This window comes from Haemaphysalis longicornis, unplaced genomic scaffold (genome assembly GCF_048455015.1).
Source record: "Haemaphysalis longicornis isolate Haplotype H1 unplaced genomic scaffold, Haemaphysalis longicornis Haplotype H1 scaffold_2, whole genome shotgun sequence".
In the NCBI taxonomy this organism is placed as follows: Eukaryota; Metazoa; Arthropoda; class Arachnida; order Ixodida; family Ixodidae; genus Haemaphysalis; species Haemaphysalis longicornis.
In genome coordinates, this window is record NW_027526295.1 from 224,536,291 (window position 1) to 224,608,224 (window position 71,934).

Below are 71,934 nucleotides of genomic sequence, written 5' to 3' on the forward strand. Positions count from 1 at the left end.
ACAACAAGGACGCTCATATTTTATTCTTCCCCTTGACGTAGTGGTTCGTACTCTCAGAGCGAGGGCGAAGGGGGGGGGGGATTTGCTAGGGCTTGTAAGCAGCGGCTATATAGTTAAGTACTGAAATGATAAATATAGGAGTAAAAATATATATATATAACTAGAGTTATTTTTTGTAGGGACGGATGAGACGTAATGAAAGCATCGTTTGACATTTCTTAGTTTCACTTCGTTCACTTTTTCTTCCGTTCACTTCGTCATTGACATCTGGGATCAGATATTTCGCCGATCTCCTGATGGCCGTCTGAATCTGAATTCATAATAAGGCAGCTTCGAATAGCAAAAAAAAAAAAAAAAAAAAAACTACTGGAAACACCCACGAGACAGTCTGGCCACTGAAGCCAAAAGCAAACTCCCATCGGACGAATGCATTTGGCTCATTTTGATCCGTGAAACAGCAGAATCTGGCTCATTTTCGATATGAATTACGATCTGCGTGCGCCTTTTCAGGGTGTTATCTCAACTATTTCCTAACCACCCTTTTTTTAGGGGAAAATTTGCGAGTTTTTCTTGTCACTTCAGCTTCATCCGACTCAGTTTCGGGTGGGTTCTAGATCTGGCTCATCTCGAAAAAAAAAAAACAAAAAAAAACGCCCTTATACATACTGTAGCATCGGTCATATCTAGCCACGTCGGCATTGTTCCCCTGAATGGCGCCGTCTCTGGTGGCAACGGTGGTTGATCATTCGACTCATGGCACAAGAGCGATTAAGAGAGAGAGAGAGAGAGAGAGAGAGAGAGAGAGAGAGAGAGAGAGAGAGACAAAGAATATGGACCCGTAAATGCAATGAACACTTGTGCCATCAAGTGTTTCTTCCCACATGTGATGTAACCCACTGAGGCACACGTGGCTGATATCCCCGAGCCGATAATGTAGAGCCTAAGCGTCTTCATGCTGTGCGACGAGGTTAGCTCCACTGTTCCTTTTTCTTATTTTTGTGTGCACGCGTCACATGTGTGTGGCACTCGAAAGCTTTCCACCTCCTTTTGGTCCTTTGTACCTCAATATCTAGAAAAAGAAATTTTGTTAACAGAAATCTTCTCCTCCTCTGTTTATTGACGCCCCACAGCCGACGGCGCAGTCCTACTCGTTCGGCTACAACTCGGCGGACGAGTTCGGCACGCGCGTCCAGCGCCAGGAGTCCAGCGACGTGAACAACGTGCGGACGGGCTCCTACGGCTACGCCGACGCCAATGGCATCTTCCGTCACGTCCAGTACGTCGCCGACGCCGACGGGTTCCGAGCCACAGTCGACACCAACGAGCCGGGCACTGCTGGCGGCCAGACCGCCGGTGCGTTGTACAACGCCGCTCCATTGCAAGCAGCCCCTGTTGCAGCCGCTCCCGTTGTACGCGCTGCCCCCGTGGTAGCCGCTGCCCGCGTGGTAGCCGCTCCCGCCCCATTCAAGGCCGCCCCGGCCCCCGTAGCCGCCGCAGTGCCAGGACCTTACGCCGCGTTCGCTGCCAGGCCGGCGGTTCCAGCCTCTGTGTACGCGCCAGCACCCAAGTACGCGGCAGCCCCGGCCGTTCCACCAGCGCCTTTTGCAGCACCGGCCCGTGCTTACGCCTATGGACGCTAATATTTATAGGGTTGCTTCGAAGGACCCGGTTGTGCCTCGACGGTGCAAACGGTGACTTTAGGGCGGGGGAGGGATGATCATTAAACTATTTGCATTTATGATCCGAGTGAGTCTGAGCGTCACTTTACGTTTACAAACACGATAGCCCAGAGGCTGAGGAACGTGGCGTGAACCACGAGGCCCGGGGCTCGATTCTCGGCCGCTGCTGCGGTTGTTCTTGCTGGTGCGGAAAAGGACAAAAATATTCTGCCATTTCACCCTGTGGAGGCGGCACACTAGCGTAGCTGTACAGGCCACAAACAGTAGGTTTCTGGGTGGGTGGAACTACAAGATAAATACGTTTTCTTCTGCAATAAGTGCTTCCCGGCCACCGTTACAATGGTCCGGCAGTTCGCCCCGTTCGTCTTGAAAGCACGCGCACTGGAAACAAACACACCGTCAAGCGTCTGCAAAACGGCATATTCTTTGCGCAGTGCCACCTCGGTCATGCTGTGAGCACCGGTTTGCCTTATTGGTTCGCTCTGCCTCCGCATAGGGGCCGCTGGGAGTTTCGAGCCACGGATATGAAAAATTCATCAGGCTCTTCAGACTGCTTACGTGACTGAGGGCGATAACCTTGCGATACTTATCGAAGGCTGCTTTAGTGCTGTATTGGGTTTGCGTTTGCGTTCGCTTTCTTTTCTTCGTTTTTTGGTGCGAATGGCTTCGCAACGCCGACTGGCCACACTTTAGAGACAGCTTCTCCAAAATCAAAGCTCCCTGAGGCTGGCGTGCGCTTGTTCTGCTCACGTGCGGTCGAGTTCACCTGTCACGCGGCGTGCGCATCGTTCCGCTTTCGGGAACATGGTGGGGAATGCGCTTGCCTTGTAATCTCGAGACCCAAGTTCAATTCTCGCATGACCCCAAAAGTGTCTTTTATTTTCTCTTGGGTCGCTGGGTGTTTTGGGCCACGGTCATGAAAAATGTATGGGAGGGCAGCCTACTACGGCTCCGCTATCAAGAGCGCTTTTTCCGAAGGTTGGGCGCACGTAAAATGTCCGCGGGTGGCCTAAATGAATCCGTAAGTACGACTATGCTAAACTCGCAGGGCTTCGGCGCGCAAAAGCCCTGTTGAGTTCAGATTTTGCCGCTCTACTAAAACTATGTCGGGAACAGCTGTGAGTTCACGACAATGAGAAAAAAAAAGTGAGAATGCTGATTTTTGCTCTGAGGACACCTTTTCCTCGTCACCATTTTTTTTTTGGCAGATGTACTGGAAACATAACCGACCTGTCGTGGTGTCTCGGTGTCTAAGGTGTTGTGCTGCTGAGCCCAAGGTCGCGGGTTCGATCCCGTCCGCGGTGACCGCTTTTCCAATGAAGGCGAAAAGCGAAAACGCCCGTGTGTCGACATTTCAGCGCAAGGTAAAGATCCCCGGCCGGTCGAAATTAATCCGGAGCCCTCCACTACGGCGCGCCTCATAGCCCAAGTGTAGCTTCGGTGCCTTAAACCCCGCATTCAATCGATGGAAGCGTAGCCGTACTACTACATCGACAGTGCACTTTAAAAAAATTCCGTAAGTCAACGTACAGCAGCGTAAAATCAAGGACAGTGGCTCAGCTGTTCCTTCCAGCTTGCCTATCGATACATGGTCGTCACAACACGGATATTTCGCCTCGAGCCGCCTTGGTTTGCGGAAATTGCGTTGGGCGACGAGGAAGCGGCACTCTTTCGGCGCAAGAAGCAGAATCGCCGAAGAACCGAAAGCAAACGACGCTTCCTTCGTGTTGCAGGACCTGGCCACCGCTGTTGACGCTGTTTTTACGTAGCACATGCGCCACAGTAACAGCCGACGTGACCCCATGAAAGGAGGAGGAGGAGGAGGAGAGATCTACTGAAAAAAAATTGTAGGGTGGCTTCCTAGTCCACATGTCCATGGGCAATCCTGTCGCTGTCTGCTCGGCCAACCAAGATAATCTGGTCGTCGTCCACGAAAGGACCAACGCGCATCTCTCACTTCTCTCCTCCTATTTCTTTCTCCGTTTCATCCTTAATATGAAGAAACACATTTGGCGCTCATTAGGTATGAGACGATGGGACGTAAGAGACGACAGGATTTTCGTGAAATGGGATCCTTAACAGATATCGCAGCAAAATACCAAAGCAGGAAGCCTTCGTGGTTCTGGAATTTTTCAGCAAATCTCCGAAACGGAACCAAAAACCATTTCATCTTTTTTTCTTTTTCTCTCAATCTCTGTCGCGCGCGCGCGCACGCACACACACACACACACACACACACACACACACACACACGCACACACACACACACACACACACACACACACACACACACACACACACACACACACACACACACACACACACACGCCCGCACGCACATGCACGCACATGCACGCACACGCACGCACACACGCAGACACACACACACACACACACACACACGCACACACACACGCACGCACGCACGCACGCACGCACGCGAAGAGCTTGTGCTTGTTGGCCATGCGTAGCCTGTGCTGTTGTAGATGAACCTGATACAGTATACAATCGCAGCTCGGCTAGTCGCTGTTGATACATCGTTAATAGCGCTTGAAATAAGACGAAAGCAGAGAAGGCGTCGTGTGTGTCTTCTCTGCTGTCGTCCTGCTTCAAGCGCTACTTAACGATGAAACTGATGCCATCCGACATGGGTCGTTATTGCGTTGAGAAATGTTTCAAATGCCCATTATCCGGGTTACCGAACTTCCACGTGCTGTAGAACGAGTCAACGTCTCATAAAGAAGCTATTTTCTTACTCCTCAGGGCAAAGTGAACGACCGTAGACTGCATGAAGCAATCTGGAATACTTTAGCAGCCAACTGTTTTCCGCCTCCTTTTCTTCTTGCTTTCTTCTACCGGGCAGTCAGTGTAATACCCGACACAAAAGGTTTCGCCTCCGGGCGCCTACTGGTGCGGAAGTCGCAGCACGGCGTCATTAATCTCTCGTTCTCCTCTGCCCCGGAGGCCTTCGGCTGAGTTTTCTTTTAGAATCGGCTCCAGGAAGCCTAGCGCGCACGACTGGCGCGAACGGCACTGTTTATAATACCCAAGGTCTCTCGGTCGGTTCGAAGCACCGTCCGCCTTTCGCGACTAAGCTTGTTGCTAGCTCCCTTTATACACACACATGGATATGGACGCGCTGCATAGCACCGCCTGGAGCCTTGCCCTTTCTGCCGCGCCGCCACGGGGAATGAAGGCTCACCGGGACGCCTCTGTTGTTTGCGCTGGTGCGGGCATGCTGCCTGTTATAACGGCTCTGCATTATATTAGCGGACACCGTAATCTTCCAATCTCCCGTGGCGCAACTGAACCCGAAGCCTTCGCACGGACTTACGCGGCCGGTGCTTTCGCATACACGAGCCGCGTGCACGAGTGAAGCGAACGGCAAAGATGACGTCTGAGGCCGCTCACTCCTCGGATCAAGTTGGCAGCTGGAGCTGCCTGCGCAATCTTCATTTCTTTTTTTCGTCCCGTCGGCTGCATCCGTAGTTAGGACGCAAGTGTTGCCCACCCTAATTGCTCGCATTGCGTGTCGTGCACGTTTACTAAGGCGGGCGGGGTGGCCTTATGTAGCAGAGTGTAGCACGGTGAGCAAACAGAATAGCCTTGCGGCGTCCGCTGCACGCATACGTTGGGCCAGATTTAGAGTGTGCAGTGCGTTGGCTGTCCAAAAGCTTTTTTCCCATTGTTCTATTGCCCAGCAGTATAATTTTGCAGTTACGGCACGGCAAATGATCGCGTATGCAGTCTCGGTAATACCCGGCTTTATGCATCAAAAGGCACTTGGCCTGTACACTTCCAAATATGTCAACTGTGGTAGCCAAATAATGTTTACGCCAGTTTCGTGGGGTGACACCAAATGCCGTCGAACGAAAGCTTATAACTTTAATGAAGACAGGTTTCGCTGTTCCTATCGACTTCACGACTTCAAAGAGTTTAACATGCGAACAAAGCATGCAGACCTAAGGTGGGACTGTCATCGTTATTATGGGTCACTGGTGATTTCGCCTTCATTGCAATCCAACCCTAGAATTGAACCCGTGACCTTCGGATATAAACCTAAAAACTTTGTCGAACCAGAGTTGCCGCTCTTCTGTAGTTTGTAACAACTCATGCCTGAGAGGGCCGTTAGCCGTTCGCAGCGCACAATTAACCATGCAATATTTGTGCGTGGGAATGCTATTGCGCGCGAGGACACTTTTAGCGTGGGATTTGCAAACTGAATTGTAGAAATATCTAGCAGTGGGTCTTTAAAACGCGGGAGCATCCCGTTCCTCTTCCTTGTGAAGTCAAGTCAGTGAGGCTCAGCCCGACGCGTGCGCTTTGGCTGTACGCAACACGGTGTTTCTCACACTCCCCTTCCACACCGTACCGACAGAGGTTTGCCCTCTAAATGACTCAGTAATTACGTTTACCTGCCTGAGCAACGGAACTGGATGTCAGTCACTCATTTCGTTGTCCGCAGTGTGGGCATCTGTCCTTTCAATTCCTTCCTCTTTTGTAGATCTGCACTGGCTGTACATACACTCCATTTTAGAGAGAGAGAGAGAACAATCTTTAATGAAAACTGGCGATGTCAGCCCAGCTAAGATGCCTGGCTTGCTACGCCAGATGAATGCGATGACGATGATGATTATAATGATGAAGAGGAATACATATGATTTTAACTAATTACAAAGTCTTATCAAGACTTGTGCCTTTTAGGTATGCCAATAAGGCTTTCGTTCCACGAGCGGCACGCTTGGAAGAGTTCCAAGGACCTAATACGTCCTTCAGTTCTAGTATTGCGGACAGCGGCCGGCCCAGGGACACTGCGAGAGACACTCTTTGTGTAGTAAAGCGCACACAGTCACATATTAGGTGTTGGAGGTCTTCACGCACACCACACTGTGGGCACAGAGGCGAGGAAGACTGGTTGAGTTTGTAGCAGTAGTATCGCGTGTAGGCGACGTTCAACCGCATCCGCTGCAGTACTGCTTCATCATGCTTGGATAGTCCAGGTGGCATCTTAAAATTACAATGCGAGTCGATAGAGTAGAGGGGCGCGTAATGGCGGGATGCGTCTGCCCAAAGCGATCGTTGCATGCTCCATGCCACACTGGATGCAAGGGCTGAAGCATCTTTGCGAGAAAATGGCACCGGTATTTTTGATCCGCGTTGGTCATGCGCTGTGGATGCTGCAACGTCCGCCTTCATATTTCCAGTTATCCCGCAATGGGCAGGGAGCCACTGAAGTGCTATTTGATAATGCACTTGCAGAGCTTGAAGATGTAAAGCTTGTACATCAAGCACAAGCTGATCTTTGGGGAAAGACGCCAGACATTGCAGTGCAGCCCGAGAGTCCGTGAAGATGGCCCACGCGCGTGCCGGCTGCTCGATGATGTGAGCCAAGGCCATCCGCAGAGCTGCAAGTTCGGCAGCCGTAGATGATGCTTTGTGGCTGAGCATGGCACTGAGGGTGGTGCGGGACGAAGGTATCCACACTGCGACAGTGGATGATGTGGATGACAACGATCCATCAGTGTACAGATGTGTATGACCTCCGCATGTGTTGTACATATATTCAAGAGCAGAAACCGTAGAGCGGCAGGTGGAATATGCTCCTTGCGTGTAATTCCGGGCACCGTGATCACTATTTTCATGGGCGGGAACATCCAGGGCGGGTGGAGATGAAGTAATGGCGGCTGGTAATGCTGCGGCAGGAAGTCGCACACTTCAGGGACCGAACTTTGCGCTAAAGGGTGGTCACATTGCCTGGCCACAATACGCAGTCGCACGCGGAGAAGCTCCTGCGTGCCGAGAGCCAAGGGTGACAGACATCGGCATACCGTCAATGTTCCAACAGTAGAGGTAGTTTTCGGAACACCAATGCAAGTCCTCAAGATCTGTGCTTGCATGGACTCTAGGGCCTTGATAGTTCCTTTAGAAAGGGGTACCAAAATGGCGATGCTGTAGCGTATGAGGCCAACGCAGAGCGCTTCGTAGAGCTGAAGGAGAGAGTTAACGGGCGTACAGAGGTGACGGGAGTCGCAGGACGCATGGAGACGGCATGCGCGTCGGCGCGTCAGCAGAGGTGTGAAGGTAGCGCCACCACAGCCACGCGCTTACTCACTCTTTGCCCTTCTCCCAGTTTCGACGGCGAAAATTTCCACCGACATGCCCTGTCTATTGCTTACGCAATAATGAATGAATGAACAAACGAATTTATTGAAAAGGGACAGGTCGAATGCTCGGTGCGGGAAAGGGGACGAAGTGGAGGGGAAATAAACCAGCGGGCGGATGGGGTTGAATCCCTTCGGGTGCCAACCCCGCAGAAGGACCGCTTGATTTAGGTCATTTTGACTATAGACCGGTGTGCCCGGCAAATTCCCACGGGGTCACTAAAGGAACTCTGCAACACTTCCGATAAACGCTTTCACTCTTTCCTTCGCGTCTGGAAGCACTGCGAAAGCCATAGTTATAGCCAGCACAGAGTGGGGCTGCGTGATTTGCTAGTTGCAGCCGATACGCCGTCCGTTTCTGCTTTGCTTCTGTGGCTTTCTTTTTGAAGTGGCTATCGAATGCGTTCATTGCTGAAACTGAAGGACTGCCGGCCAACAACCGCTACATCGTTGTAATGACGTTCCAGCGGTCGGAGAGCGCCAAGACCGGGAAAGAAAGAAAACTATTTCGAGCAAGTTGCTAAGTTATCGGACCGGCATAGAGTCGTAATTTTTGGCTGAGGTACTTCGCGACCCCTAGTCTAAGTACTGGATGTGTTGGTTAACTACGCTCTTCAGGCATTTAAGATAAAAAAGTTGAATTAAAAGTGCTGCGGGGTTTCCTTCAAATCACTCAACGGCGCAATCTATTCTTGAAGGGACGGGATGTGAAGAGGTAGAGAACAAGGCGTTCCTCGGACAGTCCAGCACAGTCCCAGAGAATGTGGTATAAAAGGCGCTTCCATGGGTATTGAGTCCACGTTCCACAAAGCGGGGATCGTCCGACGCGGTTATTGTAACTAGTCATCCATAGCTTACGGATGCTTAAACAAAATTTAAATAAAGCTTACGAAAACCCACCATGCTAACAATGCCAGCTGTCTTGCTTTACTTGCCTGTATACTGACTCAGACGGCTCATTTTCGTTTGTTATGCTCTCGGCGAATTTTATTTTGTCATTTTTTAAATATTAACATCTGGAATCAAAACAGATAAGGACACGGATACTCAAAAAAGGAAATCGCAGACTACAAGGTGGCGCAGAAAAAAAAAAGGAATGAAATGAAGGAGAACCCAGCAGTCAGTGCTAGTACCGACAACTAAGTTCTTCCCACACGGTCTCGCATAGAAAAGCAATGACAAGCAACGAGGTGGCCGAAGCCCACGTTCGTTGTTTTTTTACCGGTTCCGCACGGTTGTTGTTCCATCTCGTTAGTGAATATGAAGTACCCACTTGCTCCTATGGATCGGAAGTCCCAGTAGAAAGACATCTGCACAATCAAGGAAAGTATGTGTCGAAATACGGAAGCATCTAACACTTCGCCCGTCGTCAGCAGCCTAATACGAGTTGTGTATTGAGACAGAGGGAGAGGGAACGAAAAGTGCCTTCTTTCATTTCTTTCCTGCGCTGTACCTTCGATCATATTAGGCACCAAGCCTCTCCTACGCACCCACCCGACTCTTCCTGTTCCTATATACTCCACAACGCCCACCGCGGTCGCGAGCGTCATGGCATTTAGAATTTCTTCTCGGTTGCCGAACAGCGCAGCCAGATTACATCTTTTTCGACGGAGTCACTAAAAACTCTTCCGATGCAGTTATTCTCCGCGTATACACTTCGGCGTGGCTGAAATAGACAGCGCAAGCCCTGCAGGGAACCGAGGCTATGTGCGGTAAGACGAGAGCGCAACGCCGTCTTTTCCTGCTGATATTCCTCGCTGCACACTGCGTGGGCCGCTCCCTGCTTCGGGCTGGGACCGGAAACGTGGAAAGCGCGCCGCGTGGTGCGCTTCGGTGAACTCCGAAAGGTTCTAGCAGGGCATCGTTCGTGACACTGAGCGATGACCGAGCGATAAATCCAGTGAAGTGCGGGGATGGTCCCGTTGAATAACGGTGGGTTCATGCGGCGACTGCGAAACGGGCATGGATTGGGTTCGTCTGAACACGTGCTATGCAGGCTCGATGGAAAAACATGTCTACGAGCGCAAAATAACTGAAGGAAGATCGCAGAATAGGACACAGAGCAATGAATGCAACCCACCACCTTACTGCTGTACGATGTCGCGCATAATATACGATAGCGTGTGATATCACTGAACATTTGTATTAGATGGAACGATAAGCTCGACCCAGCTTTGAGCTCATGCCGATAGGCGACCGGAAGTGCTGCGGGTGTTCAGTGTGCCACGTGAATAAATTACTCTAATTCGAGATATGAGACAGGACAGTAAACAGCTTGGCACCACGCGCACACATACGCTAAAGGAGAGTCTACGGGAGCCCGCAGTACGACAGAAGATTGCTGAGAAACGCTGCCAAGATAGGCTCACCGACTTCTGGATAATGTAAAGTGTGGGAGCTGAGTCCTGAAAACACGGAATCACTCGGTTGCGTTTTGCCAAGTGGAAAAAAAATAAGCATGTCATCAGCAGACCAAAGCCCTGGGTTGATGCAACACGCCGTAAACTTCCTTCAACGTAGTAGTACAAGCGAGCGACCGGGGTCAGCGCCAGTCCCTTCGCTTTGACACAAGGCGTCACTGTGACGTTCACAGTTTAGAAATAAAAAAAAAAAAGAAATGCCGGATAGCCTTTCAAGCATCGTGTCTCTTGGCCACGCTTGCTTAAAGGCCGTTTTCTCTACTGCGCTTAACTCACGCCACTCTGTTAATGCCGGAGCAGGCTTGTATACATGCATGCATTCGACCACTCGCCGTGCGCTTTCGGCCACGCCTCATACACGGCGCCTGCACGCGCGATTATTATTTTCGCGGGACGACCTTGCGGCCCCGTTACTTCGTTAAGAACGCACGAAGGTCGCGGGTCTTACTTTAAAGGCGAGCAGGCCGAAGTCCGAGGGCAGCCAATTTGGCTGGCACCGTACCCGTGCACAATATATCCGCTAGCAGTTCTCCCTCGCTTCTGTTATGTCTCTCCAGGCGTCCAGCAGGCCTAATGCACGCGCAGTATAAAAAAACCAGCAAAATACTTTGCGATAAAGAAACAGAAAGTTGGAGGAAGGGTCGGCCAGCGTGTCGCAGGGTAGAGCGCGGAAGAAAAGGGGTCCGGCGTTTGTCTATGCCGCTTGCTTTGCTGCGAACGAGCGTCTTTGTTGCTCGCGGGAAATGGGCCGACCAGAATACATTTTGCGCCGCACCCTCTTCGACCGGCGGTCGTTGCGTGCCCAAATCTTTGTTCTTGTTCGTTGCGTCTGTCTGGCCCGCAGTTCATGCAAAGTGCAATCAGGATCCAAGAGTGTTTCCCTTTTGTTACGCGTGCGTGAAATGTTCGGCGAGAGTGTTCGAAGGCGACTGGCAGAAGAAAAGAAGGGATAAGAGGGCGTCCGGTAAGCTTTAGTTTTTTTTGGTGCCCCCCTTCACGCCATTTTTCTTTTAGCTCCCACGCTCGCTCATCAGGCTTGCGTCGTCGAATCTGACATCTGTAGGGCGCGTCACTTTCGGAGCGTTTCGTTCCACGCGCCACGACTCTTTATATGGTGCGGGCACAGAATCAGCGTATACACGCATGCGTGCGCCGCAATCTCTCCGCGCCTCTGAATCCGAAGAGAAATTGTAGAGTTGATGAAGCGTGGCAATAATTCCCCAGGAAGAGTTTTCTCCTTCGGTGCAAAGTTATTTCTCTGAACCAAGAGTGGCACTCGGAGCGAGTCAGTCGGCGGGGCTGTGGTATACTCGTTCTTCTTGTTTTTGTGTATATTAAGGGTACCCTTCCTTCTTTTGAGATATGAGCTCTCATTTTGTAACCTAGGAGCCTCGGGAGAAGTTGGTCCCACAGTTGTGAGAACGAAATAACGATGTATTAATGAATGGAATATTACTACATGATTTTAAGGTGGAAAAGATAGCTAGGATACCCAAATAAGTGAGTCCAGGTGATTGACCACTGAATTCGTGGGCTTGTTGCGTTAGACAAACACATCTTGTTATAATCTTGAAGCCAACTACATAGCTCCTCGTTGTTTTGTGCATTCAGGTGGTCGGTTTGTGGTCGGCGAGTGTTCAGCTTAAATTTAATATTAGTGCCTTAGTCAGTTGACACAGCACTCGGCTTGAACAGATGTCGTCTGTCCTCATAAATCCGCCCTAAGCTGAGTAGTTCGGCCGAACCGGGTGTGTCTCGATTTCCAATATTGACTGGTGAGAACCTACCTCTCGTGGTGAACTGTTGTACATACACTTTATATGGTTAAGGCGTCCATGCTTCGTTTATATTCATGCACTCATTTATCCTTCATCATCATTATAATACTGTCAATTTTTATCCACACTTTCTCCTCATTTCTCTTCCATTTTCCCGAAGAGATTTGGTGCTCAGAGCTTATAGTACCATCTGGTCGGCTCAATTAACACATGAAGTTGGGCCAGTTGATTCATGTTGCACAGAAAACAGCTCAATAAGCAAAGTATAAGAGTGAAGGGATACACAGACGAGTGGGGACATCTGGTTGACCCCTCTCTGCTTTCTTTCCTTTCATTAAAATTACTCTCTTCCTCAAGGTAAACCCCTAGTCAAGATACCATATTTTTCCAGACACACAAGTGGTGTTGTGAAACGAATAAGATTCACTTTTCTTCTATCGCATTTCTAATATGAAATGGAATAGAACAGTTTTTCTACGGTGACCGAAAACAAACACGCAAGCAAGCAAGCAAGCAAGCAAACAAACAAAATAAATGGAGTGACTGCCACAGAGGAATTTTATAGCATATCCTGAGCGTTCTGTGTTCCAAAGATTGAAAAAAAAAACCCAGGTCATCACCTCTAACGTGAAACCTCGGGAGGGGCGAAGCATGCAGTGTATAAGTGTATTCTTCGCGTTTTGGCGTTTTTGCCAACGGAGATGAAACCGTTGTGTGGTAGAGGTATACAGCTTTGCTGTAAAAGTCTCTTGTCTTTGAAGCAGACGGCTCTCTAACGCAAGGCGTAGACGAGTGTGCCTGTGTTTTTGTAGCGAAAGGCACACTACGATACCTCGGGCAGTCTTCACGGGATGACCAGTTTTGACCTTCAAATGTAGAGGTCAGACCACACCCCCTTCCGCAAGTGCCCGGCACGGAGCAGCGGCCTGATGGTGGGGAGAGATAGGCGGCAGGGGCGAGATATATAGGGAACGGAGACGTGCGCGGACCCGTCTTGCCACCTGGCGGAGGGAGGCGAGGAGGCCGCCGCTGCAGCGATAAGTGCCCGCCACGGAGGAAGGCGAGGAGGTCACGTGAGGCGTAGAGCCATGAAGACGAACACCCAGCTGTGGTCGCTCGTACTGCGGCGAGGCTTAAACAATGACGTGAAGCGAAAAAAGATATTGAATAAACAGAATATTCATTGCAAACATGTCTATATCATTGCGAAAACACACTTCGACCACACCTCGACAATGGGCCTAGCCAGGGCAGTGAAGCTTTCGCTATCAACTACTAGGGTTAACCAAAGCTAAACCACAGCAATTTTGGTAACCGTTACGTTCTAGCAATATGCGTAAATGAGTTTCCTGGTGTTTTTTTTTTTGTGCCGTGACTACATGAGACGTAGCTTACGACGACGGCATGGGACGCCGACAGCCCCGGCCCCTAAGGGGCTTGCCTCCCAAAAAACGGTTTGGCGTGTTGAGCGTACAGACTCGGTTACCGGATTGCCGCGGAGTGGGATTAAGAGAGATATACCAAAGAGAGAGTCCGATGAAAGAATGAAAATAAGCACTTTCATGCCAGCTTTTCTGCCGCAACAGATTTCCTTGGGGAAGTAGAGCCTCGGAATAATGTGCTCTGACTATTGTTCCATCGCGTAGTTTTCCAACCCGCCGCTTGCTGTTCAGCGCTTATATTCACTAACGGCCAAACGAATAGGGTGGGTAGTCAACGGGGAGTATTACGAGAAGGCTAGTAGATTTAAAGCAACCGGGCACTTTGTGACAGGTTTTACTTGCAGAACACCCCGCGGAAACGCTGTGTGTAGGCGATGTGGTGGGCTGGGACCCGCCCTAATGGCGGACTAGAAATCAATTTATATTACCTACGGTTCTTTCATGTGTCCCGAAATCTTGCACGCGCTTGCGCTCTCGCATTTAAACGTGCAACAAATACACATAAAATCACACTCAATCAGCTTAGAATCACACTTAAGACCTCGCGTACATGAGAACAATGACATTTTTACGCCATTTCATTCGCACCATTCGTGATACAATCCAAAGGTACCCAATTCTAAATGGGCTGAAGGCACAAGTATGCGTCCGACCCTTTAATGGCTTTGCATCGTCGTCAAACTTGGTAATCTCGATAATAACCATTTGTGACTGCCTCCAAAATTTCAAATATTAATAGAGAATACATGTACAGTTATTTTTTTTCTTTAACGCAACTGGTTCCTTCACCAAACATTTGTTCCGTGCTTTTGTTGCATACTGAATTTTTTTCTCGGAAGCCAGAAAAATTAATTAGCAAGAAAGCTTGTCAATGGGCACTTAAATAAAAACCACCTCCCAAAAGTATGGTTAAAGTCTTGCTTCGAGTACTGGTTTTATGAATAAAAACTCTTGAAAACCACAATAGCGTCTTACTTTCAACATAGCATCTGCTGGTGGGAAATCCAGTCTTAGTCAACCATAAGAAGCCCAATAACGTTTAACGAGGCCTATTTGCGTATCGAGCGCCTGGTACTTTTACGGTTTGCAAGGCAATATCATATCAAGATAGAAATTGTAAGTTAGTGCCATGGCCATCATTTGCACCACACACCCTAATCGCGCCATTGGCCACGAGCGTACGGTTTCTCTACTTTGTTTACGATCAGGCGGTCCGGTTTCCAGTTCCACGTCGTAGTGCCAATAAAGGCGTCCAAAAGCGTGCGAATGTGCAAATTACCCGTCCTTTTACGCGCATAAGTACGGACAAAACTTCCTGGCACGTGCGTTTTTACAACCGTATAGCTAGAGGTGCCCATCGCGTTTATGTCCTAAATATTACCTCGGTTATCAGATTGTAGTACCCTTACACTTTCCATGACAGTAACGGAAACGCTTTTTTTCAATACACCTGTCTGCATAAGCATCATAAAAAGCAGGAACAGTCAATATATAACGACGTTTAAAATGGCTTTGGCCTAGCTTTCTTTACGGTAAGATGAAGAGAGGAAATGCAGACAACGTTTTCCCTCCCGAAAGCCTGCGCTCCGTTTTCCAATTTGAGTTCTCTATAATTGCGAGCTAAGGATAGGAAGCCGTTCTGCATCCGTTTTTTTTTTTCTTTTTTTGTCATCTCTTCCCAGATTTCAATTGCTTAAAATGCAGTAGTATCCTGAAGCGGCCAGATCGTTTTGTCGCCGGGCAAGCATCGTATCCGGCAACCGATCTCTTTTCTGTCGAAACAGGGAAAGAGAAAACGTCCGGCGATGCTTAATGATTTCAACTGTCGGGAAAGGCACCGACAACGGGCCAAGATTATTTGCGGAGCGTGCCACTGCGGCACGCTTCGGTAAGCACGGAGACCAACCGAGTCCCTTGATGTGGGTGAGCAGGATGGTAGTACGTGTTTTTATTTCATTTACTTCCTGGAAGCTACGAAAGCAACCACGCGACGCAGAACAATCACGTTGTATTGCCCGCGAAGAATGGAACGCAAACTGTGTCAACGTATGCGGCCCATTTGGTCTTGACATTTTGTACATTAAATACTGTCCTTGGAACGAGGCGTCATGCACGTCTCGACGGCAAAAAAGAAAAAAAAAGAGAGAGAGAGACAGAGAGAAAACAAGAACAATGTGAATAAGAAGGCCTTCTTATTAAAAACTACAGCAACAATACAGACAATCGGTCCCAGCAAGCCACAATGTCAAAAAATAAAGCCGAATTGAGATGCGCTATAACAAAGACTATAAAAATGAGTCAATTCTGCTGTTTGTATCAATTACAAAAGGCCTTTGTAAACAATTTCTCTTGGTGCACCAATAATTGCAGAAACTCTAAAGTAAAAAATTATGCAGAAACTCAGAGAATTGTCTACTAATGCGTAGCATTCTTATGCCGCTTGTCTTGAGTGTGAGTTCTTTACAGCCAAATTTCTTGGTTTTTCTAAATCCTGTCCAACCCATTATCTCTAGTTACATTATTATAACGGTTACAGGTCGAACTTTCGCGAAATCTGCATCATTGTGTAAACGCAAGGCGTTACCCGGTTTCTCAATTTTACGGAATTTTTTAAACTTTTCTTATTTTTTCACTGTTTCAAAATTTCGTTCAACCAATTATCTCCATTTACGCTAATATAAGGATTACAGGTGGGACGTCCGTCAAATCTGCATTATTGTGGAAATGCAGGGCGTTCTACGGTGTGCCATTTTCCGTATTTTTTAATTAAAATATTTGCCTTATTTTTTAGTTTTTCAAAATGTACTTCGACCAGTTATCTCCATTTACGCCATTCTAACGACTACATTTGAGCTTTCGCGAAATTTGCATTACTGTGGAAATGCAGGGAGTTACACGGTTCTCCATTTCCCGTAATTTTGTTTATATTTTTCCTATTTATTTATTATTTCAAAATTTCTTTCGATCAATTATCTCATTTACGGTAATATAACAATTACAGGTGAAACTTTCGTGAAATCTGCATTATTGTAGAAATGCCATGCGTCATACAGTTTGCCATTTTGCGAATTTTGTAATAATTTTGTTTTCTAGTTTTCCAAAATTTCGTTCGACCAGTGATCTCCTTTCACGCCATTCTAGCGATTACAGGCGGAACTTCTGCGATATCTGCATTTTTGTGATAATGCGGGGCTTTGCACGGTCTTGGTGGTGGCGGTACTCGCCAAAGAATCCTACGCATTAAAGCTTGTCGGATAAATGCGGAAGCCCCGGCGCTGTCCACCGAGCATTTTAAAGCGATGTTTCTTCGCTTCACTGACGGCGACCGTCCACATCAGAACGCACTGCAGGATGGTCAACTCTCTATGCAGATTATGATGATCCTGGGTGAAATGAAAGGTAGTAGAAACGCGAAGCTTCTCTTGTCGAAAGCCAACGTTTTCACAGTCCAAAGTCAAATTCCAAAATCCAAACCGTTACTGCCCAAGCGCACCGCAAGAAAGCGAACTTTCACAATGAGTTCCACAAAGCCACACCAAGCGTCTAAAAAAAAAGAAAAAGAAAAGAAAACATGCTTCCCGCGGTCGGAATCGAAGCTGGGTGTCTCGCGTTATGAAGCAGACGTCTAAGTGCGTCATTTCGACATGGTGAAAGCTGTTTGGATTTTAGACTTTGACTTTGACTCACGCTGCATGGGAGAAAGTTTCGCGTTTTAACCATCTTTCTCCCAAGAAAGCGGATTTCGGTTTTTTAAATCAGCTTTACTACGGCACAGAAGCGCTTTTCTGGGAAAACATTTTTCTGGGCCAACATAGTAAGTCTAGTATCAAGGTATGATGGCACAAGGGCCTTTCATTAAGTACCTCCCAAAAACCAACCTTTTCCAATAGAGTGATATGCACGGAGCCACAAAGGTCGGCTTCACTGCTATGCACAAATGAAGTTCCGGGAATAAATTTTTAGGAGAAACGTAAGGAGCCGGGTAATAATGAATGACCCTAGTGCCTTTTGTGGAATACCTCCAAAGACACCATATATGTCTACGCCGACACCCTTTAAAGGCGGCTACACTACTTACAAAATGCATTGCTGGAAAGATTTTTTTAAAGGTCAATATAAAAGGACCGATGTAAAATATGAAGGCTAAGGGCCTTTCGTTACATACCCAGATAAAGCAAGATAAATTTCTAGGAAGCGCTGGATTAAGTTTGCGCATCTCAATTATTTAATACCGCCCAACAACAAGGTATCTTTCGCTGGGGTTAGCCTGCTTACCTGTATGGCGTTTGTTTTTACGCCGGCCGAGCTGAGTTGGGCGCGAGGGTCGTAAGGAGAAACCGCGGAGGCTTCTTTGTTATTCGCCGCGCTTTTGTGTCCACCCGACGAGCAGGCCCGGAGACTACGCAAACAAACGCGTCGGTCACCCCATAATAACTGAAAGCAATGTAAGCTTTCGAAGGAAGATTTCCTGACGTTCATTTGAGAAGCCGGAGGAGGGAAACCGTTTATATTTAACGACCGCGATTACCACTACGAGGATCCCCGAACCGGACAGGAGCTGGAGCTCAGTCAAGGGTTCAAACGCAGGGAGAGGGCACCAGAAGTTCAGTCTACGACAGATACACTGCTCAAAGTTACTGGGCGAAGTTGCCGTTCGTCACACGTCTGAACCTGGCGTCTCGGTGGCTGGGATGTGTCAATTGGTAGGCGACAAAGCTTTGTTAGGCGCTCCACGTGTCTACAAAGGGAAGTAATTTTGGCGGCGTGGGGCCCAGTTTTAGGCGCACATGGTATGGGCAATACTTTAAGACCAGCCGCCCGACAACCGATGGCCGGCGCTAGGTTTGCTTTTAGTTGGGTGATTTTCAAGTGTGTTACATGTGCATTTTGCGAAATACCTTGGGGTTTCCGTATGAGAGAGAGAGAGAGAGAGAGAGCGAGAGAGAGAGAGAGAGAGAGAGAGAGAGAGAGAGAGAGAGAGAGAGAGAGAGAGAGAGAGAGAGAGAGAGAGAGAGGGAGAGAGGTGGGTCACGTGACTGTTTTGAACCCACCTAGATTTGTTTGTCACGGTGGCCAATCAGTGGCCCAGTGTGGGCTAATCAATGAGCCATCCTCACTCTCAAGTTGTAACGTTCTTTTTGCGGGCGGGGTCTTGTTGGTAAAACCGAAGAGTTTGAGGTTTTTTGGAGGACGGACAGAGGAGAGAGGAGAGAGGGACGCGGCGAGCCCCGCTCGACGCGGGCCTTGGGCGACCTCTTTTGCTATCACGAGCCTTGAAAGTTGTAAATACGTAGTATAAATAAAGTGTACATATTGCACATTTTGAGTTTGTTTGGAGTAGAGCGTCGTCGGCTACGTGCCGTCGGACAACGAGCCAGCCAATCGTCGTTTTATCGAATCATCGATCATCGACGTTGGCGACCGATGCACCTTCGAAAGTTAACTCGCTGCAATGCGAGCTCTTTTGATGTCGAATTTACTTTTATAAAAAAAGCATAACTGGCAAGATATTTTTGGGGTGTAATATTTTGGGGAACAATTTAGATATTGCCGCACAAAAATCTGCAGAAATTCAGAGAATTGTCCACCAATGCGTAGCAATCAATGCCGCTTGTCTTGAGTGTGAGTTCTTTACAGCCAAATGTTTGGCTTTTTCCAAATTTTGTCTCACCAATTATCTCCGTTTACGCTATTATAACGAACAGGTGTTACTTGTGCCAAATATGCATTTTTGTAAATGAAGGGCGTTACACGGTGCTCCATGTTCACTATTTCTTTATTTTTCTTGTTCTCATAGTTTTCGAAAATTCTGTTTGACCGATTATCTCCATTTACGCTACTGTACCGATGACACGGGAACTTCCCGGAAATCTGCATTATTGCGGAAATCCTGGGCGTTACTCGGTTCCACATTTCCCTTTTTTATTTTTTGCATATTTTTTGAAAACTTCGTTGGGCCAGTTACCTACATTTAGGCTATTATAACGATTGGCGGTGAAACTTCTGCGATATCTGCATTTTTGTGGAAATGCTGCGTGTAACACGGTTCGCCATTTCCCTATTTTTATATTTTCAGATGTTTCAGTTTTCACAATTCTGCTTTATCAATTTTCTCTATTTACGCTATCAAAAGATCACAGGTGGAACTTCCGCGGAAACTGCATTATTGCGGAAATGCAGGACGTTACACGGATCGCCGTTTTCCGTTATTTTTGCATATTTTTCTGATTTGTTAGCTTTTCAAAATTTCGTTCGACCATTTACGCTAATATAATGATTAGTGGTGGAAGTTCCGCGATATATGCATTTTTGTGGAAATGCACACAGTCCTGGCCATGGGGGGGAGGGGGGGGGAGTGTTCTCGGCAAATAATGCTATACGCATTAAATCATGATGTAAGTGTCCATGACGGGGAGATGAACACATTTTTAAAATGTAGCGTTCACAGGGCATCATCCAGCCCTGAGTCCGCAAGAAAAGTAAGAATTTTTTCTTCCCAGCACCGCCTCGCCATGACTGAGCCTTGGACCGAGGAAATGGGACAGTTGGAGTGTACTTCCACGTTGGAGTCGCTTACGTGCCTTCGACGCTGTTGCCCGTTGACAAGCATATCGCAGGGCAGCGGCGTAAGATGTGTCTAATGTCCTCAGTAATAGCGAATACTGGACAAAATGGATCCAGCTCAGTTTAAAGGGACTCTGCAACACTTTTTCAACTTTTTTTTGAGATTATAAATGCTTGCAGAACGTGGTCACCCAGCCCATCCAGTACTTAAATTAGGGGTCGCAAAGTACCTCAGTCCAAATTTACTGCTCTATGCCCAGCAGATAACCTGTAAACTCGCTCAAAATATTTTTCTCTCTATCCCGGTCTTGACGTTACTCGACCGCTCGATTTACGTCACTAAGGCCATGTAGCGGCTGTTGGCCGGTTTTCCTTGAGTGCAGCAATGAACGCTTTTCGATGGCAACATTAAAAAAAAAGCCACAAAAACAAAGCAGAAATGGAAGGCGTATCTGATGCGACGAGCAAATCACGCAGTGCCGCTCCGTGCCGGCGATAACTATAGCTTTTGCAGTGGTTCCAGACGCGAAAGAAAGAGTGAAAGCGCTTATCGAAACTGTTGCAGGGTCCCTATAAACAAGAAGCTCGGATCAGCAGGCGCAAAGCAGCAGTAGGGTGGCGCACAACTTCTACCGGACCACGCAGAACTACATACCTGAGGAGGGCTTGCTCAGAAAAAGGAACCCAGAAACGAATCTCAGAGACAACCGATCAGCGTTCTGTTAAGGCTGAATACTACACCACACCGGCAAGATCCTGTTTTGACGAGGAAAGTGTCTTCCAGACAGCGCACGTAGCGGGTGCTGATCACGAGTCGGCCACACCCTTTGGCCCACTGGGAAGCAACTATTTCGACCCCCAATGTTCCTAGAGCTAAATGGGGGTGAGTGCTGACATGCGAAATGGGCAGGGCGAGGCGCAAAATGAGGCGAAAAGAAAAACACGAAAAACGCGCCAACTGCGGCGCGTCCTCTTCGCTTCGTGTTCCTTTTGTCGTCGTGGTACTCAGCGGAATTACTCTTCGCGTTATCACGTAGCACAAGAAGTACATAAGATTCAACTGTAATGTTCTTTGAGAGAATATTTCAAGATTCCACTGTAATCTTTTTTGAGAGCCACTGAGAGAATATGTTTCCACTGTTGATCGATATCAACGACGCCTAGTGGCCTCGTGCGCGTGTTTGTATGCTTGACGCAGCATTGGAATTTCGTGCAGACGGCGTTTTATTTACTACTCGGCTAATTGAACCTTCTGTGAGTTCTCTTTTTCGACGAGGAAAAAAAAACTTTTTTTTTTTTTGTACAGGGGCCCCGGAGCCATCCTGTGAAGCCTGCACGTGGGCCACAGAAACAGCGACATAAAAACGTTAGGGGGGAGAAAAAAATATCCATTCCCATTCGGCGCAAAATAAAACGGAAAATAGTTTGCCTTTGTCCAAGGATGTAGCCATTTCCGCTCGATTTTCTTCAAGTTTCGGCGGCTGAAATGGACTAACACATCTGCAAGTCTCGTATGCATGCAAATAACTGCCGTGATACGCTTGATTAGCGCAGGCTATAACATAACGTCCCTTTGTTCATCTTGTGACAGCTTCTTCATACTTCATATTAGTTAGTTCGGTATTTTTCTTCAACTGTAGTTTTGGTGTCAACTGTAAAGATATGTTCATGTCTGGAGGGTACACATCGCTTGATCCAACCCATGCCTTTTAATTGTTTTTGCTAGACATATTCAAGTAGAACACTATCACGTATGAATATTATGTAGTTCGTAAACCCTAGCCATCATATGGCCACATATGGAATTTAAAATCTCTCTGTGCAGACAGGCAGAAAATCACAAAAACTTTTTCCAACCACATTCATAACTATAGGGGAAAAATCCTACAGCGTGCCGGAAAACTTCCGTTGGGGCTGATTTCTCCGTGGGGTTTCACATGATTGACTGTGCGCCCGAAAACGCCACGAAAAATGCCCCGGGAAGCCGATACCGCCATACCGCATGTGAAATCAACCATACCGGAAATTTTTCCGGCACCTATTAGGATTTGCTGTAGTAGGTCTGTGGTTCTGACTTGATCTGTTGTCGGCTCTGCAACATAACAATTGTCTGAAAAGACAGGACCGCAAAGAGAACGACCGAACAGCAGCACAAGTAGCAGAAGTTTGACAGAACCACTGATGACAAGTTTATGTCTTATCGATTTGATCGACTGGAAGGAAAGTGTACCTGTATGTTTTATCTAAAACACTTCCTAGAAAGATGAAGTTGGTGGCCTCTAGTTCCTGTTATAGCTGGGAGCAATACATGCACGGTGACAAGGACCATTACCCTAGCAAAACTGGTTTGTAGCCAGTCGATGATTGAAGCCATAGGGATAATTTACAGTAATTGTCGTCTTGGCTACGTCACATTTGTCATAGGGGCGTTCTGTCGCCACATCGGTTCTTACATCACGGGAGTTTTCGCTCTGAACGCAACGTCACATTATCTCGCAAATAAACTGCAAACACGGTCGCGTTCCAAACCAACGAAACTTCTGCATGCTTTAACGGAAACGGAACAACTTCTCACGAACGTCGAGGATAGTTTTCAAGCGCCGTCCGTGTGCCTCAATAACGAAGGGCAGTAATTTGTCGTCGGCCACCCCGAAGCAGTGCTCAAAGACGGGCATTCCTTCTTAACGACCGAGCGAACGCTCCGAGCCGGCGGCGGAAATGCCGCGGCCGAATCGAGGTGTGTCCCACGCCTGCGGCCAGCTGTGCTATCAACGGAAACGCGGGCGCGCAGAAGCAAGCCGAGCGGCGGATTGAACTTCCCGCCGGCGGTAGCGGCGGCTTCGACGGCGGTTATCGCGCGACGTACGCGCGAAAGTGAGAACGCCTCCGCCGCCGCGGGCGCTTTCTGCGCGTACACACGCGCCCGAGCGGGAAGCGCCACAGTCTTGAGATCCTCTATACTTTGGCTCGCGCATGCAGCAGCAGGAGATCGTTGGTAGCTTCGCGCCCCAAAACTGGACCAGGAGCAGCAGGGACCAGCGCGTTCCTTCCCCCATCCCTTTCGCTTTCCTTTGCTGTCTCTGCTCGGGGTGTCTTCGGACCCGCCCTACTTTCGATGTGTTTTCTCGTGTTTTTCGGGCGCGCGTGTGGCGGCAGGGAATTCGGAGGGGCCCGTTTGGTTGCGGCCATTCTTCGCCCGGAATACGGCGGTGGGGACGTCCGCCAACCGCGGCTGCCGGAGCCGGCATGAAATGGAGCACTTCCTTTAGCTTCTATAAAAACCGCTCCGCGCCTCTGTCCCCGGCTTATTCAATCAGATGCTCCCGTGTCGTTGCTTGGAGGTGCGCGAGCGTAACTCCGTTCCCGTCATGATACTTCGGGTGAGTCTGCCCGCCTTTGATCGCCGATGAGCGAGCAGAGTATAAAGCGCGCTAGAAAAAAAATGATTATACAATTGCAGCGTTCTAATGATTGTATAATTAGGCTTTATCTAATGATTCGACAACTGTGAAGTTCCTGTTAAAAGTAAACGCACTGCACTTCACGCTGCTTTTCTTGCTCGGGGGTTTACATGACGCTCAGCACACTAACCGATAACCAACGATAACCCTGTAGCTTGCAGGGGTAAGTTTGGATGAGAGATAACTAACAAGCCCTGTTGATTTTTAAATGAAGGTTCTTAAGGGGAACATTTGGAATAGAGGATGACGGTTCGATAATTTGTAACGCGTACTGGCCCCACGTTTTAATTGAGAGTTATGATGATTCCTGCTTACCTCGAAACAGGTAATGCAGACTGAGTTCATGGACTTCCATGTAACCTGACTAAGGCGCGAGCTGGTCATAGTGCTGTTCAGTTTACCTTCACCAAAAAAAATTTTAGGCTTAAGTGTTCATCTGCCCTCTTTTGCTCCCTCTCTTCTGTTGACGGGTCGTCGGCGGTGACTCCCCAAGGCCTTCGCCACGGCGCTGCTGGTGGTGGCAGCTTTTGCCCACACTGCTTCTGCAACACATACCTACCACCCGCATCACGGACACGCTGTGGGCGGTGAATTCCACAGCATCGTGGATGGACTCTCCCGACCGCAGCTGGTCGAGCCTCAAGGCACGCCCGTCGGCGTCAGCATCGTGCCTCTGCACCACCACGGCGGCGCCTTGTCCGGATACTCTCCGCCGCATGTGCCGCCGGTGACGGTGACTGTGACCCAAGTGGGCGTCCACCAGACTCCCGTGATCAGTGTGCCCTCGGCGCCGGCCAGCGGGATCCGCGACGGCTCGCAGGCGCTGTACGCGTCCCACCTGATACTCAGCGCAGTGTCTTCGCCGGGACTCGTAGTTCATGGAGCGCCCGTGGTCGGGGGCGCAGCGTACCAGCCAGCAGCGTCCGTGAAGTCGGAGCCCGTCGCGGCTCTGGAAACAGTTCGGCCATCCGGCAAGCACGTACAGGATATTGTCGTGAGTACCCAATTGCGTGCGACGCGTAGAACTGTCTGGGCTTAAGCAGCAGCTTCAGCATATCTATTTCCCATTTCCGAATGACTATAGCGTAATTTTACCTATTCAGTGAGTGAGTGTCCAAATAATCTGAGGGGTTAGATGGACGCATTTTCTCAAAGCAACAGGCAAAAGGCTGGTAATGAATAAAGTAGGCTTGTTTTATTACTCGGAGGTCTGCTTCAATGTCGCGGGTGCGGTAGTGTTAAATCGCATTGAGTTATTTATATGGACAAGATTTCGCTGCTAATCTGGTTTGTTGAAAAGAAGCCGTTCCGCCCCGGTGAACTATCTGCCATGCTATCTCCCTCCCCGACCCCCTGACCCTTTTTCTATTCGGTGAGATCGCACATCTAAAAGATAAAGGAACGTATGAGATGGCTACAGCTGTTTTATTGGGGCGGCCATGTATGATTTGACCTAGCCGCCACGCAAGGGCACCGTAACTTGTAAAAAATTTAAAGGGAAGTCGGAGTTTGGAGACTGCCAATCTAAGTAAACTAGTGATGCTACTGAGCGCATACCTCTGAAATCTTCAAGCAGAATCCATAAACTAAACTCCACTGCAAAAAAAAAAAAAATGTTGCCAACTATAGCCAATGAAAAGTAACCCAACCCAGAAGACATCCGCACGTTTCCCAAATATGCTGCCCGAATAAATGTTGACATTTCTCGTACTTTACACATCATATCTCATGTCAGTCTTGCTTCCTAAAAATCGTTTCAGTTATAGCCATCAGTTCTGTGAGAGCAATTGGCTTGATTTGGCAGCACATATATGACCCTCGAGGGCGATATCGCTTCATGCTTGATATGGGTTTAGAGCAGTTGTTGAACCCCATTTGAGCTTTTAAAAAAGTTTGGCTGACACTTTTCTTAACGTTTTTTGTAATTACCCAAAAACTCTCATCAATGAAAAAATGGTCCACTCAGAACCACTGCTGTTTTTGTGCCCTTCTCAGGGCGTAGAGAAACCGCGCATGCTGTTTAATCATTATCTCCATGCTTCGGACTATCCCTGATACAGGTGGAAATAATTAGTTTGTTACCTGGTTGGCTTACATCATATGACTCATAGTCCTAATTGAATACAACTAATAATTCCCTGTAGTAATAACAACTTGAAAAGCTGTAGCTCGTGTCCAGGTTGGCTCACATTGCTAGCTCCACTAAACGAATGCAACCTAAAAATTGCGCGCAGTAAATAAAAGCTTGTAAAAGTTGCAGTTCAGCCTAAGGTAGGATTAGCCTTGAACGTTGGCTGAGTAGAATTTCGACCTCTGCAGCTACTCATACAACACTTGTTTATGTCATTTTATTTTTTACCGGACATAAGGTTGTAGTACAACTCCTGTCGTTAGATTGCTCGCGGTCATGGGCTTCAAAGAAGCTGCATAACTTAAAATATTCCGCTAGCTTCTCGTGGTGCGACTGGCAAAAAAAAGCTTTACCCTGTTTCACAGTGTTTACTCGACTAAGCCATTTGACTATACTCAACTTTCCAGTGCATCCACATTTGGTTAAGAGGTTGAGTGTAAACACACTCATTCGCTAAAACGTGAGACGAAGCTCGTGGAAATAAACTCATATTAGTGACATCAAAGAACTTCTTTTGTCAGACAAGACTAACTATGACTCACGGTAATTGTCTTTCGCAATTGCTTACTTAAACGCTTCGCATCCCGTGACAACTTCTCGAAGAGATCTCTTGTAGTTTTATGTTCATATTTGCTTATCGTATGCAAGTGCTGAAAACGCTTTCAAGTGAAGTAAGTGTGCACGATCCTTCTCAGCAAATATTTTGCCTACCTACCTTAATGACTTCGTTGAAAGTTAAGAATTGTTACTTCCTCCAGATGGTGAATGTATCCGCCCACTCTTACGGCTGGTATTTATGATATACCAATCTAGCGAGCAATGAAGCGATAACGTTAACAAAGTTGGGCATAATGCGCTTCAGGTAATTTACTGACCCCTGAGAAGAAAGACAAGAAATCTGAAAACTAATTGTTTTTATTGCCACGTGCGTAATCGCTTGTGCACTCCGTGCAGACGAGCCCAAATTTGAACGAAGACTGGTAACTTGCAGACTACCATAGATCCTTGTATCAGCAGTAAGTGCGGATCGGGAGTATGCGCCGCAGTTTTTTCTGCCAGTGTGCGTAAAAATTGGAACTAAAGTTTTCTTAGAGATTATCAAGGACACAACAGTCCAGAATAGTGACGGCCGAAGAGACTTTGCTGCCGAGGCGTATAAACACCCTCCATAATCTATTTCCAATTTTGGTGTTTGTCCCGGCACAAATCCGTTTCGTATAAAGAAGTTCGGGGCGTATAGAGAATTTCCAGTGCATCTAAGGTTTCAATTCCTTAATTATAATTGTTCAGTGATGGAACAAAAAGCTTTATTGCAAAGGTAAGCTTATTTTTGTTTTGGTCCAATTATGCAGTGTTGACTTGCCTCAGTGTCACGAAATCGTGGAGGATGTGAAATTTAAGATTTTTTTTGCGACTGGTAAAAAAATACTGTCCTGGTCTTCATAGTTCTCTGTAATATTTAGAATAGGATGAAATAAATTCAAGTAATATTTAACTCCTAGTGACCGTTAATATATATTTTCAGTGTGCCTATGGCGTTTTTAGCCTACGTACGCGGCCTTCTGAATCAGAGGGACTGATCGCAAAAAAGCACATTGCTGTAATAACGATATTTTATGATTCTTGCATATTTTGGTGGAATCATTAAAAAAAAGAAACTTTTGACAGCCCACAGCAAGCACTAGCGTAGCCTACGTGTGAGTGTAGTCGACCTATACATACATCCTGGTTGTTGTGTGTTCTGGTCAAGGATAAGGTGACTTGATATTAATTTAGCTTCAAATGCATTGATTATAGTTTTAAAGGCTTCCTTGGTCACTTTTCTTGGTTAGGATAAACGTCTGGTGAATAAACAAGTTAAGGTTGTTTCAAAAGCTGTTGTTTAAAAAAAAAAAACTAGAACTTCCAACCAGTGCGAAATGCACTGAAACAGTGGAGCTGTGGGTTGTCTTGAGAAAGATTCGGTTTAGCCCCGGCTTTTTTCTTGTGCATAATGTTAGAGTCGTGTTAGCGGCTAACTTTCATATAATTTTGTTTTCAGATAGTTCCAGTAAAACAACGGTTGCAGCCGTTATCTGTAACCATACTCCATCCATTGATGGCCAAGTATTGAGAGCAGACATTATTTCTGTAACTTTTACAGATTTACTGTGAACTAAGTGATTACGACAAGTAAATGAAACCCGGCGTAATGGCAGAGTCGTTTTAGCGGCGTTATGAAATTTGTTTTAGTGCACTTTTGATAACACAAGAGGTAGACTCGTTTTCTGTAATGATACTCGCTACGCAGGTGACCATGCTTCACAGTGCAGAATGCAATGTGGGAAAACCAGCTTACAAAAACCAGGCTTACACCGATCCTTTAAAGTCGGCTTAACCTCGGAACGGAAATGCATTGCCGGGAAAACATTTCTTACGGGCATTATAAGTAGTCATGTAAAAATATGAAGGCAATAGGATTTGTTTTATTATTTTATTTTTTTGTATACTGGGAACCAGGCTTAGCGTGGCGCAGAAACCTGTTCCAGAGATAGTGTGACACGATAACATGGTGCACTGTCGTCAGGGCCAGCCGTGGAACAGATCCGCTGTTAATGAATTCATTCGAATGAAAAATTTGTCGGAACGTGGCATGAACTCACAACACAGTATGACTACACTGAACCGTTTACACAAGATCCTTTGTTTTGTAGTGTAACAAATCTGCTGGTTTGTTTGTGTTGAATTTTTATGCTGCAATGCAGAGGGGAACATAACCTGTCTTTTAAAGTTAAAAGCATCGCTGGACACTTGTGAAAGGTTCTTATCTTAGCTACGTTGTCGTTTCCAAGTCTAAATACGGTCCGTATCTTGCTGTTCGTTCGGCTCGTCCCTAGCGGGAGTAACTGTCATGGCAACCTTCTGACAATAGAGTACCTTCGACATCAAACACTGTAGTGTATTATGTTTAGAATAGCGAAGGCAGGCAAATAGCTTAGAGGCACCCAAATACCTGCCACTTTTCTTTTGACTTACGCGCTTTGCGAATATTCTTATATATATTAAAGTTGTCGGGTAGTTGCGTCGCCCTTTGACTGAAAAAAAATGAATCCCAATTCACGAGTTACTTAAACGCTGTAGGATATCTGGAGGCTTAGTGGTACTACTCCGTTCGCCATACTTTGGTCGGGTGGCTCCTATAGTTTATGAAAAAGAGCAAGTTTAGTTTACCAGAAAACAAATGAGGGAGAACAATGGTGTTAGTAGTTTGCGGCATTCACCCCATTCAGGCGCACACGAAAGCGGCAAATTGCCTTTCTTTCCCCAAGGCCCGGCAGCAGTACTCGTTCGGTTACGAGATCTCCGACGGCCATGGCAACAAGCAGGTGCGGCACGAGGTGAGTGACGGCGACAACAGGAAACACGGCTCGTACGGCTTCGTCGATGCGCACGGTGTCTACCGACACGTGCGCTACGTGGCGGATCACAACGGCTTCCGGGCCACTATCGACACCAACGAGCCAGGAGTGGCGGCTGGCTATTCGGCCGGTGCCGCATACAATCGTGGAAAGCCCGCCGGCAAGCCCGTGGTGCTTCCTCCCCGGCCGATACCGCCGCCACCACACCGTGGACCTCCGGTGTTCCACGAGCCGGTCCACGTCCGGCCTTCCGCGCCTGTCCATGGGCCAGTCGTGCAGGCAGTCCAGGCGCTCCACAAAGCTGTGCCGGTCGCGCCATTTCCACCGTCCTCTGTGCAGTACGCTCCGACCGTGCAGCAGGATGGACATTCTGGGGGGCTGGCCTTCATCCCGTCGGCACCGCCGCTGACCGCCGCAGCATCGGGTGGCGGATTCATCAACCCGCGGAGCTCGCACGTCACGTACGTTGAAGAGCCGAGCGAACACCCGTTCACGAACTTGAGGTCATCCCCTCCCTTGTTCTATGAGGGCTATCACCAAGTCCATAAGCACCACTAGTCCGTATGAAACACTGTAAATATTCCGATATTGCCTCGTTTGTTCCACCCTGCATACGTAATAGTGTACTCTAGGCGTCGAGTAGGAACCTTGGACACTTGCTCCACCATACCACAGCGAGTTTTAAGAGCGTCACTTACCCTGTGCTCGTGTCAGTATTTCATTCCCCGAACAACTGAATAAGTCTGACATCGTAGTGTTAAGCTTTTCAGTTCCTACTTGACGTCTAGAAGTCGGTCAGAATTGTGCATGTCCCGGTAGGATAGGTTAGGTAAAGTACGTGTGGGGTAGTATTTTTGAAGATTTTCTGAAGCTATGAAAACAATTGTATCCGGGGCTATGCTGCGTAAGCTCGTTTTAACTGGTTGAGAAAAAAGAAACAGCAACATGCTAAATGTTCCTGGCTTGCTTGACGAGGTTATTTTAGAAGTCATGTAAGTTGGTGATGTTTTTGCGTGAGTTTCACTACAGGCCAGAATTTCTCATGTTCCGTCTGTCTTCTCAACAGCGAAGAAAGTGAGGTTAATTTGGCACACTTTTTGTGCTAACTACATTAACACTGTCATTGCTCTAGATGATGAAGAGTGTAGGCATACCTTCGCCTTTTGTTTCCTGAACCAACTTGTAATCAGCCGACACGTTTACAAAACGTCATTGAAGAACTGTGATAACGTAAGAAAAAAGGGTGTTCACGGCATGGGTAGGTTTGAGATCAATTGTCGGTACATGAAAGGTAGGGTGGTCGTTCCGACAACTCTTGTTCGAGCTACGTGTGTTAACACCGCTGCCGGAAAAGCCGTATGTTGTTGTTTAGATGATGATAATTTCGTTTATATGCAGCTGACAGCCTTTTTCTCTATCTACATTGCTGGTTACATGTGGACGTCACTCAAACAAGTAGTCCGGATGCAATAAAACAAAGTAAAGTAAACTTCCTGCTGACTTTTGGATGCGTCATAGAAGGTCACGTCAGAATGAAAACAGCATTTGAATTCATAAGCGTCGTAGAGCAGGTTATTTCACGTCCACACTTTGTCTTGGTTGATGTGAACGTGGAGGGTTGTAATAGTTAGTTACTTGATAATAGACACCTGACTTTCAGCCTAAATTACCCGCTCAGACATGGATGCTGGTGATTTAAAGCCGGTGCTGACGTAAATATTGTTTACATTCGTATTAAAACTTTGCCAGCCTGCCTTGCTTCGACCATACAACAACGCCACAGTTAGTGTACTCATGGAATTTAAGTTAATTGGGAGATCTAGTAGCTATTCAGCATATCCACAGCGTGCCACTTACACAAAATTAAATACAGATGACACAGTAAAGCTCTAGATGACACAATACGGTGCTATTATTGTATCGTCTATCGTTGTAATGTGTCATCTGTCTTTACGTTCCCCAAGGTTGTTTCGTGTCTCTACGTTCCTTAACGAGGTGCGCTGTTCTAATCGTCAATGAATGCTGCCTTATCAAGCTTTCGGTTCTCGTTGGCTTAAAGGCTGTGTTGAAGGCCACTGTTCAATATTTTTTGGCGTGTGTGGTATTTCCACTTACGCTTAGGAGCTTTATCGCATATGCGGCCAAATTTCAACACCAGTCATATGACATGGCAGCCCGATCTTGGAATTACTATCTGCCTGATTTGCCATAAGGCGGGCGCTTCAATGCGGAAAATAAATTTTATCGTGATTCGTACGATTTTTACTTCCTTTTCATGTCGGGGTGTTGAAAATGGCGGAAGTATTTAGGCTGAATGTGTACTTTTTAGCGCTAACGAGTGGCGTTGGTTTAGATGACTTTGTAGGTCATTGCCTGTTGATCAGCCCTTTATATACAGAAAACAAATTATTAAGTGTTTGCGCACGAAGTTTTCACTCATGTATCCATGATATTCCTTCATTTGTAAAAGCGGCCGCTAAGTCATCGTGCTAAGCCTCAGAACTGGGCGAGCGATGTGTACATATGTGTATATAATGTGTCTTAAGAATAAAAACGATTTCCATCTTTTGAGACTCGGTATGTTAACTTTTTGCCTGTTATGTGTGCATGAGCAGGTAATGCAAGCATGAAAAAAGATGTTAAAATCCATCTGACATGCTATGGGGAAACAAAGCAAACAACGAATGAAATCTCAGCAATGAATTAAATGTGAACATAAGAGCATGCTGCCCTTAAATTATATCGCGCTTTCTTTTAAACATGGCTACAAAATTGACCGCGCCAGGGCTTTCTTCACCTCAAATGACTTTCAAAGAGGCTGTAGCTTCTCTGCAGTTGCTCGGTGCAGCCCTTCTTCTTTAATACGATTCTCGAGTTCGCAATTCGCGGGCTAGAAGAAACTAAGGAAGGTCCCGCTAACGGATAAGACTTGAACGTAGAGAATCTGTACCCAGCCTTCGCGACCACCACGAAGGTTTAAGTCCAGGACTGTAGCCGATTTGCTTCTCTGCAGCCACAAGGACGTTTACTCCATCAATCTTGCTATGTGAGTTCCTTTCATTTTTTTGGAAGTGTTAATCATTGGACAACATTTTCGAGGTGCGTACGCTATGACGTGTCTTTCGCGTTCTGAGCAAATGTTGCTACGATTACGGCGAATTCTGGGGTCTTCCTCGTTCCGAGCATGTGTTGCCACGATTACAGCGAACGCTGGAGTTCCTTCTTTTTTTTTTTTGAGGGGGGGGGGGGGTAATCTTGGCCAATCTCTCTTAGTGGGTATGCTTGGCTCTACAAACGTGCGAAGGGGACGCTGGGCGGTCATCGCGAGGCACGCACACCGGAGCACTAGATATTTTCTTGGTTTTGTTAACGGCCGGGTGGTCGCCGTGAAGCTCGCGCTCACGTGCGCGCGCTCGGCAATTTCTCGGTATTTTTAACTGCGGACGCGAAAGATTACGATTTACTAGACAGTTTCGCTGTTAAAAAGTTCACATTTAGTTTTAGCATGTTTCCCTAGAGGGCATCAGTGCGACAGCGCTACAACGGCCGAAGATCCGGTGGCTGATGTTGGTCCTTCTGTGCGGCGTTCAGCACTTACTTTTCTGGCGACGCACTAGTGACTCACCATAGATTACTAGCAAGTGGCCCACCGGTGGGCGATCATGGTCTTGTCATCAATCACCTGTCACCAACCGTGAAGCACTTATGGCTACTAGTGTGTCACTTTTGGGTCACCAGTGTCAAACCAGTGGAACATCAGTCACACCAGTGCGCCAGCGACACACCAAGCGTAAAGGCTCGCCAGGAAACCCACCGGTAAGTGTCGAATTTTTTCTTTCCGATTAAGTGGGCATGTATACATACATACATATACATACATACATACATACATACATACATACATACATACATACATACATACATACATACATACATACATACATACATACATACATACATACATACATACATACATACATACATACATACATACATACATACATACATACATGCATACATACATACGTACATACATACATACAAACAAAATTTCAGCGTTTGGTTAGCCCAAGATACACTTTTGTCTTTAAGAAGGTTGCAGCCTTTATTTAGTGTATGTTGTAAAGCTTGGAAGCCGCAGCATTTAGGCAGCGCTTTGTAGGCCGCCTAATAGAGCGAACATGTGTAACCGCTAATGACGTTTCTCCTGCCGTATGTGCGTCGGCTCATGTTTCTTTCCGACGTAGTCTGCGCTGTCCCAATTCTTTCAGTGATGCATTCCTCTTGTTATGGCTGCTACTGGTCCTCGTCCTGTGCGGGCCATTCTAGCGATCTATTTGGGCCATCTTGATGTGCCAACGGCGCCCGAAAAGAAAGAGAAAAGCCGGGGAGGCGACGCTATCAGTTTCGGCACGTTCACAGGTACACCGACCAGTTTCCGCGTCCGAAACGAGCGGACACTTCCGAAGGTCCATGTCGGGACGAGCTTCTAATACACCGCGTTTCCGATCAACTTCGCACGCGATGACTTCCGAGAATAGCGCGGGGCAAGGAATTGGAGCAAGCTGCCCAGCGTTCTCGCCCGCTTCCACGATGCTTGTCTTAAACGCCCACAACACTGCCCCACTGGACACACTTCTTTAGCGCTTCCTCACCGCGACCGTATAGCTTGATCGATCAATCGGTATTTGCCTTTCGCGAGCGTGCATCTCAAATGGACTCCTGGACCCCTCCTTTGAAACTCATTTGTCCCCGGGGAGAGCTATAGAAAGCTAGATAAGATCCGTGCGTCCGATTTTATCGCGCCTTGTTTTCCCGCGCGATTTGTTCGAAGGCAGTGTTCAATCGCTTCCACAGCAAACGGCAGTCGGTCAGCATTTTTAAGTAATGCAGGCTCTCCTGAAGTGGTTTTATTTTCGGAAAGAAGGATAGCATCCAACTATTCAGATTGACGTGTCGCTCACGCTAGCTATCTTACACCTGGGGTATGGAGAGAGCGGCAGGAAATAATTCTGACGACCTGCACTATGTTTAATTTGCGTCTAAATATCAAGCAGACTTTGAGTGATTGTGGGGTTTGACGCGCCGAAGCTCTGCCCGGGCTATGAGATCTAACCCGAACTGCGTGACCACAATCACGGCTTATTAACTACTAAGCCACCGCCGTAGGTGCCCCCAGATGTAGAAACGTGGTAGGCTGTAGGTTTGGGCGAGTTGGTAATCCTTGCTGTACTTCAATGTATGCTCTGTCTCGTGCTGTCTCTTTTCAGTCTTCCATCATTTTTTGCCCAATTGGAGTAGAGAATGTAATAACGTAAGCTTTCGGGACGTCAAGTAATAATCTTTAACCACAGGGATACCAACGTGGATGTTTATGAATGGGTGTTTTTGGAAAAAACTACGAGGACACCTGAGCTGCTCCGTAAGCCATAGGGATTACGACAGAATTTTTGTCCATTTCCTAACCATGTTCTCTTATCGATATTATTTTCCCTTTCTCTCTCTCTCTCTCTCTTTCTCTCTCTCCGTTACTGTGAGTGCGACTCGGCAGACACAGACAAATCGTCAGACAAATGGGGTGCTTAGTGGAAACGTACTTCGCTACCCCCTAAATGCTACTTCTGTAATTAGCACGCTCATATCACTCATGTAGGCCTCAGCACACGTTCCTAACACACGTTTCTAGCTCAAAGACTACAACGCCGTAACAAGGTTGGCCGTCAGACTCTCCGCCGGCAGTTTTATGCCTCACAATCTTTCAATTTTCGGCTGAGCTACGTCGTGCAACATGCTTCTCTCTACAAAATTACGTATGGCTAACAAATATTGTACAGCGCACGCCACCCCTTTCAGCGTTTTCACAGGACTATCGTGAAATTTCTGTCGTCGTCTTCCATGGAGCCTTTGAGGCGGGATATACTGTTTAGGCCAGTTTCTGGTGGAGGACTCGGCTGACGCAAATCTATTTAAGGCAACTAGTCGCGCATTTTTGGTTTCTTCGTGCCTCATCTCATTATAGCCTTTGTCAAGTGAATGTTGTGTTATTGTTTCTTCTAAATGCAAGAGGTGTCTTCTTCTGTCAGATTTTTATTGGCTCGCTTTTCCACAGACTATTTATATACGGTGTCACGCAAAACACCTTACAGAGATTCAATACCAATGCAATTTTCTGCATCCATATACAGACCTATTCACGATGGTTTACGCTGCCATGATTTCCTTAAGCGAGTTTGTAAATACCGTCTTTCTTCACGTACAAAATTTTTTTTCAGGCTACATACGGAAACCATGCCCGTTAGAACATGGCTGCGTAGTAGAAACATTTTTGTGTCTTCTGTTAACTATCGTGCTTCAGAAACCATTGAGCACTGTTTCATTGACTACAAAGACGCTATATCATTTTGGGATGACCTTCAACCGACAATTCAAAAGTATATGAAATTAATGCCCCACAATGTGGAATACCTTGTAGCTCCCTGGGATGATGTGGCTTATGACCTGTTTTTTTTCTGATGGCTCTACAGAGTTTATAGAAAACGCACATGTTAGAGAAAAAGGCTGAGCCGATGTTATCTTCCAAGGCGCGCACTTTAGTCAAATGGTAATTAACCTGAATGGCGGTTATGACCAAAAAAGATTCTCGACCTGGTTGGTACTCTGTTGTGCAACAGTGTGTATAAGTGCCCCCTCACTAGCGGAATTGTTGTAGATGTTTTCTTCCCCAAATTCCAGATTACTGATTTTCGCTTTGTATATGAAGCAGCATGATTTGTATATAGTTCGTGTATACATTATTTGTTGTATTTAAACTACACGCCGCGGAAGATAAAGCAAAAAAAAGAGCTCGCGAGTTGTTGGGGTCACGTGATGACCTCACATTCCAAAGGTTTCTGGCTCCTATTCGACTCAGACCGAAATTTGCTTTACTTTCTTTTCAACTCCATGACCATGTTTTTTTGTTGTTTGATCCGTGTGCCATATTGTCTGCCATCTGTCAGCCAGGAAGGCTGCACTTTCGAGCTACCGAGTTAACTGTTCCTTTCGCATTAATGTGGGCTTTGCCTGGTACCACAATAATTAATCCCGTTGTTTATTGTATTTTCACCTGCTTGTCTTGATTATTGCTGAAGGGGAGGTGAAATTTTGCTCAAGGAAAATAGAAAACCCGCTGGTGCTTTTTTTTAACGAAAACAAAAGCCTTACGCTTTCAGATGAGGAAGGGTGCCCACTTTAGAAAAAGACACATTCGGAACAAGTAAAACGCGGAAGGACGATCCGTGAAGACGCCGCGGTTTAGAGGTGGCGTCACTTGGGAGTCGTAGTTGCTGCAGCGCATTTCCTTGATTTCAGGATATGGCGCTGACTAAATGCGCAGAAAGAAATTTTCCGAAGCCGAGCATCGCAGCTCTGAGAGCATAACCTGAGCCCTCCATCATTTATCTTTAGTGCTAGCGGAAGCTGACCAAGATTAGGGTATTTCTGTTAGTCTGTTGAGCGGTGGGTGTTGCAAGTATAGACATTCTTCGAAGCTGCTGAAGTTTTCGTAGCACAAACATCTATCCAAGACAAAGCGATTGAATAACCACACTGGTCCTTATTAGATCCAGATTGTAAGTGTCTCTTTCTACGCGGTCTTTTATGGTTGTAATATACACGCGAGCGCAGTGTCACCGGCTTTGACGCTTTTGTTATCCTCCTGCGCTTACTTTAAAACGCGATTTGATTGCTGCTCGTTAACCGAGTTCTTCTCTCTAGAAATATGTACTTTGGATGTGCGGGGCAGTGTTGCTGTGATCCGGCTAGAGGGCATAATTTGCCTTCGGAAGTAGTCACAAGGTCATATTCCTGAGCGCCAGAATGCGTGCAACTGCAAACCCCCTTTGACACCCCCAGCGCACGCTCGTTCTTAGAGAAAAGACGGAAAACAAACTCTAATGCAAAATCATTGAAACATATTTTAGTAGAAAGTGCAGGGAATGTGTTTAAGCTCATCTTGAATAGAATTGTTTGATAAACTGGTTTAATGATAAACCCTTCCAACGCTATCACGCCACCAGAACGTTTGCGATCAGGAAGTTGATCTAAATATAAGGTCGTTAGTCCAGATTAAATGCAAGTTTACGGGAAGAGCAATCCACAGTGATTGTTACAGTTCATTGAACCCTGTGCCTTACGCTTAATTGTGTAGAGTTAGCTAATCACTGATGCCAGTTCAAGGGATAGCGTACCTCCCAAAAAATATGAAAAGAAGTGGATCGTTAAAGATATACCTGTTCACTTAAGGCTTTCTAAATAGAATTGGAATCGAACTTGTGATTTCGGTCCCCGAAGTTTTATAAGAACTGCTTTTCTACCCTACGACTCGACACGCGCCAAAAAAAAATCGATTGCGTTTATAAAGCGCCATTTGAGCAAGAAACCGACATGCCGAATCATGATACGCGCTTCTACCTGACGCGAAGACTGTGGCCCTTTCGGAGGCACCTGTGTCATCCCGCATCCGTTAACATGAACCACGCTGGTGCATAAAAAGAAGCAAAACTTTGATTCTCTGCTCCTAATTTCAAAGATTATAGCAACAAAAAATTAATTGCCAATTCCTGTTACCTTATTTGCCAAGCAGTGTGTCGGGGCTGAGGTGGTGACATTCCTTCTTGGAGGAGATAAGTTCTTTTTTGCGCAGTATTTTCTGAATATACAAACACTGCGTAGAGTGCGACGATGTGGTAATGGAGCCATCAAGTATGAGCTGAGGCCGCCAAGCATAAGCGGGAACAGCATCGCTCTTTGGGTTTGTTGCATGAACAAGTTTTTGTGTCTAAAATACAGCGTAGGGAAGCGTCAAACTGCCATTTGAATTTTTATTGGGTGAACCGAAATATACATGGTATACAAAGGTATGATACAGCACTCGACCGTAATTAATAAATCATATCCTACAGCTACAGTGCTCTTAAACTCGATTTTGAATGCCGTGGCTGAAGCACGTGGACAAACATAAGATGAATACTGCCCACAAGACTGTGAGCTTATGCGCGGTCCACTGCGGGCAGCAATACGCAGAAGCTGCATTAAGAACAGAATGCCAAGGTCCCGTTGCAAAATAAACACACTTTGCTGCCATAAACGGCAATATTATTAATATTCTTACGCCTCTTTCTCTTCAATGAGCGATGTGTGTGTTAGACTAGACTTTATTGCTTACAACTACGATGAGAAATTGTGGCTACCGTACAACATGTGCGATGTATAATGTACAACTTGGGCGACTATTTATATGCAGACACTCCCCAGAGTCGACCAAGGATGTAGCGTGCCATTTAAAGCATAAGAAAATGGTGGGTGCACTTTAAGACTATTCCCCGTCACAAGTTGCCCCTTGTCAGTCACTTGGAGGGTCAAGTCCAAAAAAATAACACCGCGGAAGGGTATAAACATAGCATACATACGTATCTAAAAGGAGGTCCACGTGTATAGATAGGACTCCTACTTATTACGATGGCTAATTCTCGCCGTAATGCTTGGAAATATCTGAGGCAAGCCCTTCAAAAGAATTCTTTCGGTCATGTCACGCTACAGTGGTACTCCCGATCAAGTACAGATTCTGGAATCACTCGAAATTGTTTGTATAGGAATAGCATGATAGTTATCAATAATCTCCAGGCACTATGCACATAAATTGCTCTACACTAACAGCATCAACACGCACGCACACAAAAATTCTGATGATTTAGCAGGGCAAAAAAACTTCGTCAGCTATCACGCGAATACAAACCGTTTCAACACGGAGGACACGGCGTGTTATTCCCTCTTTTTTAGCCTTCCCCAGTGTTCTTGAGACGTATACCTGCTCTTCGGCTGTCCAACCGACATGGGGGACGATGTCCCTCAGTCCGCTGACAAGGCTCACACGGTGGTGACGTGATCAATGCGATGTATATACGAAGTGTCCGTTTTGCCTCAATAGTAGTGGAGGTAAGGTCCGCCCGGGTACCCCAACGGAGCAGGCGCTGGAGCTGCGGCTGCTACCGGCGCTGGTCGGTAGCCTACGTGCACTGGAGCCGGGAAAACCGGCGCTGCGGAGTGGACGACTTGGGCCGCCGGATGGAAAGGTGGGGCCAAGAAAGCAGCTGGCGCGTGATGAACCACGGCGGGTGCAGGGAACGCCGCGGGTGCGGGGAACGCCGCGGGTGCAGCAACCAAGGGAGCGGCTACGGGTCTAGCGACGGGGGGTCCGAAGACTAACGGAGCTGGCGCTGGGGCGGCGGCCGCCACTGCATGGCCTGGGAACGGGAATGGGAACGGGAACGGAGGGACAGGCACGGGGCCGGGTACCACCGGTGCAGGCGCAGGGGCGGCCACTGGCCTGGCCACAGTCCGTAGTGGCGCTGGGGCGAAGACGGCGGGGGCAGGTCGCGCCACGGGCACGGCAGGGGCCACGGGCACGGCAGCGGCGGCCACGGGCGCTGAGTAGGCGGCTGCGGCGGGTGCCGACGGAGCCGTGCCGGGCTCGTTGGTGTACACGTTGGCCCGGAAGCCCGCTGCGTCGGCCACGTAGTCGACCTGCCTGAAGACGCCCACGGCGTCCTTGTAGCCGTAGTTGCCGCGCTTCTGGTTGGCAGCGTCGCTCACTTCGTTGCGGTACTGGTGCGTGCCGAACTCGTCCTTCGAGTCGTACCCGAAGCTGTACGGGTGCGGCGGCTGCAGGAGGGAAGATATGGCTGTTAAATCGTCCGAAATTGCCGGCGGGTTGAAGTGAAGAAAACGTACATGTTGTAGGGTGTGGCGTTGCATGTATGGTTAGCAGCCCATTGGTGCTATTTGTAATTCCCTTTACTAATCATCTTCACACCCACTTACTGTGAGATATGGAGGAAATTTAGCGTAAACAAGAATAGTAAACACTTATGTAAAAACAAGGGCGGGGGGGAATTAGCGGTATCTAGAATGCGTGCAAGATTGTAATTTATTTCACGCGAAATTAATAAAGCTTACCCTTTCACTTTATATCTGAGTTAAGAAAGCATGAGAGTAAAATCCTGATTTGAGACTTCATTACCACAGTCTTGCACAAAAAAATGAGCATCGGACTATTGCATTTTGGGCTCCGTAGAAACAGGTTGTCGTGACATGCCTTAGGGCAAACATCCTAAAATTTAATACTATCTAATGGATTGCTTTTTACTTGACAATGCCCTTTAATAACTTTTGTTGTTAATTGATAAAAGCATCAGAAACGTTGATTGGGTGCCCAACAGTCATCTCAACGTTAAAGGTTACTGTCACCGCTCGAAATTCTTCCGCAGAGCTAGTCTTTCTAAATGCAGCTAGAAAGCATCATTGCCCGTTCCCACGCTATGCGCACAGAAAAACAACCCAACTACAGAAGACAAACGCAAAAAAGAGAAAGAGCTGACCGAAGACATAATTTTTATATTTTAAGCCAGACCTCCATCTTTCCCTCGGTTTCATGGTTTTATTAAAGTTTCAGCAAATAATTATTAGTTTGAGGAATATTATTTGAGCGCGAGAAAAAACGACAAAAAGGAAGCAAACGCGATCACAAGAATCAGCAAGTCTAAGTCGAAGCCGACTGTCCCCCAATCAACAGCGATACGTAACCATGGTTGCTGTTAGCACAACGCTTGTATAATCGTCCATCTGAACGTTAACGGACAACATTGGACGGTGTACATACCTGCACCAGCACTGCGGCTGCAGGAGCAGCCACAGCTGGAGCGGCCGCAAGGATGGGAGCTGCCGCGGCCGGTCGGGCGTAGCCGGCCAGCGCCGTGCTGGCGGCAGCGGCGATCAACAGTAGCTGAAAAGGAGCCGATACAAACTGCGATCAACAAAAGGCCGCCCTTCAGTGACCGCCGTCAGGCTGCTCAATTCGTTCTCGTAATTTATTTCTATCATCAGGTGCCCCGAGCGCGGGAAACGCAAGAAGAAATCACGCGAAAGGACACGCGACAAGCGCGCGATTGGCTACGAGTGAAGATAAGAAGCGAGAATGCGATTCTTTATTTATTTATTTGTTCTTGTTTCAATATTGACTAATTTCCAAACCGGATTCCTTAAACAGAAGAAGAAAAAAAGCTTCAAAATTTTTCTAATTTTCCTGGAATCATCCACTTAGGCAGTAATCTCATTCGAATTAACGACTGATGTTTGGCCGATCCCCTGATTGGGTACGCGCCAACAACAACGAGGGGGTCTCGAGACAAGGGCGGTGAATAAGAGGAACGAGGCACGTGGGCGTTTCGAGAAGGATCGAGAGGCGAATCCCCTTCTGAGTTTTTATCTACACTAAGCTGGTCAGGCTTTATCTGCTCAATGTCCTTTCTACAAGGCCCTAGAAACTATTGAAAACTTTCTTTTAAATTGCCACAGCTTTTCATCGATGCGACGCACGCAGCTTGAATACACGTTTAATCGGCTTAATCTCCCGGTATCTTCCACCATTGTCATACAATGTGTGCTTCCGTCCTAGGAGTTTGCCACAGATATGTTGTGATCGCCTTTCACTCGTTTGTTGCGGCGACAGACCGGATGACCTGCTAGACAGCTATTTCCTCATTCGGGATTTTGTCCGTGACAATTCGGTTATATCCAAAGATTTCTTTTTCTTCCCTCAATCTGTTCCTCTTACTTTGCTCTTTTTCTCACTAAAATAAACAGGGTCACAGCCTAATCACTACAGGCAGCATCTTGGCAGATCCCCTGCGTGGGTATGCGCCATGATTTAAGTGTCGAACCACCCAAACAACCAAAAAGCGATAGGGAGCAACAGGCGGATCGTCTACCCCTGGGTATCCTGGCGGACCAGCGCCAGTCGACCTTTGAAGACCCTGGGCTCCAGCAACAGTAGACCGGACTGAGGCAGCGCTACCCTAAGCAGTGCTCGTGCTTCCAGCCCGAAAAGCTGCTTCGGGCGAATCCGCGGTAGCGTCATCTCGGCGCCGTGACTGTGCTCGGATGCCGCACCGCGTCAACGATACCAAGCGCCAGCGGTAGTCACCTTCGACGGGAACTTCCACTTGCCACCGCCGCCAAAACTGTAAGACGCTTCCTTGTGCAATTCCACGCGGGCTTGGACTCTAGAACTCTTTCCCGCTGCCAGAGTGTGTTCGCGTGCTAAGCCTCACTTCTCGACTTCTTTATCCATTTTTCCTCCTTCCTTTTCAATTTTTTTTTTGATAAACACTTCCGTTACCTCAATATGGTCACGTGCCTCGTCACTTGTGAGCCGCTCCAACAACGGCCCTGAACCTGCCATAACATCACAAGCTCTGATTAGAGATGGATGCGCTAAAAGGAATCTGCGTACTGTCTTGCCAACCTCATGGTAAGCAGGTGGTAGCAGGGCGATTTCGGTTTAGTGGAAGTTACTTGGAAACTGTTTGAATGACTTTTTCTGTATTTCGCCGCCTCTAAATCAGGTTTGGTGAGGACGTGAACCACGTGTTCAGGCCTTCATGGGCAGAACGAAGCAATGATAATACTGCCTATAAAAAGATATACGTTCAGGAGAAAAAATAGGTACTCGGGCCTAAAGTGTAAACTATGACGCTGCAGTTTTTTTTCTACTAGTGACTGCGTTCGAACACAGCTATGAAGGGTTTAGTGTAATTTGTAAGAATGATTTAATCTTCTATTATAGAGAGGAGCGATAAACATCAACACGCATGTATTCATATTGGGGTCCTTAAGGCATCGATCTTGCAAAAAAACATGAACATTGGGAAAAAACGAGCCGACCGAGTTAAGGATAACAGGTTCATTTCAAATGCTGGTATAGCATTGTGAGAAATGTTTAAAAGCACTACAGATTTCAGTTAGTAAATCTAGTGGTCTAACATTAAACAAGTTCGGCACAGGGAACAGAAGAAATGTAAGGGTCTTTAAAATCACGGCACTATTTTTCTAAGTAAAAATATTGGGCGTTTTACAGCCTTCCTGGCAACTGTTCAGTAAGTTGAACATGCGAGTTACAATTATAAGCCGCGAGTTCCTGCGTTTATTTTGTCCAATTTTTCTTCTGCAGGTCTCCTAGAGTAGCATACCATGAAGCCTGAGCAAACGAGAGGCGCATTGCAAGTACAATGTGTCCTGTAAAGCCTGCCAAAGCTACCAAAGTGCAATGTAAGTTGCCAAAACCTTATTTACCAAAACCTCTAAAAAAATTGTTTGTTCGTTTCCAAGCACTTGCACGCCATGACATCACAAATTGCAGCAAAAAATACCTTGTTACTAAAATGCCCACCGTAATGTTTCTGTCAGATACCACCCTTCCAAAGAAGCGCCGCTGAGTGCGGTATGTTTGTCAGCTATTGACTATCCACAACCAGTCCCCCCAACAAAATTGTTACTTGCTTTCTGTGTCCCTCTACGCTGATATACACTTTCAAAGTGGCGTGAAACAGTCAGCAGGATGAAAGAGTAAAAACACTTAAGTATGACTGTATCCATGCCTTCATCGAGAGTTGGTTCCTAATAAATTTCCTGCATGTGCGGTATAACTGCACCGACCCTATACAAAGGGCAGATCAAGGCTTCAGAACGAAATTTATATAAGGGCGAATGGAGGGGATATTGTGTAACTGCAGACGGTGCTCAGGGAAATGAATTTATTTGAAGGGGCGCACGCGGGTACGCTTATTTTGCTTGAGGCAGCACTCGGGATGGAGGGTGTGATATCAATCTTATTTTTTACAGGAGCCCCACACCTCACCCCTCCATCTTTTAGCGCTTCCTGAAGTTCACGTTACTGTGGGCATAATATGCGGTACTTGCTATGCGGGAGTTGTGCATGCCCAGTCAAAAAACACAACTGCAATACCGCAAAAACCCAACAAGAATTCATGTCGTGCGACAAAAATGTGACAACAGAAGTCCTGTTGTTACGACAAAGCCATCTGTTGTTACGACTCATATTTCTGACGTAACGACTGTCAATTTTCTCAACGACAAACATTTTTGTAGTCACAGCAGAACTACCATTTGCGAAATCTTCACAATGGGCAATAACATTCAAACCATGTGAAACTACTGATAGAACATCAGGATCGGGACAAGACAGGAATTCGGCACGACGGAGCATCAAAATCAGGACAGGAATACGACACACAACAGAACAATCACGACACGACAAGAATACAACAAGACGACAGTACGACACGCGAAAATACGGCAAACTACAGGCATTTTTCCTGTCTTTTTTGACTGGGTCGCAACTTCGGTGGTTCCGACTGCCGCTTGTGTAAATGTCCGAAAGGCACTGGCGATTGCAGAGGAAGGATCAAATGTAAGGTCACGACTAAGTGAGATTTCATCTTTCACGCCTGGGTACTGGTACTATTGTTTTATTTGCAAGCAGAGGTTGGTACACATGTTGCAGGCATATGCTGCCAGGGTCCTACCTAACGGAAGTAGGATTACCTTTCAGTGTTTCGTATTGCTTGCGACCGCAAGTGCGGTATACGAACGCGAAGTACGGTACAGCGCAGGAATTCGACTTCTAATCCGGCTTCGCCGAAGTTGACCCGTTATCTATAATTAGCGCCCATGTGTAGCGCGAGGTCAGTCAATGCGGGCTCAATTTGGTGGTCCGCGCGAAGATATCATCCTTGACTACACAGTGACGCGGTCGTCTGCCAGTGTCACGAACGGTATGTGCATCACTGGACCCAAGTTGGACGCGTATCGGGCAATCTGCACCGAAGGACAAGCCGGCCTTATAATGACGCGCTGTGCAGCGCCTCCTCAAAGCGGCTTTGACGCACATTCCCCGTCTAAACGGGTTCTCTAAAATCGCTAATTTAGATGCCAAAAACGCGCATCGTTGCCGCCATCGGCGGCCATTCCCGCCAGCATAGACGGAACGACCGAGATGAAGCCATGACTACTTCCACGGCGTAGTGCTGGTTAAGAAACCGCTGAAACGTCGTCGCCTTTCAAGGCAAGTCTAACGGAATACGAGCGGCCGCGAAGCAAGGTCGAGTCGGCCACCTATGGGGTTATTGCAGTAGTTGTAAAGCTGGAGAGTGAACATATCGTCGCATTAAACGCGCGCCCTAAATCGACGGGTTTCATATACAGTCGATGACTGTCTTTTCGAAAGCTGATGGCGGTAATATTTCCGAGTGCTGCGACTGCTTCAGCAAAGCGTTTATGAATGTAATAAAAGTGTGTCGCACTGGCTTTTACGGGTGATTTATTCTGACATTTGCACAATCCTTGTGGCATCCAATAAATTTGTCGGTAACGCTATAACCTCGTATCGTACTTTCTCAGCTGTATCACTGTTTGCCTTACATACTGCCGTGTATGGTTGAAAGCTACCTCGGCTTATTAAGCGTTTTGAAATGTTATTTGCGGCCATAGGTGTTTAAGGCAGTGGTTTTTAACGAATAAGGCGGTGACGATTTAAAGACAAGTTCTTGCAACCGATTTCTCCGTTTCTCAATGAATCGAATCCCCACTATATTTGCATTTCTTTCTCCTGAGCTCACCGGCGTGAGAAAAGTGTTTCCTGCCGTATAGAATGAATGGGGCGTAGGCGAACGAGACTCGTGGTTGTACGTTATTGCTCCAATCGGAAAGACGCCGCCATAAATGCTGTGGCGAATATGTATGCGTTACGGTGAGTATGCAAATCCCACGCATCACTTCAGTGCTCTGCGCATTGGAAAATATGGAAATGAGAAAGAACCGGCCTTTCCCAGCACAAAATCGGGTGCGCGAGTCTCTGAGGCATTCCACTGCTCAGCGAGGGTTTGCAGGTTGGGTTTGAGGTCGCAGTGGCCGATTTCCAAATGCGAAATGCTCGGAAGACTGTGTATACCACCTTTCAAACCGGGTGTGGAACCGCACCTTGACTAATTTATTCAGTGACCCGTAACTGCGCGCAATTCAGCTAGGCAGTTGCTTCCGATATAAGTAAAATCTCACCTGCTTTGTCTTTAAAGCAGTTTGAAACCAGGCGTGGGCACGAAGAACCATGAAAAATACGTAATGGCTGACCAAACGATTTTACGTTTAATTACCGCTATGCTATGCGCTGAGAAGTATTCTTGGTGCACCTGCAGTCGCCCTTTGAATTCGTGGTGGCACCTTGTTTATCCTTGCGCACGTGTTGTTCTGCAGCACTAGTACAACGCGAAAGCATTTCTTGGCTAGGTTGGGGAAAGCGCGAATTCGGCTGGCATCCGTGAAAGGCGTCCGCAAAAGCCGTTTCCGGAAAGAAAGTGACCTCCCTCACCGAAATGATGCAGGTGGCAACGCCTGCCACCCACAACCTACGTCTTATGACCACAAGAGCCATGGCACAGACGGGAATGAATTGGATCCGCGTACGCGCGATGACAGGCGTTTGGCTTTACCACTACTCTACGCCGACACCTCGCCGAACATGGCATTAGAGGTGCTTCAAATATAAGCGACTGACGCTCGGTACGAGGTTGGGCGCTCGCTAGCAGGTAATTTACTAGATGACGCAAGCTGACCTAAGGCGCGCAATTTGAACCTGAGTTATAGGAACTCATCGTATGACATGAGCGGTGCCATTGTCGGCGACATGGAGCCTTGCACCCCGTCGGCCTAACCGCAGCGCACACTCCGCGCACACTCCGCGCCATCCCAACAACTACCGTAACAACCTAGCCAAATGAAATGCTTTCGCGTCCTCATCTCATAAGAATATGCTTAGCGATCCTCTGGTACTTTTTCCATTGTAAGGTCACCGCAATCTGCAGAGTCTGTTCTTGGCGCTTGTGCAATCTGGCTGGAGGCGGTCGGTGATTCTCAATGCGCTGTAAACTAATAATTTATTTGCGCGGTTTATTCTGTCACACTAACCGCGTTGTGGCGGGGTGAAAATCTCCAACGCAAATCCTTAGTTATGGGAGGCCCTCTGAAAGCAAGGCCGTGAACCGGGAGGGCATGGAGACGGTTTCGATTTTGCAAAGCGAAGTAAGTGGTAAACCGAAGACGAATTCTCGTACCTGTAGTCCCATCAAAATCTAAGCAGGATAAGAATTCACGAGACATCGCATCAGCGAGCTGGAAGCTTTTAGATGGAAGCAGATAAAAGGAAAAGAAAACGCGAAGAAAAAAGCCGTGGTCTGAACGGGGAAATAGAAATAGGATATATTCAAAGACAGGTTTGTTCTCTTCGATTATGCAAAGCCCCGTACTACGCACTGTGGAAAGATGATTGCGCTCGTGGGAACAGGTTTCCGCGGAACCACCTCACAATATCCGCAAAATGCGCCTTGTGTGCGAACAATCAGTTTACACGCTCACTCGCGGAAATCAAAGGTTTCTACGGCACGAATAGGTCGTTTATTCGGCATCATTATCACGCCGGTGTGTGCTTCCTGGCGCGTCTTTTTTCGGGTGGGAATCGATATTTATAGAAAAAGGAGCTGTACAACGTTCGGACGCTTGTGTGAAGAAAAGGAAGTCAAAAGAAAAAAAAAAGAGCAAGGGGGTGAGTACACGACCTTGCGGTGTTTCCCGCACAAGCTCACCTGAAATACCATGGCCGTTTCTTTGTGCCTGTCGTTGGCGCCTGGCTTGAATCGTCCTCCTATACCACCGAATCCGTCGCCAGAATTCACGTGTATCCTCTGGCTCACCCCAGACGTGCCTTCGGAACCGACTGAGAAAACTTTGCTGTCAACAGGAATTCGGCCCTTTATATAGGGGGGGCGTGCGGCGTCAGTGGTAGGGGGACGTCGCCCTACTTTCTATTTCACGACACCGCACGAGCCAGCCGACATGCGCATGAATTACGCCTCGTACGCGCTCAGACATACGCGTTCAGGAGGGGAGATGGCGGGATGCACGAGGAAAGAAAGGCCCGACATGATGACTAGGGCGGCTGGAGTGGGTTTAGGACCGCCCGAGGTATTTGCATGTCGGGCAGCGCTAAGGTGGCAGCGGTGCTTCAGAAATGAAGAGAAAACTTTCGGCAGCACTTTCGGTGTGACCTGAAAGGTCATGCAGCAGTGCGTAGGGTTATTTTGGGGTCAGCTCACTCCGGGACGACAGAAAGTTGTCGCCGCGGGCATGGGCTGTTCAGATACGCATGAGCGTCTCGTCAAAAATAAACGTTTCCGTGCCATTTGCGGAAGTGTAATGTACCTCAAGGTTGGTACGTTCGGCCCGCTTCGGGCGTACCCGATTTCAACACCTTACACGGGAGATGTTGTGTTGGCTGGGTAAGAACTACTGACGTCAGTTACGCGTTCAACCACGCGCAAAAGTTTCTTATCGACTAGTTCTCACGTGTGCAGAAAACTTGAAGTCGAGCTGCGCGGTGATCTGTTTCCGTAACACTGCCGTCACCAGGATCTGTAAACATTAAGGCGACGTGGTAACCAGCTCTTCGAAGGATAAGTAGTCTGGCAGGTGATACGATATTTCTGACCAGAACTTCTCGATAATATCAACTTGTCCGTTTTTAATGTGGCCAGGTGTGTATTTTCAAACGGTCTCTGTACATAACGTTCAATGTGGCGACGCTTTACTGCGCAGAGTCGTCATCTCATTGTGATCCTACAGATGACTTTGCTCCAAACGAAACATTCTTCCTTAAGATGAGTGGTATGTATAAGACAATAAAATTGATCTTAGTATGACTGCACCCTCACCCTTCCCACGGTCTTCTTTTGTATGAATGTCACATCATATCAGTCACCATGTGCAAGCCTCTTCAGGCTGATGGGTTTTCCATTTAGGGCGCAGCCCTTTGGCGCCCGTTCCTGGGCTGCGCGGCAACGCCGTCGTCGTTGTAACCGAGCGAACGATGGCAAGACCGAAGAGTGAAAGAAAGCAAAGGAGGAGACTGTCGCCAAATTGTGGGGGGTGGGTGGTTCGCCGTGGCGGCTTAGCGAGACGCTGCACCGAAAGTGTGCGAGTAGGGGACAGTATGCTGAGCCCGCATGAGACGCTCGTCTGCGCTACGCTTGGCGAAAACGTTAGGAGGCGTGCGTGTGACGATGATGTGCGTTCGCTTCCTAACACGCAGTTCGCGGTCTCTTCCTGAGACGCACTTCGTACCGTCGACGCAGAGCGTCACCATCGCTGCCGCCCAGAGAACCTACGAGTGAGTGCTGCCTCAGCACACAGCAGCATTCAGGAGTGAGTGCTGAACTGCGAGTGAGGCAACCGGTCGTATGCTTCGTCAGCCGCTGCAGCTAAACGAGCTGTCCGAGCGGAGGCTGAACACCGCCGACGCCAGAACGCAGTGAGTGCTAAACAATGAGCGAGACAACCGGCGCTTGCGCTTCGTCAGCCACTGCAAATAAAAGTTTTCTGTAACCATACATATATGCCTGTATGAAATTATTTGCTCTAACATATTTTTCACAGCCAAAGCAGCTAAACAGCTGCGCCCAACTTTCGCATTGGGGAGTATCGTAATCACCAGCCAATTTTTCATCCATCTTCCTCTCTCACCGTCACCTTTCCAGCTGCCTGACTCAGCACGAAAAAATTAAACAGCGATCCCGCGACATCTCAATATTGTTCACTTCAGCCCCCAGAAATCTGGTGACTGTAGTGAACAAAGTCACTTTTTTTTTAATTCCAGGCTTTCCGTTCCACAGCGTGCGGCTCCATTTTCGTCCTGAATTTTTTTTTGTACAAGGGCGTATGCCTAAGTTAAGGCGAGCCTTCGCAAAGTAGAAGCGGGAACTGCCAGTTGCTAACAGCGCATAACGTCTTGACTATCCATAACTGCACGCGGACCGCAATTGTTCCGGCTCGCACTCCTCTGGAATTCCCCCGAAGACAAATGGAACAAGCTACGGAAAAGTCTGCTAAAGAGAAATGAGGGAGGTGCCGACACGCAAGGTCCTAAAACGCCCGGTAAATTAACACAGGAGAAGACGCCCGTATAAGGCATCGGAATGGGCCGCATAACGAGACGCCCACGAGGAGATATAGTGTCACGCCGCCTGTCCACTGGCACTGCACCCACGGAGGTGCAGTGCCGCTGATAACCGCGTGCCTTTGCGGCCAGTGAAGATCCCGTTTGCGAAGGCCGAGAACTTACGCCACGCATTTTATTTTTTCTCAGGCCGGCTCGCCCTACTTCTTCGCCGGCACTCGCCCCTGGCCGGCCGGGAGGCCACCGTGTCTCTGCGGCGGTTCATTCGAAGCCCATCGAAGAAATAAGAGCATTTCGATCGCGCTGCACGTAGGCCATCTTTAAAGGCACTTCGGTGTCCGTCTGGCTCCGGCCAAGCGCGCCTTTTATTTACGGCTCAAGGACAAGGGTATAGAGCGACTAAGATTCCAGTCTGTATAGGCTTGTTCCTCGTCCGTTAATAGACGCGGGGAGCTCTTAAGAGTTATTTTTGATGTTTGCGCTCCTTCGCTAACGGAAAATGTTCGGCTTTTTGAAATACAAGTGTGTTTTAAAGCGTTCCCTGTACCAGCTTCGCGCTTCACTATCCTCGATGTATACTTTATTTATGGACGGGGAACACATACAGCGGCGTGACTAAAGAAATTCTAGCCAACGTCTCGCAGACCGACCGCTTTATTTTATATTATTGCCATAACGTCGTGCTCGAGAAACTGTCATTGAAGATTTTATACCGGTCGTTAATGTTTAGCTGGCGTCTGTGTCGCATGGTTGTGAGCTTTGTCGACACCTCCTCCGTCACAACAGCAAAACGTTTTTCCGAAGTAAAGAGAAACCCACTTCAGGGAAAGGAAAGACAGAGAGGTCGTCCTGAAAAAGTGTTCTGGCCAGCTACTCTGCGTTGGGGGTGGGGAAGCACATGCGGAGACATGTGAAATGACAGTGGCAGCGAATGGCATCAGAGTTTCCACAGTTTCAGTCCATTGCACAGCAGGGACGTATGACCAGCGTCAGATCATTTACATGGTGCAAAGCCCAGATTACAACTCCAGTCATAAGAGTTCATCGAGGGTTGCACGTCAGTATTGTAGATCGACCGGCATGGCCTGCTATGTAGATTCAAACGTCACAGAATTACAGCAAGCAGGGGCTCTAAAACATCCAACAGTTACATCACAAAGCAGTCAACACATTGTTTTAGTAAATGGTTTACCATTTTCAGGACCTTCTCAGTATTAAGCTTTTTGTGGTCCACAGGTTGCGGATTCATTCCTACAGACTCGCTTTTACGAGTCCCCATGAGAGGATCGAGGGCCACTGCCCATTACGAAGAGTGCCTGATAAAACACATCATGGCTCTGGGTAAGGAGGGTGTCTCTTTGCCCACTTGCCGAAGTGGTGGCGGCAACGCCGGTGGAAGCCGCACCGGTTGCTGTGGTTGCCACTCGCTTCGTGTGCATTAAATCCTGCGACCACTCTGGCCTGAGCGCTTACTTTTCCGGCTTAGAGAAATGGCAGCCCCTTTTTGGGGGGACTTGTCCTTCCCCATCATCTTAATTACACGCTTCTCGTGCATTATCCTAGGATACTCTGGGGATGGGGCTTCATGCAGATCGAAACAGATCACACGTTTCACGTGCGCTTTGCAACCAGACGATTCCGGAATTCCACCACAACGCCGGCAGGACACCCGGTTCTTGGTTTCGGCACTAACGTGGCCCATCTTGGGACATCTGTGGCATTGCAGTGTACTCGGTATGTACGGTCGCACGTGGTGTCACACGTCTGCCACTTTCACTTACGCCGGGAGTGACTCACACCAAAAAACAAGTTTGATGCATCACGATCGCCGAAACCGATGATTTTTCACAATCCTGGCTGCGGTTGTTATGTGGCTGCGTAGGTAAGTATCAGTTATATCAATGTCCAGACCAGAGATAACTCCAGTAACTGATTATTTCCTTTGTGCCAGGAACGATCGAATCAAAATATCTCTCAAGTCTATAACAGCGGCAACTTGGTAACTATCATTCGAGAGCTCACGTCGACGGCCATGGTGTTCATATAAGAATAAATCTGATTTCTCTCAGCTGTTTGCATGCCAGATGTTCAAAAAACCCAGATAAAGTTTTCCTGTTGAGACTAGGGAGGTTGTCTCCCTTCTTAAGTGGTAAGTCACCGCAAACATTCCTTGGGCATTGTCTTCTCTAGGCATATGACCATCTGGCCAGGTCGTCTGGCGAAGTTTCCGTTTGAGGCGGCGCCAAAGGAATACTGTAAAGTCGGTTTCATAGTACATCTATTGAGCAGATGACTCCCCTAGCAGTCGGTCAAGGTCGGTCAAGGCTTGCCGTTTCCTTCTCTGGGTTATCCGGTAGATGCTGCAAATAGCTTGATGTGGAAGCCTGGTCGGGGTCCCGTGGACGCTTAAGCCCTTGTCCAGGTAGATGATGACTACGCAGGCTCACTCACATTCACGAATTGTGGCAAAGGAGTGAGATCCGAAGCACGCAGGTATTCCCTTCTTTCACTTGGTTAGCATCGCTATGTTATTATCTTTAAAAAGGGAAGGGATAATGAAAATATCGGCTAACTAAAATAAGCAAAGAAAGTGATAATGAAAACAGAAAGGAGACAATCGTGAAGAAGAAAAAAATAACTAATACACGTGTAAAACAAGCAGCTACTGCAAAAATATTTCAGTTTACTGTCATAAAAGCTGGGAGGCTCATCCCTCTCATTCCGCTACTTTCTAACATCATTAGTTCTCTTCGCTTGAGCACAGAAACCACAACCACTCCCTTCAAGAGGGACATCAGGGTATTACCCGCTCAACAGAAACATGACGAAGAGTGCACGTAAATATTTCTCTGTGTCTGAATCCAGAAACAAAATAAAAGCGCATTGTTTGGGCACCCCCTGTCCATTAACGTACAGCTCACGGTAAATGAATGGGCACATGAGAATGAGCCCGATGGCACTGCAGAACTTCCCGCCCCTCTCTGCAGTTCTGCCACAGGGACCGCCTCAAGAACTACCGATCAGTTTTCGATCACTACGGAACGTCCAGAGCTTGGGTACCACTACCAGAACCCTCCTTCTCCAACCGCCCCGCTGTAGTACGGCGCCAACTTGAGACATCCACTTTTTCCACACTTGCCCTCCTATCACTCTACTACCACTAGCTACACTCAAAACAACGTCGCCTACGTCGTCAATACGCAGATATATCACATGTGGTTTGATCTTCCGAACAGAAACTCCTACAAACTACTCTTAAAAATAACCCATTTTATTCCAAATATGAACGAGGGGCAGCGGGAAGACCCGCTGCTCTGCGGATACCCTCTGACACAGGCCTCGCTAGCCCGGGTGGCCGAATACGGCACGGGGCCCTATGTGAAGAACGCCGTCGCCGGAAGGACACTGAAGACAACATGAGAAAGGTACCACCCGTGCCAGGAATAAAGTTTTTCTGATCTGATTTGGTCTTATCTCTCTATATCGATGAGGGACCCGAAAGGTTCCGGACAATGTGTTCTTAACAGCTTTAGTTTAAAGCAAACACAGCCCCAACAAACTAAGACATGTGACCGACAACGAGCTACCGTCCTGCATGGATGTGCGCAAACAGTGCCATTTAACTGAAAAACTTTATGCGTTGCGAAGCACATAGAAAAAGGTGAAAGTAAACATGTTTCATAAAAACTGCAGCGAAAATAAGAAACGAAGACATTCCGTATTCTATTATTTGTACCGACTATTCTCCCATTGAGCATAAATCCACGAGCACTAAGCAGAATGAATGGTTTTGAGATTCATAAAACTTTAAAGCCGTTTCTGTGCCTGCCTTTAGGTTGTCGGGTTGTACCCGGTACCAGAGGACGGTAGATATTGGAAACCTTTTCATGGGGAGCTTTAGTGTACAGTCGGCAAAAGGCTTGTCTACAACGCGTGAGCGGCGTGCTCCGGATTAGCGGCGTGCTCCGGGCTGCAACTGGTCTCTGAATTTCTATCCGTGCAAGCGAACGTGACCACGATTTGTGCTTTACGCTTTGAGCTTTGCTAACGGCAAGGACTATCGTTCAGTTCGATTCTAAGTAGAGCCTCAGAACCATAGCTTTTTCTCGTGAAGAGCAATCAATACGTGGCCTAGTTGAGACAGGTGGCTGGGTGATTGGACGACTCAATTGTTTCAGCACAAATTAGTGCGAATGAAGTATATTTTTAGTGTTCGCTACCTATGTTAAGTGCTCTAGGTGTCGTATGTGAGAGCGGTCGGCTGTACAAGTGTCACTACAGGGAACAGACTATATTTTTCTGCATACGCGAAACCAAATTCGGTGCTGCTTAGCCTGAATTCTTGTTAGCGTTGCTAAACGATCGGGACTGAGAAAAGCAGCAGGGTTTTACAGCAGTTGCAGCGTTTTCATAGCTTTGGTGCCCAAGGCAATTATGTACCGAGTGTAAAAGATAACTTCAAAACGCTTAGCTGTAGCGAGCATTTTTGATTTGCAGTTGTCATCAGCAACTAATGCGTTCTTCTCATCTATTGAACATATACACATTTGTTACGCGTAAGGATCAACGTTTGCTACTGCCACTAATATTTATCTTATTGTTGACCCACATGAAATCTTTCATTGGCCGTTATTACCTCGCGCGAATCGTATGCAACGCAGCGTATTAACATAACCTTACCGAGAAGCGTTTGACCATCGCGCTTCACCGCTCCTAGCCTTTACCCGCCGCTCTGCTAGCTCTAGGCGCTTTTCGTATACAGTTAAGACCGATATTTTCTCCCGTGGCAATATGTAAAAGACCTACTGACTGTAATGACTTGTGTTTTAAAAATATAAGACTGTCCACAGACATATGCGCGAAATGGTAACGATGGTGCCATTACAGGGGGATTAATGACGCAGCAAATAAACTAAACGTTTCGTTTCGCCGTTGCTCCTTATAGATTGGCGGGGCGAACATTTAGTCCGCATTTGTGTACACGGCGCACACGCTGCCACAGTTACTCCACTTGAAGATGAACGGTTGCCCACGAAGACTAACGGCCATATTTTAGTCCTTATTTCGCTCTCTTTCACCAAAGAGTGTTGATATGGATAACGATAATGATTTCCGTGTTAGCTTATATTAGATGGGACTCTTTATTGCGCTGCCAAAATACGTGACACGAACACTTCTGCATTTCACCTAAATCCAAACAAGGCCACCGTGGTCAGTATTTTGGCCGCCTTACACAGCATAGCCGATAGCTGTAGACACATTTCAAAGTCCCTCCTTTCCAACTCAGTGCGCGCCTGTTTTGTCTACCGAGGTATCCGAGTCTTCAATGCTCACACAGAAATGTCTTTCTTTTTTTGCTTTTTAGAGCTCTCATGTGCACGCCTCACTCTGACAGTGCCTTCGTATTTCTAAACAGCTCAGTTGGGCGTGTGACAAAACTTTGTGTTGCGTCAGTCAGGATTCTCGCATGTCGCCTCCTTAACAAGCTTCCTTCACACAACTAGGGCGCAGGTCAAATGATAGCCAATGTATTAACTCAGTAATATTATGAACGACTGTGTACTTTAAGCGGGAATCAATAAGGACAAATTTTTTTTTTTTTCATTCCCTATAAAAGTTGAAACGCAAGAAACACTAGATGTTTTACTTAAATTGTAGCGCAACGAGACGGCTTCCACCTTCGTGTACTTAAGGAGGCCGTGGGATCACATGCCATTACAAGTTTGGTAACCGTTTGTCACACCACCTGGATAGGCATAGGCCACTTCTCTGGATTTTCAACCATGTTTTGGGAAGAGTTGAGCACTTGGACAAATTCAAACGAGAGTACGTTGCGACCCACATCTTACATTTGTAATCCCCCAAGAAACTTTATCCAACAAGAAAAACTGATAACACAAATCCCCTAATGAGCATTTTTTTCTCAAATAAACTTTTAGGTTGTGCGAAGATGTATTTTTCTTTGTATTCAGCTGATCGCAGAAGCTTTTATCATCAACCCTGCATTGTTTAATCAAACAATGACGCCGGAGATGCTCATCTCAGCAACTGGCATTACGCCGCTAAGTGTTGGTGCATTAAGGATGCCTACATAGTCTCTTTGCTACTAATATGTTAAAATTTGAGTGTGCACAAGCTCTGTTTGTTGTTGATGACATTTTTCTAAAAATTGTGTTGTCAGCTTGTCGCAGCAGTCGAGTGTCAACATGTTATGACAAGTTAACATTGAGCGAGAGAGTTAAAAAAGGGAAATGAAGCAGTTGAAGACATACGTGCCTGTAAAACGCTGCTCGTCTCGTTGAGACTGCTCGTATTATGTGAAACCTTTAAACTTGTACTCTTGGATGCGGGAGTCAAGATAAGGTCGTTTTTCACAGGTAGCCCACGAAAACAATAATGCAATAGCAGGCACTCCTCTAATTAAGTGAGTATATGTTTTTTTTTTCAGGCAGAATTCATGCGCCAACAATGCCGTTGGTTGCAGTTTGTCTGTGGCCGTTTTTCGTATTCCATTGCCATTTACGATATGTGCCCTACACTACACGCTGTCTGTCTCAGAACTAGAGTGCGCGAAAGTGTAGGAAACAAAGCTCTCTCTGTCAACAGTTTTAGCATCGGTATGCATCGATCAGTGCTCAAGTCAGCCGGTTTGTATCTCATTTTAAAACGAAGAAACGGCGTTGTTAAACATCAAAACAATAATAAGAACGGAAATAAACATAGCATGCGGTTTATTTATTTTAAATTCACTGTGAAATGGCTGACTTGGACATTTCTTTATGTTTGACTAGCAGTAGTACCCGGCGGTGCCCGGGTAGGCCATTATACCAATGGGTATAACACGTGTTCATTTATTTGTTAGTTGTCCTATTTGGGTAGTTCTCAATACATTGACTTCAACCGCAGGCGCGTTGTGGTAATGTGAAACGACTGGCACTCGTGTTCTACTGTGACTCTCGCTAAACAAATTGCACCAAGCTGGTGCGCTCAAGCGAGTGAGCGAGTGAGTAAAAAACGTTTTATTGAGCTGGCGAAGTGGGAGTGGTTCCCAATTTCAGAAAGCCATGGTATGAGCGGGAAGCCTTCGCTCTCGAGAAATAATTGTCTGGACATCCAAATCGCTGTTAGTCACCAGGTTCTCTCACAGCTCATGGGTGCGAAGAGTGGATGGAAGGAGGGGGAGGCTGTTTTGCTTGCACTCTTAATATGATATGAGGAACAGTGCCAGGTTGTAAACACAACTTGGATTCGGTAGAAGATTGCGCTGAATTCATGAATTTACTGAATTCCACTTCCAGAGGGGTGTAAATTTAAAAAACCTCGCTTGCCTTTTTATCCGCATGTTAGAACGATATCCTGAAATAGGTTTTTGGGCAACTGAAGGGGGAGCATTTGCAAGCAAATACGAATGTCATATATCAACAGGCTGTGTGTTTATTCACGAATGTGTAAAAATACAGTGCTTTCCCGAAATCCTGCTTACCTCTATAGGGTAGGTGTCATAGAAAAAATTAGAATCTTCCCGTAGGGGAACCCTGAGTAGTATGCGAAGCAGGCATGGGGTCGATTCAAGTGCCCATTAGATTCAGTTCGTCGTTTTTGTGATGTTGAGGTACTTAGCTACCGTTATATTTTCCGTTTGGTTTCCATGGTAACTACCACACTTTTCACTTACCGGAACTACGAAATGGGAAATTGCGTTGACCCCATGGATGTTTCGCATACTACTCAGGGTTCCCCTACGGGAAGATGGTGTAATTTTATTGGGGGGGGGGGGTGGGGGGCGTTAGAGTAGAGAGGCATTAAAGAGCGAGCGAGAGAGAGAGAGAGAGAGAGAGAGAGAGAGAGAGAGAGAGAGAGAGAGAGACGTTGTACGTGGTATGAGTTTCTCTTTATTTAGGCATTATCATCATCATATTCAACGTAGGTGACGTCGAGCTGTAGTTGGCGTCCCGCTTTGATTATGACCGCCTTATGGTCTGTGAAATGTAAAGTCAAGGGCTGTTGTAGTGGATGAGCCCTAAAGTTGCTGAAGATGAGGTCGATGCACGTTCCCCGGATGGTTGTGGGCTGCTTGTAATCACGGCCCGCCGGGACTCGCCGACGCACGCTGCTGCCGACGACGATGAAACGTCGAAGGCGCGTGAAGCGTGCTCTTCTAGTGCCGGCCCAGGAAGACACCGGCAACACTGTCGCTCCAGGAGCCATTGAAGGGTAAGACACCACCGGGCGTTCAGCAAGCCGAGCATGCGCAGTGGGGGTGTGGACGGCGCAACAACAACGACGACAAGGAAGGGACATAGCCCCGATCATGAGATGCTTCGCATCTAAAATGTTGTAGAACAGTGTTTAGATACCTGAGTAAGTTACCTATCTAACAAAAACCAGTTCAATATCTAAAATGGCGTGCGATAAAAAATTACACCATCTTCCCGTAGGGGAACCCTTAGTAGTACGCGAAGCAGGCCTGGGGTCGATTCAAGTGCCCATTAGTTTTCAGTTCGTCGTTTCCGCGAGGTTGAGGTACGTAGCTTCCTTTATATTTACCATTTGGTTTCCATGGTAACTACCACACTTTTCACTTACCGGAACTACGGAGATGGTGTAATTTTATTGGAGGGGGTGGGGGGTGTTAGTGTGGCGAGGCATTAAAAAGAGAGAGAGAGAGACGTTGTACATGGTATGCGTTTTTCTTTATTTAAGCATACGTAGGTGACGTCGAGCTGTGGTTGGCGTGCCGCTTTGATTATGACCGCCCTATGGTCTGTGAAATATAAAGTCAAGGGCTTTTGTAGTGGATGAACCCTGAAGGTACTGAGGAGGAGGAGGAGGAGGAAAAAAACTTTATTTGAACGCAACATTAAGCGTCGAGAATGTCCCGGGCCAGGTTCACCAACGCCAACTGGTCCGTGAGCTGGTCCGAGGCTAGCCAAGCCCGCCACGTTGAAGGAGGAGGAGGGGAAAATGTGGGGATTTTGAATTGCAATGGGGCAGGGGAAAATTCAATGTTCTAAATTAACGTAGGGTTCGGGACATTTGGGACATGCTGGTGGGTGTCGGATACGGTAGAGGGAGGAACGAGCAGGGGTAAGGATGGTATTTAACTGTATGCGTCGAAGAATGAGTAGTTGCGTGGTGGTTAGAGATTTGTGTGGAACAGGAAGTGTACGAAGAGTTTTTCTGATGTTCTTGTAGTGAAGCTATATTTCTTGTTTTTAGTGGAGAGTCGTGTCCCACGTCGGTAGATAAGGCCAGGGAATCCCATGCGCCCTGTGCAGAAGCTCGCGGGCGAGGCTATGCACAACCTCATTGCCTGGGATTCTAGCGTGACCAGGGATCCACCTCAGTGTGACAGTGTGGGGGCGGAACTTTGTTAAGGCTTTGCGTAGATGATACTGCAGTTCTTCAGGAATCTTACCCATGTGAATGGGCGCATGGCTTGCATTGAATCAGTGTATACGGTATATCCTGAGGGGTTAGGGGGGGCTAAGGAGAGATCCTGAATACTGGTGATTATTGGGAGGGTCTCTAGAGTCGCTGTAGTTTAGGGGATTAGTGAAAGGACCAAGGGTGTGGGTCACTACTTCATTGCCACTTGCGATGGAATAGGCGGCTGCTCCGACATGCGTCCGTGATGCATCCGTGTAGACGATCGTAGAATAAATAGGATGGACATGATTAACAACGCGAGTACATCGTCTCCCTGGATTGGTATCAGCTGCAACGTTTTTTGGGATGGGAGCTATCCTGGCGTTATCTGGGAGCGGTGCAGGAGGAGTGATGATAGGTAGGTCAATAGGTTTGAGAGAAACTTGGTGAAGGACCCAATGTCCTTGTTTTGTACTAGAAAGACGCGCCATTTGCCGGTCTTTATGTTGTATAAGATCTCCCAGGGGCAAGAACAGCCCCGTAGAGTATAGGCGCTGAGTGGACGTATTAACGGGAAGGTTGAGTGCGGTCTTATACAGTGTATGAAGTGCAACCTCAATCTAGTGTCTTTGGTGACAAGTCAGAGAAAGATATGGAATTGTATAAAGAATTTTACTTAGGGCTAAGGCATGTGCTAGCTGCCTAACTTGGCCCTCATGTAGCCCCGCGTGCTTGTTGACAATGCGGCGCACTAGATGGGTAAGCTGATGGCAAACTTTAACTGTTGTAGCCACATTGGCCTGATTAGTTGACTCATGGATATGCAGTCCAAGAATTCGGCAGGATATTACGGGAGGGTTGGGGTGACCTACCATTGTGAGTGTGTCAGGTGGTTGTGTTGCTGCTGATAGCGAGTTTTCGCAATGAGCAGCAATTCGGACTTTTCAGGTGCGGGAGACAGGCCTACTGTGTCGAAATACCTAGTGACTGCATCGATACCTTGCTGCAAAGTGTCCTGCACTGACCCAGAAGACCCAGATGTGCACCAACGAGTAAGGTCGTCTCTGTAGAATGTATGTTTGAGGTTCGGGATCGATGCTAAATCACTCAAACGTCCCCGTTCACCTACATAGACCGAAGAAGCTGCTGCATCCTCTTCCATCCCTTCCGAGAAGCGGGCTAACGTAGCTTAACGATGGCAGAGAACAATAACACTCACATTGTACAGTGGAACTGTAGCAACTTTAACACCAATCGAACCCTCTTAATCCAATTTCTCTTGACTTTGCCTTAGCAACCTCACGTCATTCTCATACAGGAATCGCGTGCTCTTAAAGATATTCCTGGATACCGTGCCCTGCGTGCGGCTTACGACAGCGATAGTGCCCCATTAGTTAGCACATACATTCGCCGGGACCTTGATTTGAGGTCATCGATGTCCCCTCCCGTCTTGAGCGATATCTCACTGCGTTTACTATGTACCCAGAACACTCTCGCTCGTTGTCTATCTTAAATTTTTATAATCCCCCTAGAGAGTACACACTTTTTAAGCCACTTATTCACTTTAGTTCAAGGTTGTATCGCGACTGCGACTTCGTTATAGGTGGGGACTTTAATGCCCCACACGTTATTTGGGGTTAAAAAAAGTTACTGAAGATGAGGTCTATGCACGTTCCCCGGATGGTTCTGGGCTGCTTGTAATCACGGCCCGCCGAGACTCGCCGACGCACGCCGCTGCCGACGACGATAAAACGTCCAAGGCACGTGAAGCGTGCTCGTCTCGTGCCGGCCCAGGAAGACTCCGGCAACACTGTCACTCCAGGAGCCATAGAAGGGACCAAGTGTTCAGCAAGCCGAACACGCGCAGTGGGGGTGTGGACGGCGCAACAACAACGACAACGACAAGGGAGGGACATAGCACCGACGATGAGATGCTTCGCATCTAAAAAAAATTATATCTGAAAAACTATTTTACCATTTATCACTCGCCTCATGGTGGAATTGTTTTTAAATTTTCAGCAATAGTCACCCCAACCACCGTAATCACAATGTGCTCATGAAATCTGAAGTCGTTTGAAAGAGCAGTTTTGCTAGGCGTGGACATCACCTGTTAGGCCTTTTTGGCTCGTCAGCGGTGTCATTTGTATAAAACAATTTCGCCCCTTTGGCGCCGTCACAGGGAGAATCCTTAAAAATGGTTCTGCGCATTAGTATGAGTAACATATGCTAGCAAAAATCAGTTGGGCAAATGAATCGGTGAAAAATTTATTTGAGAATCTTTAAAAACAGCATTTTTTTCCGGAATGCGGAATCACCTCGATAGTGTTAGTTATAGCAAAATCCAAAAACTATTTTTTAGATATTTTTAAGGGCTACATACATCAGCAAAAAGCGCTTGAAAATGTGAACGGGTGAAGGAGGTAATCATGAATTTTAGAAATTACAATTCCCCCTTTCCCTCTATTAGGAGCACAATTTCCAAAAGTCACCCCTTAGTGAGCCTCTTCTCCATGTCGCAAATGTACACTCTTAATCTGGATCCACATAAGATCCACTTAGTAACTGGAACTTTTTTGCAAAAAAGTTCCACTTATATATTTGGAACCGTGTTCCACATATCCTTAAAATGTAAGTGGAACAGTGCACCACATATTTTTGCAGCTATATTATCTGGATCGGAGTTCCAAATAAAAATATACGGATCACTGTTCCAAATAAACTGGTAGTGTAAGTTACTGGAACACTGATCCACGTAAAATGATTATGGATTTATCCGGTGCGCCGTTCCAGGTACCTTCAGACCAGCTGTTTATATAAAACGGTGTTCCGATAGACGTTGAGAAGCTGTCTATGGGACTCCACTTTTCCAACATGTCTGCTTTCCTGTTGGTATAAACTGAGGTCATTTGCCAGGCTGGCGGATGCATTGGTATCAGAAGGAAACCGCAAGCACCATTCTAACGCAGCCTTGACATATGGCCCACAGTGATACCAACAATTGGAAAACAGAAACCGCCGCAGCAGTGTGGTCCCTGACAGTTCCCAACAGTTGCCTATCGGAGCACAGTTCTATATAAAAGTTGGTCTGAGATACCTGGAGCGGCACACAGAGACTTTGGCTTCATCCGCCGAATCCTGTTCTGGGTTTTGGCTGCATGTAAAAGAAACAAGACTCGCATTAAAATACACACCAAACCAACTATTAGCACTGATACAATGCTTTTAAAAACACTAAGGAAATTTTATTCGCTCGTAGTATTGCGTACATTTGAGATACGGAGACATATCTGTTTCCACTTGGGCAGAAAATGACCAGCGTACAGGATCAAATACCAAAACGATATCAAGTGGCGAAAACGATCTAAGTGGCATTTTCCTATTTTTGCTAATATTTACCATTCTTTTTTGCTAAAAACACATGGGTAATAAAGATGGCTTTAAGCGCAACCGCGTCACAAACAGACTTGTACATCTACCCTCGCAGTAACTCAAAAAGCATTACACAACAGTGAGCATAAAATATGCTGTTTTATGACATGAAATCAGCTACCGCAAATGCGGAAGTACCCACAGCGCTTGCCATACCATGTTTACGCATCCCGGTTCCAAAAAATGCAGTTTGCTATTAAATTGTAGGGAAAAGCCAAAAATACAAGCCATACACGGTTGGATTATCACAAGACCTGCAAGAATCTAGGAAAAGAGCACCGGAGCCAATACTAACAATTTAACATTTGCACAGAAAAAATTACCGGAAGCATGTGGCACTATTGCACACCTAAAACATACACCATATATCAATATCAAGCTAACTGTAATATCAAGCTAACTGTAGCCAAAACCGACTATATACGCGCCCTGAAAAAGCCTTTCACTGAAGCCGCGTTCTTTCCCCGACAATTTGTAGCTATTTAAAATAACTTATCCAAAAAAAAGCTCATAGCACCCAGTGTGAATCTTACAAAATTTTACAAACCAGATAGCTCGGAGCATGTTACGCATTTTAAAATTTATCAAGCAGCCTAACTCTAAAGACGTTATTAGTTCCCTCAAGAACAATTCAGACATCCCAAATAACCAAGCCAGGTAGCGTTGAAACATACAGGTGACCAATTTTACCAAGCGAACTTGGAAGCATTTTTCCAGCCGAAACATTTATCTGAGGTAAAATTCAGTTGCGTGCTATAGAAACCCTACTATCATGACGACAGCATGCTTGTGACAAAGCACTGCCTCTAACAAGCGAGAAATGCAACTTTGTCCAAAGTAAACAACTTTTTCAAGCCAAATATGTATATTTCGCATTCTTCTAGGGCTTAGGTGTCAGCTAAGATACAGTACAAAAATTGATTAATAAAACCCCAAACCGTCTGTGTAAATAATTATTCTCACGTTTGCATCCATCAACAGCAGCACTGCCATGGAAAAAATTTCGAGCTGCACTTGAATAGTAAAAACATTACAGTGCAGTGCCATTAGCTACATTAACAGAGTAACAGAGCAGCAGCAAAGGCAGCCTGCGCTTTGTGCCAATAATGAAAAATTGCAAAGGAAAGCACGACTTCACTTTTGCAGTTGACATGCCGCTTGCATCTACCCATCATTTGAACCACGACATAGCTTTCCGAATAGGCTTAAACGTCTAACAATAATTTAAAACCCCAAGTAGAGTGACCACATCAAGTCTTTCAACAGAGCTTTAAACTTAAATGACACCAGGCCACTGTTAAATGGACAAGAACTCTCTGCAAAAGTCCCAAGAACTCTCCAAAGTCGCATAAGTTTCAGGAGATTAAGATGAAATATACGGCGAGGAGGATGACCACATCTTGATGCGACAATGCAGGCGGAAAATCCATGACGTGTTTCTTGCAGACAATATTTACGCTGCCATTCTCTTCTCTCAAAATAACTGGACGTCGAGAATAACTGGACCACGTCATGTACCTTTAAGGAAGGAACAAGAAAATTTTGTTAGACGATGGCTTTAAATGAGTGAGTTGCCTAGGATACCCCTTTTATAGCACAGTAATTGATTGAAATATCAGCGATTTCTTGGTTTCTTTTCTGGGAATGCTGCTAACAATGTACAAAAAATATTAGCACAGACTGTCAATGGCAGTTCTCTAATTTTGAAAGCAACCGCATTGGGCGTGGCCGTGGCGCCGTATTATCACAGCAGCAACTCTCAGTGTGAAAGCAAAACGTTTGCAAAACTTGAATGCAAAATAATAGTCTTTTTGTCCACATGTTGCAGCATCCGAAACAGGCTGAATGTGAAGGTATTTCCCAATTTGGAGTTCACGATTTATTCTTAACAGTAAGATTTTGCCACAAAGAACTACCACAAATTCAGTCCCGCAAAAATAAAATGCCAGCTTCAATAAACACTACCATAAATTGAGTCCCACAAAAATAAAATGCCAACTTACCCAACTAAAATTAAGATGCAGGCGTTCCTGGCAGGGCCTCCTCGGAGTGATTTTCCAGGAAAGTTTTGCCAACGTGTTCCCAAAAGCTCTTACTGTTGTTTTCACCTACAGGTCAAGTTGTCACTGAAATGGTGTTCCGAAGCCATTACGTATAATGCAACTACCTAAAAAGGGACCATCAAAGTTCCAGAACTGGGAGTGCGTACTTACTTGTAGAATGCAATGATTTCATCCCGTACAACGGCTTTCACGTGTTTCCTTTTTGTGAACACACGACTTCAAGAACGGTGAACACACGCCTTCAAGAACCAGGAAAATGGCAGTATGCATTCCTTGTTCCATTGTTTTAAGTCCCGGTCCGCCCTATTTCCTAGAAATAAAAACAGTATAAAAATATCGAAGCATAAATTTACGCTTCCCTCTAAGAAGGGAGTACTACAAGATCTCGTACAAGGCCTGATTAGTTGTGCTAAAATTTATTTTGCATCACGAGCCCTGGTAACGTTTTCAGGCGAAACAATTATAAATATAAAAATATTTGAACATTTTTAGGCTCACCTGTCATTGCTCCATGCGGTGTGGTGAACGTCTGTATAATACGCAACGCTCAAGAGGCACTCTTTCGTGGCTTTATGACTTCCACAATGCATTCACAATCTGTCACACTTGTCACGACGACGCCTCGGTGTGCCGAAAATGTCTTCAGCCACAGTGAATGCCACAGCCATGATTTCACAGGTATATGTAAGGAATGGAAATAATTCGTTTTAATTTCTGTTCTTCAGACAAAGGAAAACAATTGTCGCAAACTACCAGTGTAGAGACAAATTTCGCAGTATATTTTCTAAGTTCAAGGAAGCACAGAAATGGGTTAATGTTGGGTGCACATAGTCATGCAAGAACTTATCACCGGAGCGTTGTCGGAAATTATTTCGACTCTCGGGTTGCCACCGACATTGACGGCATAAAAATGCAAGAGTGGCTTATTTCTAACGCGGTTCCTGAAGTAGCAACCACTAATTATGGATATTGGATAATTATCCTGAAGTCTCAAGTTACCACTGACATTAACAGCATAGAAACGGCAGCACACTTTCTATATACCCGCTGCGTGTTTCCACATATTTCTTCCCCTCTACAAAAGAAACGTTTGTTACTGCGGTACTGCTAAGACAACCACTGTCCCTTCCATTTCTCTACACTTCAGGCAATGTAAAATAGATCATCTCAATTGGTCAAAGGAATTGGAAGAAACATGGAACTGCATAACACACTGCACAGATAAACGTAAGCTGACGCCTTGAAAGCACATCAACACAACTCGAAATAGCGTCTACCTTGCGCGCAACGGGCAAGGTCGAAGACTCCCGGTCTGGTAAGCACAGTAAATGGCATTCTACTCATCAGACTAACACAACGCCGAAATTACCACGCAAGTTTTAAAAATACCAATAAATCTAAGGACGGACGCTCCGACAAACTTGCTTGGAAGTTGTACACGTGTGCACGCGCGATTATCGCGAGCGACTAACCCGAGAATATTCGCTACCGCAGACATACACAGCTACCGTCAATATACAACTAAGCAAAGCCACACAGTAAGGAAACATCCACTCATGAAACGCGCAAACCAGGAACTTCTGACGTACGCAGTCAGAAATTTCCAGCCGACTCTGACCCACGAACACGGGAGTTTTGGTAAATTACGGCTGCAAACGTTTCTCCAACACAAAATGTTACACGCCGCGACCACAAGCATGAACGACACACGAACAACGGGCATAGACGCGGTATGTTTATCGGACGCAGTTAACAAGGATGTCACTGAACAACAACCGTTACCAGCACATAAATAAGCAGCACTGACCTTTTTTGCGCCTCCTGGAAAAACTCCACATCGTCGAGCAGGAAATACAGCCCAGGGATATGAAAAAATTCGCAGTTGCGCGCCGCAATCAACCCAATTTAAACTGCTAACGGCGCTAACGGTTCTCGCCAGCGTGACCAAGAACTTCTTTAGTAAATATCAGGCGCATCGCGCGAGCAATTGAGAAACCCGCTTGGGAGTGCCACTGGTGGCGCTGCATGCGGAAGACCGTAAAATTAGCGGAGGGAATCCTGGAAGATGGGAGCGCTGCTGTCGTTTAAAGTGTTGACGCAGTCCCGATTTTCATCCGTCGTCATCGTACCCGTTGCAGCCCCACTGTACCGTGAATCAACGCAAAAACAGCTCTGCCGTGCTGCTGCTGACGCATGCGCATTGCATGCGCTACTGGAGTGGCGATCTTTTCCTCGTGGCTTCGGCGTACTTTCGTTCTCGCGGAGGCTTTTCGATGCGCCCGCATAAGAACTCATACAAACTCGGCGCACGTGATGGCTTTTATTGGATTCGGAAAACGGGCGTATGCGTCTAAGCGGACGTTTACGCCCGCTGAGGCCGAAACAAAGCTCAGATAATAGCCGCGTTAGCGCGTTAGTACTGGCTAAAGTTGTTTCTCGCGGAGGGTCGTGAGTGCGTGCGATATCCGAGCTTAACTTTGGATGACAATTTCTCCGTTACTGTTTACAATGAATGCAAAAGGGCGTGGCTTCATTTACTGCTTTTCTTGACAACAAGCCTTTCCGTAGTCAATAAAATATACTGCGACGCTCTTAGATACCCACGTTATATAAAGCTACTTACAGCTAATTAGTAAGTAATAATACATAGGCCCGTTTCCCAGCCCTTTTCCCTCCTGAACACCAATACTACAGGAAAACAGCAACTGGGGAAGCAGCTAGAGAAGGCGGGTCATTCAATGAACTTCAATTACTATGACAAGGCACAACACCACCAAGTTAACTCTGCGTATTTTTGCCGTTACTGCACAGCATAATTAGGAATTACAATGTCATTTCAGCATTAATACATACAAAATAATGCAGGTATCACGTGGTATATCTAGGTTTAGTTCCGTTCACCCAGTCAACCGCTCTTTGCAAAGAGGCTCTTGTTTTTGCTTGTGGAAATTAAAAGGGACTCACATGTTAGCATTCCTATCGGACTTACTACGTCATGACCAACGGACTTAAAAACCATCGTGCACCAATACGAATAGTTTTACAAATACATACCGATATTCACAACGGCCTAGTTTGCTTATTTTAGATATATGTCGCTTCTCTACTGAAACAAAGAAATAAAACTCTCGCATGGTGAGACCGCTAGCACCTTCCAGTGAAGACTGGATAAACCAAAATGCGTTTCTAGTTTTTTTATCTCTGCGAAGAAATGATATACAGCAGACTCCCGTTAAGACGAACCCGAACGGACCGTAAATATGTATGCGTATTATCCGAAATTCGTCTTAAGCGGAGGTGTATTGCATTGTGGACGTTACAAGAGAAAAATGTTGTGGTTCTTAATCAGTGTTCGTTTTAACCAAGTTCGTCTTAACGTGGGTCTACTGTATTTCTAGAAGAAGCAAACCAGGTTGTTAGTGTCATTTCTGTGAATTTGTAAAACTTCTTGTATCGGTACATGGTGCTTTTGAATTAGTAAGTCTCATGAATTTGCGTCATGAATTAGTGAGTCCCATATGAATTGGATCAGGTGAGTCACCCTTAATAGCATGCACGAGACGAAAAATGCTAACGAACATCCAAGCATATATAACTGCATTCGTGACATGCTGCGTGCAGTGTAAAATGCGGCACAGTCGGTTAACACTATGTATATACCGCATCAGGGCAATAAATAAAGTGGACTAAGTACCTATTTTACAGCAGATTGTAGCCATTCATACGTTCCTGTAAAGCACTTAAAATTATGCACGTACTACAACACAGCGAGCTGATGGCTGAGCATTGAGCAAAAAACAATGTTTCTGCGACGCTTTGTGAACCAAATGCAGAACTTGCAATAGTCTCAACAACTACATATATTTCTTTATGAGGTATCTACAAAAGCCCAATGAATTCTTCAGCACTACCACGGCTCTATTCCAAACGCAGAAGGAGAACCTGGGGACATCTGGTCCTTCTGAAATTCAAGTCATTGGTGATTTCAGACGTACTGCGCGTCTGCAATTAGCAAAAGACGATATTCACTAAAGCGGTCTGAGCGCCGCAGACAACCTGAAAGGGGTTCGTGAAATTTCTATTTTCGCTAAGATACTCTTTTCTCGCACCTTTCATGCTTTGTACGGTGTTGTTATAGCAGTGGACATATTGTTTTCTGTCAAATAACGTCACTAAAAATACGTCTTAGCCGTCTTATATAAGTAAACTTCTCTAAGACAGTTCCATAGATATCGACGAAGTTTATTAAATTTTATGTGGTGCGTGCGTGTGTGCGTGTGTGCGTGTGTGACTGCATGCATGTGTGTGTGTATGTGTGGGTGCGCGGGTGTGCGTGTATCTATGTCTGTGGGCGTGGGCGTGCAAGTGCTTGTGCGTGCGCTTGTGCGCCAAAGCGCGTCAAATATATATGTGGTTCATTGTTCCAGTTAATGCACGATTCAGTGCATACTTCACTGCAGCGCACAAGTTATGTGGAACAAGACACGAGCAAAAAATATACAAAAGCACTGTCCAAAATTTTTACTGGGACATAAGTGGAACAGTAACTGGAACGGCCGACAGCGCATTCCCTCATTTATTCGGTTCCACATAATAAACACAAACCTAAAGAAAACAAATGGACAGTTCCAGATAAGATCCACTTATATCTCTCGTTCCAGTTATTCTTCGTTTGGATCCAGATAAAAATATGTGGATCGCCCCGTTTAACTGGAACTTACATGGAACCAGATTAAGAGTGTACTCCCCGTAATTTCAAGTCTTCAGATGTAGCAGTTTTCGCTGGGCGTTGATGAGTCGGTCAGTCAGTCAGTCAGTCAGTCATTCAGTCAGTCAGTCAGTCAGTCAGTCAGTCAGTCAGTCAGTCAGTCAGTCAGCAGTCGGGCACTTCATTTTATAGGTATAGATTTATTGGTTCAAATGGCCGGGGTTTAACGCGCCGTAATTGCACAGGTTATGAGGCGCGCCGTAGTGGAGGGCTCTGGATTAATTTTGACCACCTGGGGATGTTTAACGTGCGCCGAAATCTCGAACACACAGGGGTGTTTTTGCTTTTCGCCTCCACCACAAAAGCGGCCGCCGCGGCCGGGAATCGAACCCGCGTCCTTGGGCTCAGCAGCTCAACGTCATAGCCTCTGAGCCATGGTGGCGGGCACATTTCTTTATGGACGAATTTGCTCAGACATTTTGCACGCTCAGAGCGGGTTATACAAAAATTCGTCCGTGTTGACGTCATTTTAGCCGAATCTTCGCAAAGGCTTCATTCACTTCACTCTAGGCTGGCACTGCCTGTCAAATCAATAATAAGCAGGTAAAGCGGGTCTAAACATGCTGCACTTTCCTTAGAATCAGCACTCCATGAATATATTCATGGCATTCGCGGATCCAGCATGCCACGTTACAAATGCACAGTTGATTGACTGTACTGTTGTTAAGTATAGGGGACTAAGGCTTGACGTTGGGCAAGTTGGGTACACATTATTCACACTAAAAACAGCGCAGGGACGAGGATGGAAGAAGGGACAAACTAGAGCACTCTAGTTTGTCACTTCTTCCGTCCTCGTCCCTGCGCTGTTTTTTAGTGTGAAGTATAGGGGACCTTCTGATAGCAATGGACGTTTTTTAAAGGTACGTTTAATTACATCTTGCACTTCTTTCACAACAAAACTCTAAACAGGATGAAATAGTTACGCGTGCCAACAAAGCGTCCTGATCTTAAATCTTACTTTACCTGGAGTGGACGCTAAATTCTCACGTTCTACTATTTACTAAGCTGGTCTCAGCTACGCGGAGCTGTGTATAACGATGGTGAGATGGAGCATCCTTTAAGGCTGAGGTTAATGACGTTCTAAAAGCCTCATGACGCTGCCCATGTCAGACCGTATTAAGGAAACGAAGTGTTTGCCCTGCTCATCTCCTTATCTTGTCCAATAACTGAGCTATTTCCTCGCTGTGTGCTCCTAAAAAAAACTGATAGTAAGAAAACGAAACCTGGATTCACGGTTGCAAGTTTGGCGGCTAATGTAAGTTCATCGCAAACAGGTAATTTGGGTGCATTTATCAATGTTAAAAGAAAGAGTTTTACCCGGTAGAGAAAGAAAGGAAGTTGAGAGATGTTTCTCGTAGCGTTTTGGAAGGACAATAATAAATGAGGCAATAAAGTAATGTAAAATGTATGCGTTCACATTGTTTTCGAACTTGCAGGCAGCTTCATGCTCTCGATATTTGTTCTGTGGCAGGGGAGCGTGACTGCACGTGGGTAGAATTGGGGGCCCTCCAGCGACGGAGAACTCTTATTCTGGAAAAGCTGTGGAATGAAGCGTTCCCAGCCTGCCTGTCGAAGCAATTCGCGCCAGAAGATAAGAAAAAAAGCTATGGAAATGATGTAAACGCGATACTTCATCACCAAAACGTCAGACGTGCCCTTTTCGAAGTGCACTCAGTAAAACTACGTCACTATGCACGACACCGCAGTGGCATACATGTATAGCTAACTCAGCAGCTAATGCATGTGAACTCCAAAACACTACATCCGCTAGACCACAAGGCTTCGACCTTCCAAGCCATAAGCAGCCTTGAGTGTTTCTGCTCATTTTTTTATTTCCCTTTACAAACGCAATCTCGACACATATTTTCCATTAAAGATCGTCGTACATGGTCCTGTATTCCCCGTCTGACTCCGTCATTGTTCCCTTTTTACAAATATTAGCAGCATTAAAATGTCGGAAAAGTTAATAAACAAGGCATTTCATGCATTTTCGTATGCGCACGTTCGCTGAATGAGACAGCCTGTTTGATAAATGTGCGACTGCAGATGTAAGTTTACTCCTCGTGAATGCACAAACACGCGCACCGAACACAAAGCCCTTTAAATTCAAGAAAGCTCTCACAGCCTTCAGACGCACATTCGCTCCCGCACAACGGTTTTACGGAAACAAAACACCAGGCCGGTTCTGTCAAATGCTGCAAGAAGTGGCGGCAGCGGCCAGGTAACGAGCCTGCTATTCTCGTTGTTCTAAGAAAGACCTCTAAATGTGCGCGAACGCTTGGGCATCCTGGGCACGTCGGCACAAACGTGTACGCGAAGTAATAATGCTTTAGTACATCTGGACGACGTCTACCACGGGAAAAAGGAATACG

At 46.7% G+C, this 71,934-nt stretch overlaps 3 protein-coding genes and 1 long non-coding RNA gene across 4 annotated transcripts in view; 2 read left to right on the forward strand and 2 right to left on the reverse strand.

Annotated features, from left to right (window-relative positions):
- The window catches only part of LOC144167651 (uncharacterized), a 2,794-nt gene extending 900 nt beyond the window's left edge, over positions 1-1,894 (forward strand). The window contains exon 2 of the mRNA XM_077696840.1: positions 1,131-1,894. Within this exon, the coding sequence (XP_077552966.1) occupies positions 1,131-1,640 (510 nt within the window). The 3' untranslated portion in view covers positions 1,641-1,894. The remainder of the gene's footprint in view (positions 1-1,130) is intronic.
- A 21,518-nt stretch (positions 1,895-23,412) lies between these two features.
- On the forward strand, positions 23,413-31,371 carry LOC144168523 (uncharacterized). Its single transcript, XM_077697489.1, has 3 exons — positions 23,413-23,424; positions 23,999-24,496; positions 28,945-31,371. Exons 1-3 carry the CDS (start codon positions 23,413-23,415, stop codon positions 29,590-29,592), a joined length of 1,158 nt encoding a protein of 385 aa, XP_077553615.1. The 3' UTR covers positions 29,593-31,371.
- Positions 31,372-37,880: 6,509 nt separating this feature from the next.
- Positions 37,881-47,689, reverse strand: LOC144167652 (uncharacterized). Its single transcript, XM_077696841.1, has 3 exons — positions 47,568-47,689; positions 40,733-40,855; positions 37,881-39,735 (listed from the first exon to the last, which is right to left on the reverse strand). The coding sequence occupies exons 1-3, from the start codon at positions 47,577-47,579 to the stop codon at positions 38,995-38,997; spliced, it is 876 nt and encodes a 291-aa protein (XP_077552967.1). The 5' UTR covers positions 47,580-47,689; the 3' UTR covers positions 37,881-38,994.
- Positions 47,690-63,839: 16,150 nt separating this feature from the next.
- Positions 63,840-65,418, reverse strand: LOC144170006 (uncharacterized). Its single transcript, XR_013322552.1, has 4 exons — positions 65,293-65,418; positions 64,945-65,104; positions 64,735-64,857; positions 63,840-64,249 (listed from the first exon to the last, which is right to left on the reverse strand). It is a non-coding gene; the product is annotated as an uncharacterized LOC144170006 (long non-coding RNA).
- Between the last annotated feature and the right edge of the window lie 6,516 nt (positions 65,419-71,934).

Coding starts and splice junctions, on each gene's coding strand:
- LOC144168523 (XM_077697489.1), top strand. Junction 24,497..28,944: donor GCAAGCACGTACAGGATATT/GTCGTGAGTACC, acceptor TCTTTCCCCAAG/GCCCGGCAGCAGTACTCGTT.
- LOC144167652 (XM_077696841.1), bottom strand. Junction 39,736..40,732: donor CAGCCGCAGTGCTGGTGCAG/GTATGTACACCG, acceptor TCCCTCCTGCAG/CCGCCGCACCCGTACAGCTT.